Raw genomic sequence first — 58,307 nt, 5'->3', positions numbered from 1 at the left:
CAAAATCTCTCTGGAATTTCTTAAAATGGGCATAACTTTTGCATACGAACTCGGATGAAAAAGTTTTTTATATGAAAAATCATCTACTCGAAAAGTTACATCCGAATTTAACCGGGGGAACCCCGTTAAACATTTTCAAAATCCTCAAAAACCTAACAGAAAAAAAGTTACGGGGCTTTTAAGATCTGGAGAGGCAAAAAAATTCAAAAAATTTCAAATTGTGGTCAAACTATGGTCAAACTAATCATTCTAGAATATTAGTGTTACTAAATAATTATTTCAGTTTTTTGAATTTTGGTCAAATCTGGTCAACCTGTGGTCAAACAGTGGTCAAACAATGGTCAAACTAATTATTCCAGAAATATTAGTGTTAGTAAATAATTATTGTTTTTTAAAACAATAGTTTCAAACTCAAACAGTGAAATGTGTCACTTCATGCTCAAGCTAAATTCCTGAGGGTTAATAGAATTGACATCTTACTATTGTCAGGAAAACAACAAGTGCAGACTTGGAAACGAGGGAGAATAGAACCCGGAAGTTAAGCGTGCTCAGGCTAGAGTAGTGAGAGGATGGGTGACCGTCCGGGAAGTTAGATGATTTGGAATGATGAGGGGTGATTATTAGAGATTAGAGGATAAATTGAGCAGTGATGAGGGGTGGTGATTAGAGATTAGAGGTTAAAATAATTCAGAAATTTGAAAATCAAAAAAAAAATAAAAAAATCGCAAAAAAAAATTCAAAAAAAAAATCATAAAATTTCCTTTAGTCCCGGTTGGTAACACCAACCGGGACTAAAGGTGGAGCTCCAGGCTGCGTCCACGTGGACGGCCTTTAGTCCCGGTTCGTGTAAGAACCGGGACTAAAGCGGGGAGGCATTAGTAACGACCCTTTAGTCCCGGTTCAAAAACCGGGACTAAAGGCCCTTACCAACCGGGACAAAAGCCCCCTTTTCTACTAGTGTATGGATCAGGATGGAAAATAGTATGAAGCCAAACAGTAAATAGTCTTCACACAGTGAAGACAGTCAGATCATGCAAGCAAGAAATGACTTCACGAAGACCAACTGAAAGTAAAGAGAGGTGAGGGACAGAACCAGTTGCTTGGTGAGGACAAGAATTCGGTAGACCGGTTCCAGTTGCTGTGACAACTGTACGTCTGGTTAGGGAGGCTGAGATTTAACTCAAAAGACCGCGTCTTCACCTTATTCCCCTTGGGCTAAGAACACTTAGTCCTCGCCCACCGAACTCAATTTCAAGAAAAAACTCTATCTCGCCTGTGGCCAAAAGTAGTGAAAATGGTATTTAGCTTAGTCAATATACAACACAACTTCTGATTCTTCGCGTTGAAAGGCAAGATTAGGGAGCCAATTGAGTGAACAGACGAAGTAGCTTGCAATCACTCTGGTAAGTCTTCAAGGTAGACTTCCAAACCTTCACAGACTTTGTTCACTGGCAATGCACAATGGCTCTTGGATGCTCAGAACGTGACGCCTAACGGGCTGGAGGGTTCACAGTCCTCAAGTGTAACAAGTCTTCAGATCACGCGGACAGAAAGATTTTAGTGATGCCTAACACTGTTTGGCCTGCGTGTTTTGGGCCTTGTCCTCGCAAGGATCTCTCTCTCAAATGCTTTGGAGGTGGGTTGCTCTCAAACGACAAAAGCCGTGTACTAACTCTGAGCAGCCACCAATTTATGGTGTAGGGGGTGGGCTATTTATAGCCAGGAGGCAACCCGACCTGATTTGTCCGAAATGACCCTGGGTCACTAAGGAACTAACACGTGTCCAACGGTCAGATTTCAAACACACGCGGCAGCTTGACTTGGGCTACAAGTAAAGCCGACTCATCCAGCTCTGGATAAGATTTGCTCTCATTGTCTTCGCTCGAAGACATAGGTTTTGGTTGAGCATCACATCAGTCACTCTGACTTTGTTCACTTGGACCCCACTTAACAGTACGGTGGTTCCTATGACTCAACAAAGAAGAAACTGAAACTACGAAACAACTATGTCTTCGCACTCCATAGTCTTCACGTGAATGTCTTCTCATGTCATAATCTTCACTGTGAATAACTTCACAGACCACTATTGTCTTCAATGTCTTCACACATTTTTAGGGGTCATCTCTGGTAGGTAAACTGAATCAATATGGGACTACTACCTGTGTTATCCTGCAATTCTCACAAACACATTAGTCCCTCAACCAAGTTTGTCATCAATACTCCAAAACCAACTAGGGGTGGCACTAGATGCACTTACAATTCCACATGTACTTTTTCCCCAAGGGGGGGGGAGGGATCATATCTACAACTCCAACAAAGCAAAACTTGACTTCGTTGATTCCCCATGGGATCCTTTGCGGATCTCGCTACTCTTGGTTGGGAAACCCTAGACTGGCTGTTACCTGATAGCTTCCAAGTTGTGTGGTTGTTCCCCGGGCTCATTTGTGATGGTCTGGAGCTCGCGTCAAGAGCTGCCTCTAGTGAGAGGGTGCTTGGACATTCGTTGGCCAAGGCACTCAAAGGCTTACTTGTTTATTTGTCTTGTGTACCTTTGTAGCTTGTTGTAACACATCATATAGGTTGCATCACTTAGTTGCATTGTAGAGAACCTACAATTCCGCACATGCCTCTAAAATCAACTAAAACAAGATTAAAATTGGTAGTCGCCTATTCACCCTTCCACCTCCCCATAGTCGACATACCGCGCATCTTTGATCCTTCAGTAGTCGACTGGAATAATATAGAGGTGATCCATACAATGACTGAAGGAGTTGTTTTCCTCGGGATGGGATGCAACTTGTTTTTAAGAATCAATGCCCTTTATTAAACAGTCAAAAACGTTGGAATACCAACATCGATGGCAGTGAAAGAAACCACAGTCGACTGTCAGTTATGTAATGAAGGGCATATCTAGACATATTTTCGCCTCTGCATTATAGGCTCTATTCTTACGAATAAGAAATTAAGAACTACATAAGCTAACATTCAGCTAAGAAACTTGATTTTGAGAACAAGGTGATCATACCTTCCTATTCCACTTTCCTTTAAGCTTTTGGCATGCACCTTGCAATTTGGGCATGGAATATGTTAAGATCTCTAGCTAAAGCTAAGCCATCACGACAATTGTTGGTGTATTTCAGCGGACCCGGGTTCAGGTCCTCGCGACAGAGGGAAAAACCCTACTCCTGCTCTGATTATATTGATTGGATGTGGTACAATGAGTACAGGGGGTCCTAATGATTGTAGGTATACAAAGAGTAGATTGTGTGCCTATCGACTAGCCCTGCCCGGACTCATAAAGGATACACGGGGCTAGGGTTTACATGAATCATAGACGGTATCTAAAGCAGTGGAGGAGTCCTCCTGGACGCCGACCACCTTGTTTTGTGCTCCAAGTTCCACGGGTTTTCCTTCCAGAGGGCCCACATGCGGGATGATGGCATGGGTGCGCGCCGACCTTGGGGGCCTCGGGCCGGCCTGATGGGGCGGCTTTTGGCGCCATAACACCGTTAACAACCCATTGCCTTCAAGACCTTCGAGTAAGAAACTCCCAGCTAACCCATTGCCGGCGAGCCCAGATAATTTCCTCTGCCCATCCCCCACTATCGCCACAGCCGCAACCGCAACAAATTCACCACTCTTCTTGACATTAGTGTCTACCGTGGGATTGGGATCTAGCATGGCATTAAGTATTGTGCTAACACTGTTACCTTTAAAATAAAGAGGAGGTGTTTAATGCCGGCAAAAAAGACAGAAAAAATGGCTTTCCTCCATTTTTTAGGGTCCAAAGCATCTTTACACAGGTTTGAGGCACCCAGCGGTAATCAGAACCTCCAGTTTCGTTGCTTGAAGCCATTTCACAGCTTGGCTTGGAGAACTACAATTCGAAAAGCAAACCCAAGTTGACCAAAGCCATAAAACCCAAACCCATCCGGACTCTTCGAGAGAGAGAGACGAAAAATAAACGCAAGTATTTCTGAGTCTCCCTCTCCCTCCCTCCCCCGATGCCGCCCATCTCCCTCCTCCCCCTCCTCCTCCTCCTCGCCGGCGCGGCGGCGGCGGCGCCGGCCGATTCCCCGACCCCACCGCCTCCCGCGGCGAAGAACAAGACCATCTACGAGCTCCTCCCGCTCTTCGGCCTCCCCGCGGGCGTCTTCCCGGCCAACGTCACCGCCTTCTCGCTCGCCGGCAACGGCAGCCTCGCCGTGGACCTCGCGGGGCCCTGCTACGTCCACTTCGAGTACCTCACCTACTTCGAGCCGCGCGTCACGGGCGTGCTCCGCTACGGCTCCCTCACCGAGCTGGAGGGCGTGCAGGTCCGCCGCTTCCTCGTCTGGTTCAGCGTCGTCCGCGTCAAGGTCGACCTGCCCCCGCCCCCGCGCTTCGTCTACCTCGACATCGGCTGGATCACCCGCAAGCTCCCCGCCGCCGACTTCCAGTCCGTCCATGCCTGCGAGGCCGGCAAGCGGAGGAGGAGGTGCCGCCTCTCCTCCGCGCTCGCCGCCGCCGCCGCTTGGTTCCAGGTCTGATGGTCTCCGCCCCGCTGCCCTCTTGAGCTGTTTGATGATGAGTTCGACGGATTGCTGATTTTGGTTTACTGGATGGATACTAGCTTAATTGGTAAATTTAGTCACGATTATTACTAGATCATAGATTAAGCTGTCGATTCATCTTAGTAGTACTCTTAGTTTTGTGGGCGACTTGTGATCTTTCTAGAGGCTTACTCCAGTGGTAGTTGGCTTTGACTAGATGTACATTTCTGAGGTACTGCGTATTGCTGAAGGAAAAACAAGCTGATAGTCACCTCCTGTGTTCGAATTTTACATGGAAAACGATAGATGGGACATAATTAATTGCAGATTAGCATGTGTGGTTGCATCCTCATCCTGTGCAAGTTCTCTGGAGTGGTAGTTGGTTCTGAGTAACTGTACATTTCTAGAGGCTTACTCTCGTATGGTAGACTGGTAGTTGGTTCTGAGTAACTGTATATTTCTGGGGTACTGCGTAATGCTGATAGGGGAACAAGCTGACTGATAGCATAATTAATTGCAGATTAGCATGTGTGCTTGCATAAATTGACCTATCAGTTCATCGTAGTACTCGTAATTTTGTGGGCGACTTGTGTTCTTTCTAGAGGCTCACTCCAGTGGTAGTTGGCTTTGACTAACTGTACATTTCTCAGGCACTGTGTATTCCTGTTCGGGAAACAAGCTGATAGTTGCCTCATGTGTTCAAGTTTTACATGGAAAACGAAAGATGGGGCATATTTAATTGCAGACTAGCATGTGAGTTTGCATCCTTTGCAACTTTTCTAGAGTGGTCATAAACTGGATATCCTATATTGAGAGATGTGTTACACTTTTACTTGAAAAGGAAAAAACATACAGTAATACAGAACCAGTAAGCAAGGTTGATTGCTGCTAGAGATGTCAATGAAGTGCAATAAGCAGATTGGCATTCATGTCAGTGTTTGGTTTGGGGCGTTGTGCCATTCTTGAACTGTGTATCCTCAATGGTGTTACTGTTTACTGGTTAATATTACTACTAATAGAGAATTAGCTTTGTACCATCTAAAAGATGTATATAAATTGGGGGGAAAAACAGTCGAATATGAGGATAGCTTGTAGGGCCCAGGGATACATGGCATTGAAATGTTTCCAACTAGACGATCTTTGTGATGGTATTAAGAAATTGCTGCCATATAATAGTAATCATATAGATGATTACTTTGTTCTTTACTTACCCTCTGGCAAAATTAAATTCGGGGTTGGTCAGTGTATGCACTTCTCTTTGCCCAGACATATCATTATCCAAGTGGCGTGAAAATAGCTACACTTCCTGTCACATCATTTCCTGAATTTGACTTGTGTCAGTTGTGTGCACTAATTTTATTTCAAAAATGTTGCACATGGCTTGTAGATAATGCGGTTGGTTGTACTTGTACATCACAGAAGTAATCAGAAATATGTATTTATCATGGCACCAGAGTTTCAATGTTGTAGCTGTCTACTGCATTAACTTCTTGTTTCTAAATATTGGTACGAACCTTGCAGGACTTCTTTGCCCAATTTTAGAGGATGCAGAAGGTCTAATTTTGTGGCAGCATCACACGAGGTAAAATGCAGAATTTTACTCTCTATTTCCGTGCCCTTTAGTACAACAATGTAGATGCTCCAATCATCCCTGTTTATACATTTTGACTTCCGTGGACGTCTTCTGCGAGGCACACGTAGTTTAGGGGGTATGCATGTGGCAATGGATCTATTGCTATGACTGAAGAAACATTTTTAAATTGAGCAAAAAAAATTATTTCAGAGGCATATGTTTTGTTTTTGCTGTTTCAAACTACAGAGAACCTTGCAGATTTGCTGGACTCCGTTTCCTCTTGGAAGTCTCGTCATTATGCATTCTTGATCTGATACCCCTAATATAGAGCCTTGCAAGTTCAGTTTAGGTAGCATGCCTTCTGATACTGTTACCTCAAAATAACAAGCATAAAACTGGCCATTCCCTCTTCTGGACAAATAACGAGTTTGGATATCATCATCCAAAACCTGGTCCAAATGAGTCATAATTTATACAAATCATGTCTTGTTGCTGGTGACAGATTTAGACCTTCACCTAGATGTTAGGCATTGAAAACACGGCAAGTACAGGATAGCGAGCCGATAATAGCCCAAGGTCGTGCCGACAAATTTGGAAAATACCTCTGGAACAAATTAAGAATCTGGCAATGGCCCAGGGGAGCTGTTTGTTGTTGGCTTTTTACACCCTTATGTTAATGCTTTACACTTTCATTACAGTTACATAAGATTTTTTACATTGTTGTTCTTGTTATGTGTACCTTTTAATGATTCAGTTAATTTCTGGCTACTTGGACTAATGCATGCTGCCTGCTGTCTGTAGCTTACAGCCTTCCGCGTCCTAAAGAAATTGAAGCACTACACTCCCATTTGTTGATTGTTACACACATTGTATGTCTCTGCGGGTACTCGACGCTGCTGTCTGAGCTCTACATTTGTTCGAGAGACGCACGATCTTTAAGAAAGATTTGTATTGGTTATTTTAGTTCAAACTGTTGATGCTGTGCTCCACGCTTCAATACAATAGCACTTCTGTAGTGGCATGTATCATCATTTTGTTGGAACTCTAACAAGTCTCCACAGAAGTTTCCTCCTTGCGTGTCAATAGCAGCAACCACTCTGCTGCACAATGAGCGAACCTGTTTGTATAAAATACCAAGTCCTGAGTTTCTCAACAAGTACAAAGTTGAGTCATCTATTTTGGAACGGAGGGAGTACGTGGTATACACATTCAGGCTTTCAGTTTCAGCTCAACCTTTCTGCCATGAACAAGCCATCAGTGATGCTGAATAGCTCAACCCTATTTTTACATTGTCGGATTAGGATAACAAGCATTCTAGTTTTAATAATTAAAGTGATGGGTATTAGATCTCAGGTCACGGAGAACATTACTCCCAGCAGCACTAGCACCGAGATACAAAATGATGCTTCAAGACCTTATTCTCCCCGAGTTGCTCTTCGCAATCTGATAATATTGTCGATAAAGTAACAATGCAAAGAGGAGTACAAAGAGCATTCAACAATTCACGGCGACTCATGTACATTGTAGCCTCCGTTCGGGTTTTGTGGAACTATGTTGAACTGGGCGGGCGATAGTCCCTGAATACAGAGGAAGAGCCACCGGATGCAGCAGGGGAAGGCGACGATGCTACAAAGTTGCTTGCTGGTAATGATGCCGAGGGGTGGTGTCCTTGATGCCCAGTACCTGCAAAGCGAGATGGGCTTGCTGTAGAGAAAGGTGCAGCTGGACTTCTTGGAGTGTTGCCCTGTAAGATAACAAAGTGTTTTAGCTCAAAACGGACAATAGCACACAGTTCAATCGCAGCGATCATTATATTCTACTAGAAACACTTCATTCCACCAAAATGAGAAATACAAAAAGAAAATCCAAAACATGTAACAGCATTCTCAAGCCTGAGAACTTTAAGAAAATCAGGATTTACTACTAAAATGAATTTACTAATGTAGACTCATTTTCGCTAGTACCTTACGTTGATTCATTAGAGCATCCAACAGCAAATTATAATATTTGAGCTCGAAACATGGCCATTGCAAAAACTTACAGGGTTGTGGTTGCGAGAACCAAATGGAGACCTGGCAAAGGAGGCTGTTGAAGGAGAAATACTGTGGACATGATGCAAGGGGCGTCCAGGAGTGCCCTGGTTGGAACCAGCATCTGACTCCCCAGCAAACTCGCTGAAATTGACATCAACGGTCATTCTGGGCACCTGTCTAGGAACACTTCCATCAGCTGTGTTTTCTGGCGGCTGAGGCATGGCAGCACGCAGTGAAGCCTGCATGCTACGTGTTCTGATTTCTTCTTCGGCATTTAAAATCTGTTCAAACAGTCAAAATTAATCTTGCTTAGTACACTGACTAATAGTGATCACCGCAGATAATTGTTCGAGAAAAATAGAGCATGCGGCCACCACTACGTTTGTACTTACTGTGTAACTGTATACATTGCATATGTGGCAACGTGGTTAATATTTTTACAAAATATTTGATGAAGAGACATGTTTGATAAAGAGAGTAACAAGCAGAAAATACTATAACTTACGGAATTTGGAAGTCTGATACAAATTCCACCCGGTTCTTACGTCAGTTAGCATATATAAGCAACTCCAATTACTTTGCATAACTCTTCATGTCCATGGTGACGAACTTTGTACAATTCAAAATTGATGTTGAAGTACTTCATTAGAAACCGGTGCATATTTAAACTATGAATTTATTATTTGTTCAATCAGTTTCACATTCAGATGGGATAGCAAGTTTACAATTTTTTGATTCATATATTTGAAAAAGAAAAACTCATTCGAACCAGCGTATTTCAAGTGGTTACTCGATTAATGATGAAAACAGTCAAATCCACACACGTTATCACCTGAAGTTGTCAACCACCGAATATCACATGGTATTCAAGGTTCAGTTACTTAAGCAGACAGGAACGTAACAGGGGATGAAGAACATAGCAACTTGTTCTGAACCACAAGCGGCAGTCAAAACAATGAGAAAATTATTACCTGCTTCAGCATCTGCACAAGATCATGCTTTTTCTTACTTAAGGTATCCAGCTTGTCAGTCAACTCCCTCTTCCTTTCTTCAACTCCATCAGGTTAACCCACCTAAACAGAAATAGGACTCAGAGGTCTAGATGAAAAAGAGAGCAAGCACATATTTGGTGCTCGCAAGCTTCCAAGCATAGGTAGTTAGCTTGCAAACAAGAACAGTATGTGTGGTGTGGTTAATCAATTCTACTCAGGAATCACAAAGCACTTGGCAAAATCTCCGTGAAAAACTCAGGAATTAAACTGTTGTTCAGCAGCAACCAGTAATATATGGTATTCTCAGGAAAGAGCTGACTGTTGTCCAGTGCAGCTATGAAGCTTAATTGTTGAGTAGGTGTAAAACTCAAAAGCATCATTACTTATTGGCTTATTCCAACCCAGAAACGGAAGAGACAACCTAGGAATCTCATCCTACTTCCAACAATGTGCTAAAATTCTACTCCCTCCGTTCTGATTTACTCGTCGTGGTTTTAGTTCTAAATTTGAACTAAAACCACGACAAGTAAATCGGAACGGAGGGAGTAGATTCTAAGATAGAACCACATAATACCATGACGAGTAGCAATTCCAAAAAATCTACTGTCGGGGCTTCACAAGTAGTCATTGTTAGCAGGATGGCAACTAAAATCCCACATAGATCAACAGGCAGCTATGAGGAGCCATGAGTTTTCACGAGCCTCACCTCCGAGTTGGGGTCGAAGCCTTCGCTTTCGCCTTGACCTTCTTCAGGGTCACCATTGCCGCCGGCATCAGCATCTCCGGCGACCACCTCTCCCGCATCGTCCATTTCCACATCCTCCACCGCCCCCTCCTCCTGCTCCCCCTCTTCTCCCCCCTCGTCTCCTTGCTGCTGCTGCTCGTCTTGCCCCTCGCCCTCCCCCTGTGGCTGCTGCACACCCTGTCCCTCTTCCTCCACCTGATGATGCTGCTGCTGCATCTGCACAGCATGGCCCTCCTCCTCCTGCCGCTCGGCCTGATGCTGCTGCTGCTGCTGACCCCCGTCCACCTCCTGCGCCTCCCCCACGGCCACGGGCCCCGCGGCGCCGTCGCCCGGGCGGGGGTTGGGGGAGTTGGGCCGGGGGGCCCCCGCGAGGCGGGAGACGGCGAGGGACCGGCGGTGGAGGAGGCGGCGGAACTGGGACGCGGAGAGCGTGGGCGGGGGCACCGGCCAGCGGCGCGCGGCGTCGTCCCCGCCCCGGTGGAGGTTGCCGCGGTACATCGATATCGCCACCATCTCTGCCTGGACTGCCCGTGCGGAGTGGTGCGCCGGGTGGGGGCTTCGGGTGCGAGCGCCGGCGGCGGCCCCGGGTTTCGGTAAGCCGCCGTTGGGCCTTCACGGCGGATCTATCTTTCGCGTTCTCCTTGTGGAATTCGTCGCTGGTGCTGACCAAACTCCGGGCCTCCGGATTAGTTGCTGGGCCCTTCGGAGTAGTCAGCTATGAGTTTTTTTTTTCTTTTTGTTTTTTTGGGAGAACAGCTTTGAGTTACTACTTCAGGAGCCTCCCACTTGGGGGTGGGCTGGAAGAGCGTCACTTGGTTTTTAGTTTTTCGCACGCGTCTTTCAGCTTTTTAGATGTTTTGTGATTTTTTTTGCCTAAACCTATTGACGTGTGATTTAGTTTTCAAGATCTCGACGTGAAGAATTCAACAGTGAAAACGATTCAAGATTTAGACAAATGATGATTTAAGAGATAAAACGTTTTGAATAAACGGATAAAAAAAAAGAGAACTCCTGGGTTGCGACAAGTGACGCAGATGCAATGCGCCACTTGTCCTGACATGGGAGGTGGAAATCATCTTTATAAAGAGTTCTTCTTAATTAGTGGTTTCGGCTGATTACTGCTACTTCATACAGTATAATATAATGGGCCGCACGTAGGGTAATTCTTATTCTTTGCTCACCATGTAAAATGGGCCCTGTAATGGGGTTCATCTTTTTTAAGGCTATAAACTCGCTCCACTTTATTGATCACAGAGTTCATACAATACTGGAGGCTGATTGAGCCACATATGTCTACCAATAGTGTTAAGCGAACGTGTGTTTATGTATTCTGTACGTGCCTAGATTTTAGCCTAGCGTTGAGTGTGTCAGTTGAGCCGTGTATATAAACTGTGTAACCCCACATGATCAATACAAGGAAGGTTGCACGCCCTCTCTCTTTCCTTACTCGCTCTGGCTCCAATATGGTATCAGCCTAATCTGAGATCCACCTAATCCACTGCCCCTCTCCCTCCCAAACCGACGCCATGAGCACCTCCTCCTCAGTCTCCTCCACCGGCGGGTCTTCCTCCGACGAGCCATTCGACCTGCCGGTCGCCATCCAAACTCTTCCTACCACCCAGATTCAGTCTCTACGCATCCGTGACCATGTTCTCGTCACTCTTGATTATGAGAAAGAGAACTACGGTCTCTGGCGCCGCCAATTTCTGGCCGCCCTCGCCAAGTTCGGCCTTACGGATCACGTGGACGGCTCGCCGGCGCAGGCTACCTCGGACTGGGTCCTCAATGATTTCGCCGTTCTCTCGTGGTACAACGCCACCGTGACGCCCTCGACATTGGAGATCGTCGAGGAGCGCAAGAACTCGGCCTACTCTCTCTGGCGCTCGCTTCGCTCCCTCTTCCGCAGCAACCGCGACGCCCGCATCACCTATCTCCTTGACGAATTTCACAGCTTCATCCAGGGTGATCTCTCCGTCGTCGACTACACATCCCGGCTCAAGCAGATGGCCGACACCCTTCGGGACCTCGGTCACCGCATCAAGGACCGCGAACTCGTCCACAACGTCCTTCGCGGCCTCGACGAGCGCCTTCAGCACGCCGTCCCCCACATGACCAGGGGTCGACGGCCCACCTTCATCAAGCTCCGCTCCTTCCTTCAGCTGGAGGAGCAGCGCCTTGCCCGGCAGGCGCGCGTCCAGGCCCGCACGGCTCTTCTCGCCCAGTCCAGCGCCTACTACGCGGTGCGCCCTCCGTCGCCTGCACCTGCTCCGACCGCCTTCAACAACGCCCTGCTCGGCCCCAACCTTCACGCCGCCGGCAGCTCGGGCGGCTCTTCCGGGTCTCGCGGCCGCCCCAAGAAGCGCAAGCCCAACCCCTCGTCAGGGTCCGGCGGCTCCTCTTCCGGCGGGGCCAATCCCGCTGGTCTCCCGCAAGGTTCGCGCACCCCCACAACTGTCGCCGGCACCTTCCAAGGAATCCTTGGTGCGCGCCCACCAGCCCCGGCCACGGCCCAAGCGCACCAAGCCACGACCATGGCGACATCCTCGCCGCAGTGGGACCAGGCGGCTCTGATCGCAGCGCTCAACCAGATGGCTCTGCATCCGCCTTCTGCACCGGGCGGCGAGTGGGTTCTCGACAGCGGCGCCTCGTCCCACATGAGCTCCGGTTCTGGTATTTCCTTCTCCCCACCCAACCCCTCATCTCAATCCTCCATCATCGTCGGCAATGGCTCCCTCTTGCCCATTACCGGCGTCGGTTCCACTTCCTTTCCCACCCCCTCTCGACCTCTCTCCCTTCTTGAAATCCTCATCTCTCCCTCTCTTATCAAAAATTTAATTTATGTTCGTGCTTTCACTCGTGACAATTTAGTTTCAATTGAATTTGACCCATATGGTTTTTCTATCAAGGATTTGGCCACCAAGACGGTGCTTCTCCGATGTGACTCCCCCGGCGATCTCTACACCTTCAGTCCGCCTCGTCACTGCCTCACCACCGCCGTCACCGCCGACTTGTGGCACCAGCGTCTCGGCCACCCCGGAGCTGCCGTCCTTGCCAAAGCTTCTAGTTATTTCGATTTTAGCTGCAATAAAACTGCGACGACCCATTGCCATGCTTGTCGTCTCGGCAAACACACTAGACTTCCTTTTAGTTCTTCTTCCTCTCATACATCTTTTCCCTTTGAACTTTGTCATTGTGATTTATGGACAAGTCCACTCTTAAGTGTATCTGGATATCAATATTATTTAGTCATTCTTGATGATTTTACCCATTACGTTTGGACTTTTCCCATACGTCATAAATCCGAAGTTCATGGCCTACTCGTTCGCTTCTACGCGTATGTCAAAACCCAATTCTCTCGCTCTATTCTCGCCCTTCAGACCGACAATGGACGCGAATTCGACAACCTCGCAAATCGATCACTCCTTGCCTTCCACGGCACTCTCTTTCGCCTCACATGTCCTTACACTTCCCAACAAAACGGGAAGGCCGAACGGATCCTCGGCACCCTCAACGACGGCGTTCGCACTCTACTTCTCCACGCCTCCATGCCTCCCCGTTGGTGGGCCGAAGCTCTCAACACGTCTACCTATCTCATTAACCGGCGACCGTGCAAACCGAACCTTCTCACCACTCCGTATGAGCTTCTTTTCGGGGCACCTCCAAATTTCCGTCACCTCCGCGTTTTTGGGTGCCTCTGTTATCCTAACCTACTAGCCACTACACCCAACAAACTCTCCCCACGCTCAGCTGCCTGCGTTTTTCTTGGCTACCCAGACGAGCGAAAAGGATACCGTTGTTATGATCCGATCAGCCGTCGCATCCTATTCTCCAGGCACGTCACGTTCGTAGAGTCCGTTTTTCCCTTCAAGACGTTCTCTCCATCTCCCCCAGATTCGCTCAGGCCACCCAACTCCTCTCCCGTAGATTACGTGGAGTCTGATCCACCTCCCATCGATCACGTAACAACTGCATGGGAACCGCCCCACTCGCCCCCTCCTGGATCGCCACCTGGAACCACCATGCAGCCCAACCAAACACAATTTACTCCCCCTCCCACGTCCCCGCACGGGCCACAAAATTCGCCCACCAGCCCACCTCCTTCTCCTGATCCCATGCCGCCTCCCAATCGCGTTCCACACCCGATGGTCACGCGTGCACGGCACGGGATTTTTCAACCAAACCCCCGATATGCAAACTTAACTGCCACCGTCATCTCTCCGCTCCCTACGTCCGTTCGCGCCGCTCTCAACGATCCAAACTGGCGCTCCGCGATGCAGTCTGAATACGACGCCCTCATGGCCAACTCCACGTGGACTCTCGTCCCACGCCCCCCGCGCACTAATATTGTCTCCGGCAAGTGGGTTTTCAGGCACAAAACAAACGCCGACGGCTCTCTCGCCCGATACAAAGCTCGTTGGGTCGTCCGTGGATTCGCTCAACGCCCGGGCGTCGATTTCGGGGAGACCTTCTCTCCGGTGGTCAAACCGGCGACGATTCGTACCGTGCTCTCCTTGGCATGCTCACGTGGCTGGCCCGTGCACCAGCTCGACGTGAAGAATGCTTTTCTTCACGGCGTCCTTGACGAGCAGGTCTACTGTCATCAACCCGCCGGCTTCGTCGACGACAGTCGCCGTGATCATGTGTGCCGCCTCTCCAAGTCCCTGTACGGCCTCAAGCAGGCCCCGAGGGCTTGGTTTCATCGCTTCGCCACCTTCGCGGCCACCATCGGGTTCACCGCCTCACGCTCGGACGCATCGTTGTTCATCCTCCGACGGGGCGGCGACGCCGCCTATCTTCTATTGTACGTCGACGACATCGTGCTTGCCGCCTCCTCTACGGGCTTGCTTCGCACCATCGTCGATCAGCTCCAGCGCGAGTTCGCCATGACGGACATGGGCGCACTCCACTACTTCCTCGGCATACGCGTGGAGCGTACCTCGCGTGGGTTCTTCCTCAACCAGACCCAGTACGCCGAGGAGCTTCTCCAACGCGCTGGCATGTCCCAGTGCCATCCGGCGTCTACTCCGGTCGACACATCGCCCAAGGTGACCGCCGACGCTGGCCGTCCAGTGGACGATCCCTCGGAGTATCGCAGCCTTGCGGGTGGGTTGCAATATCTCACTATGACACGCCCTGATCTGGCATACGCGGTCCAGCAAGCGTGTTTACACATGCATGATCCCCGGGATAGTCATCTCGCCATCATCAAGCGCATCTTGCGCTATGTTCGCGGCACCTCCACACATGGTCTTCTTCTTCCGGTGTCCAAGTCGGCGGAGATCATCGCCTACTCTGACGCGGACTGGGCCGGTTGCCCGGACACTCGCCGTTCCACCTCTGGGTACTGCGTCTACCTCGGTGACACACTTGTTAGCTGGTCCTCCAAGCGGCAAGCCATCGTCTCTCGGTCCAGCGCGGAAGCCGAGTATCGCGCCGTCGCAAATGCTGTCGCCGACTGTGTCTGGCTCCGGCAACTCCTCGGCGAGCTCGGCTGCTCTCCCCCGAAGGCAACCATCGTTTTCTGTGACAACATATCAGCTGTGTACATGTCCACCAATCCCGTGCATCATCGGAGGACAAAACACATTGAGCTTGACATTCATTTTGTCAGAGAGAAGGTGGCCCTCGGCGATTTTCGCATTGTACATGTTCCTACAGCTCAACAACTAGCAGATATCATGACCAAGGGTTTGCCGACATCCGTCTTCCAGGCTTTCCGGTCCAGTCTTTGTGTCCTGCCAAGCAGCGACGACACGACTGCGGCGGGGTGTTAAGCGAACGTGTGTTTATGTATTCTGTACGTGCCTAGATTTTAGCCTAGCGTTGAGTGTGTCAGTTGAGCCGTGTATATAAACTGTGTAACCCCACATGATCAATACAAGGAAGGTTGCACGCCCTTTCTCTTTCCTTACTCGCTCTGGCTCCAATAAATAGTATGGTCTAGAGTGAATTAAGCGAGGCTATGTGCCTTGATATTAGACTCTCGTCCTTTGAAGATGAAGGAACATGACTGTAACTCCCTTTGCAGTGATGATGATTTCTCTCGTTATGCTTGCATGTTTCCCCTCGGATCCAGATTATATCTTGAATCTCTTATTTGCGGTCCGATGCAATCATAATATAACTCATAGATAAGTCTTTGGCCAAAGCCGGAGCTTATTGATACGTCTCGAACGTATGTATTTTTTATTGTTTTATGATATTGCAATACCATTTTTGAATTTTTTTTATATCAGTTATTATTATTTTGGACTACGCTGATAATTCAGTGCCCATAGGCAGTTGATGTTTTCTGCATGTTTTTTACTCTTCAGAAAATCAATATCTATGAAGCTCAAAGTAACTTGGGGATTTACGACATTTTATCGGTAGATGAAGGTTTCAGAAAGAGTCGGGAGGGGCCATGGGGCCACCTCAGGGCCCCACGCGGCCAGGGGCACCCATGCAGGGAGGCCGCGTGGGGCCCCTGGCCATTGCCTTACGCTCATTCTTTCACCTAAAAGTCCTGAAACCCTTTGTACTATTTTTCACGATTTTTTTTCCGCCGCCGCAAGGTCCTGTTCCGGGGAGATCCAATCTGTGAGGCCTGTTCCGGCACCCTGCCGTAGGCTGAACCATCATCGGAGCCATCTTCATCGACTTTGCTGCGACATGACCATGTGTGAATAGTTTCCTTCGGACGTTAGAGTCCATGATACTAGCTAGATGGCATCCTCTCTCCCTTGTGATTCAATACAAAGTTCCCGTAAGTTGCCTCACATGATCGGGATCCATATAATGTAATCAGTGGTTGTGTTTGTTGGGATATTGATGAATTGTCACTTCATAATTAGACTGTTCATTGGATTCTACTAAATCTTTTGAAGTTTGTTTGCTGCATAATTAAGTAGTCACTTGTTTTTGCGGGGAGACATTAAGGAAACTCGACAGCAACCAAAGCGCAAAACATGATAACACCACCAAGATCATCTTCGTTACAAGCCAACCCGGAACCCAACAACAACGAAGGAACACGTTGGCCAGGCTAGAACAGGAGCCTTCCAATGCCGCCACAAATGGCCACGCCTCCACATGAGGCACTGATCGGATGCAAGTATAGTGATTTTAGAATGTCGGTTCTCCACAGGATCTAGAACTTCGAAGCACGCGTTCAAAACATATATATGGTTTTAATTGAGCTAGTTACTCCAAATACTCGCAGATTCAATAGATCAGAGGAAACAAACCGTGGGTGATCTCAGCGAAACACTAGAGCGCAACAATAGAATAACTAGCAGTACGGGTAAAGTACTGCGTAATCAAACAGACAAATAATCACCGGCATAAGGACGATGGTTCAGCCATCACACACGCCTCATGCATCCAATTAAAGTGGCAGTACCCCACATGAATTGATGAATATAACTACCAACTCAATATCCAGCAAAGGTTCACAGCAATTCAGCAAGGATTCATGGGAATTCAGCAAAGGTGCACAGGAGACGGTGTAAGTTTCAGACCCAGCAGTACGTATATTCAGCGAACAGAAACAAGAGAAGAGAGAGGTTCAGAGCCTATGGGTCCTGACGATCTTCAGTTGGAGACGATCTGCAGACGTAGACGGACTCGGAGAAGATCTTCGTGTTGGCTGGTGAAGATCAGGCCCGGACGGGGAAGAGCAGTGGTGACCTTCGAGCAGATGAGCCGCCATGGTCTCCTGCACGGGTGGAGCGCGCCACCTCTCTCTCCCCTTGTGTCTCTCTCCTCCCGCTCTGGTTCTCCTCCAGGCTCCCTTCGATCCCCTCTGTTTCGTCCTCTCCAGCGAGGAGCCAAAGAGAAAATCGCCTCCCTCTCCTTCCTTCGATCTTCTCCTCCACCCACTCCCCCCGATCCGGTCCTCCTGCTGTGCTATCAGGCACAACTTGCACAACGACAACATGGACTCTGACATGACACAGGGGCACGACTACTGGCACTCTCATCAGGCAACATTATAGAAAACAGTACATGGCTCCACTATGGAAAACAAACCAAAATGTACATCAAAGTTCTGTTATGTTATTTATCTTCAAGACCGCAATCATGGGAAATTGCCGCGGTCGCAAGGGGAAGGCACCCGGCAGTGCCTGAGGGCTAAGGGCGGCACTTAACTCTACAAATCAAGATTCAGTACTAACATAAACTTGCAAATCAGAATCCAGTAATTAATCTTTTTGACAAATAATAAGTCTGCAACTCCATGGCCCCATTGCAAAGTCAGTGTACATCAGGTTCCCGGATACAACAACAGTTACCTACTCGTACGAATGAAAGAGCAACATTACAATGACTACCCTGATGACCCAAACAGAGCAAAACAGAGTCCATGTTCATATCTAGCTTCACTAGCTAATCCATGTAGAGGCCATTGTAATTAGGAGTGGTTCGTCGTCATTTTCGTGCAGTCGGCGAGCCACTGACAGCTCTCTTCCATGTAGCAGCCATTTGCAAGGGATATGTAGCACCATTGAATTGCTCACAAAATAGACGGGGAGACATGTCCATCACCTAGCTGCGAAGAATGATATAACGATCCGTAAACCATATCGCAGACAATTAATACCATGGCTGACTAAAATATCAACAAGCTTCAGTAAAAGCCTTTGAATTAAAAAGAGCAAATACATTTTGCATAAGAATAAGGGAACAAAGAAGAGATGATTTTAAGATCACAAAACTGTTATAACTCTGATAAGACACCATTTGAATAATATGGTGATGTGCCTACTTCTTGAAGAGAACATAAAAAAGGTTTTGCTATCATTTGGTGGAACAACCAAGCTGTACATTTACACATACCAGACTTGAGAACAATATTTTTCTTTGTTCTTGATTATGCAACAAAACTGATAAGCTCTTTCATTCACCAGAAACTAAACTCACATCTCAATGCAATTGCATGGACAGGATAAGGTGTACCTACATGAGGGCTCAGCCACATCTTTCTCCTCCATGAATGATTGCTGATTTAATTTTGAGATGGGAAATTGCAGTTCTTGTAGCACTCCCAAACAGACTCCAGCCTGCAGATCAAATAATACTTGGCAGTTAATATAACTAAACAGAAAAGACAAATAAAATGCAGTTGTGGGCAGTACAAAGACATACATATCTTTCATCGCTGATTCCTCTAACAAAGCTGTCAAAACCTCCACCACAACTCCCTCAAGGTAGTAAGCACCGCCAACCTCAAGTTCATCAAGAGTTTGCACCATTTGTTTGCGGGAGCCATCATACTGATATTCGAAGGACTTCTCAGTACCATGCACTGCAAGATGCCTGAACAATTCAATCATGAAATGCAGTTTTTCTTCATAATAGCTAAGATTCTTGTCTTTGTAACAGAAGACATCAAGGATGATCTGATTCTTAACCTTCCTCATCTCATCTAACCATAACGATGCATGTGGTGCCCTCTCCAAGATTTTCTTAAGCAAGGTACTCATATCTTTTCCATCGAACGATCTCCATGCATCAAAGATGCCTACCAGCAAGTTCATCCTAGCCCTTAAAGGCTTGTAAAAAGGAAAGTGCAGTATTAGTTCCCGCAGATCCTTAGTCATCACTCGGTCTGACCACCATTTAGCATATCGTTCCATTCCACTCAAGAATCGATGAAAAGGTAATAGGTAAGGCACGTAAATGTCAGAATGCGTAAATTTTTTCTTCAGCACTTTTATTGCAATGCTATCAAAATCTTTCTCCATCGCCGTGACCATCTCAGGCGATATTTGAGGTAGTATCTCAAATAACTTGGGACTCTTTGTGATGACTACCTTGCCATCATAGACATCCACATCTTCTATGCCGAAATCACCTTCCCATGAATACCCATCTCTGTGCTTGCTAATCACATGTTCAGTAAGTCCCTGGATCACGGCGCATTTGTCAGGTAAAGGTATCATAATTTGGTCCCCAACATGACCATACACATCCATTTCTCTAAGCAAAGCAGCACCAAGAGACTCCGTCAACTCCTCATGCCTGAAAACATATATGCAACAGTTTCCAATTAAATACTAGGATAAAAAAATTTGATTTGTATAAATAAATAATAAAACAAAAGGGATTAAGACCATTACTTTGTGGGCATTTCAAGAAATCTTAGCTCGAGTTGCTGCATTAAATTCCTTGTGGAGTCTGTCACCACCATGCTCAAACTCGTTACAAGTTCCAGCATATACTTCCTAGCAATTTCTGTTAACTTCACCCTCAGCCTGTTTTACAATGTTTAGTACTACGATATTAAAAATCAAGGAATCATAAGGAAAATACAACGGCTAATAATTTGAAGGGAAAACAGTGGCTAGTAATTTAAAGGGAAAATTCGGCACACTATGAGGCTAGCCACTGATGCTGAGCTTTTTGGTTTGATGTGGGCTTCGAGAGAGCTGAAACTTATCAGGACCAAGAACAGATGTGAGAGTGGAAGACACTACAGCACGGAATTGATTGGGCCAAGAACCCCCAATACGGTGACACTTTTGATCAGCTACACAAAGCAGGTACAAACATTATATGGTTCCAGGTGTAGATGAGCTAACTGGGAGAACTGGAGGTGCTTCAAGAAGGTCGGAAAGGACAAAGAAAAGTATCTCATGGTGATGCGGCAAGGTCCAGAAGAAAGGGTACAGCAAGAGCCAAAAGAAGTCGAGAAGGCCAAAGGAAATCATGGGCCAAAAGAAGTTGAGAAGGACAAAGAAAAGCAACAAGAGCTTGATAAAAACCAAGCACCAGATGATCAATCTCATATTCTGGACGCTGCTATTGTTCGCCTCACATCATATGGTTTGTAATTTTCTTGCACATTTTTAGGCATATGGTATGGTATTTTCTTGCACATTTCAGGCAAATTTTCAGCACATGTCAGCACACAATCTTATAGCTTGGTTTTCATGCAGATTTGTGATTTGTCCCCTTTTGGAAAAAGGTTATTGTGATTTCAGAATTGGAACATACTTGTGCTAGTACTCATAAAGTAACAGGAAAGGAAGCTTTGAAGGGGGGGGGGAGGATATCTTCAGGAAAGATCCAACTGTTGGTGCAAAAAAACTACAGGATAGCATATACCTTTCGCCGCCATTGCAGACTCCCATTGCAAGGTCCTTTGACCGACTCAAGAGATGTGAGTAGAGGATGGGAAGTTCCCTTGATCCAGAACCTCTCACAAGCATGCCCCACAATTGAAAACGGTAATATGGCATCGTTTCTCCGGATAGAGTAAACCTATCAAAACGAAGCTGCCTGGATTAGAACCCGTTGAGCAGAACAACAACAACAACAACAACAAAGCCTTTAGTCCCAAACAAGTTGGGGTAGGCTAGAGGTGAAACCCATTGAGCAGCATGAGACAAAAAAACATAGAAAAGCGAGATAAACATACTCATCAAGAAACTCCCAAAACATAGGTAGCAATGTGGCATTTTTCTTGTCCGCAACCTGTTCTCTCCTTTTATCCCGACTGGGGTTCCTCTGCTCAGCCCATGGGACCAAGTCATCCATGGGTGGACGAATCGAATCACCGTCAAGATTGGGCAACGTTGGCAGAAGGTTGGCAAGTCTAGATTCCTCACACGTGACATTGGCAGAAGATTGGGCATCATGATTTGAACACTGCAAACAGAACATTGACATTTAAATAAACATGCCAACAAACACAGAATAACTTATAAAGTCTTAGTTCCCCACCCTTTCATAAAAAAGAATGTAGGCCTCGCACTCAAGAACTTCCTGCAAGCTGGCTTCTCTGATAATCTCATCGCTTGCATAAAACCATGACTTGTCATTGGTTTGATGTTCCTGATCATTCATCTTGCTAGCTCTTACATACACAATATAATGACCTGCTTCCCGAACTCCAATGTGTTGAGCAACACCAACTAGACGGTAGGTGTTATTGTCATTCTCGTCAAACCTGAAAATTACAGGAAATAGTGATGACCAGAGCAGTCGTAGAGCTGTACAGTATTGTCGCTCGCTCATAAATCACAAATACTGAGATGCCAAATTCAAAAATATTCAGACCCAGTTCAGTCTGAATAATTGTCTGAAACTACATAAGGATGATTAATAGCTAGGTAGTGGTTGGAGATCTTCTTTGGTTAGGAAGGGAGCTGAGAGTGTATAGAGTTAGTTAATAAAAGGTTCATTTTCAAAGCTAGGAAGAGTAAGTATGCATGCCTTTGTTTGTCACTAACGAGGGACAAAAGAATACTAAGTCAGCAATTATAGTTCATTTTCATGTCATGGGTCCTAGCTAATCTAGCTGCTCCAGCTTTTTCATTCATGGACCTAATTAAGCTGAGCTAACTTCAGTTATACTAGTTTCTGTTTTGTTTAATTTGGACGGACAGTTGGTTTTTTTATTGATCAATTATTTCTAAATTTGAGTTGTATTTATTAATTAGTTACTGCTTCATGCTTGAAGATAGCTGGAGTAGTTACTAACACTGTGCTACTACTCTGGTTGATGCATGGATCTATATTCAGTCAGTCAAGGAAATGTTTTTTCCTACAATAGTCGGTCAAACAAGTTTTCAGATTCAGGTAAAATGATTTCTTATCCATTCGAGCAAGACTATTAAAAATGATTTCATATTCAGTCAGTCAAAGAAACAATACCTACCTTTTGTCTATGTATGGCTGCATATTAAGAGTCTCCTTGAAAGACACATGTCCTTCCAATTTATCATATCCAGCAGGATTAGGAACCTTTTTTTGCCTCATCAAACTAATCACCATCACATTTGGAGCTCTGGTTATAATCATTCTTTTCCTTGCAGCTCTGAAAACTTTTGTTTTTCCCTGTTTCTGGTTATTTTGGTTATCGTCACCACCTAACTCCACAACACGTTCTGTGTTAGCTGCATCAGTGCAAGAGTCACAGACCCAATCAGACACCAACTCTTCCTCGGTGTATAAGGAGAAGCAATCCTCAACTGATACAGGTTTATCGCCATCATGTGCCTCAGCATCAGCTTTATTGCTCCTCGAAGCTACAGCAGGGAGCTTCCTATCTGGAATTGGCAGACAGAATATACGGGTCTCTTGACGTTGCCCCTTGGAACTGTGTACACATTCGGTGCTGGTTAGAGCACTACACTCCTCGCCTACAAAGATGGAATTGATAATTGCGACCTTCTTTGAAGCACCCATTGAAGGTTGACGTGCTTCATCTTCCTCTTCATCCAAACCATCAAGAAAACATTGGATGAGTTCTACGGCATCCTCCATTCCGCCGGTACTGAATTGGGGCCATTTTGAGCAGACAGATGCAAACAGTTTTCTTTGATCAAGGTAGCCTTTTGCATTGCTTGAAGGACTTGTGTCGACAAAGAGCTCTTTGAAAAGCGCAGCAATTGGCCCTTTGCAAACGTTTTGTCCCATCATTATGCTGCGCAGTGGGTCAAGGGCCAATAAGCACTGCAACATGGCATTGAAAAAACAGGTGTTGCCGGGATTCGGCAGCCCCCTGATGACATTATATTTGGCAACGTCCTCCTTGGTTATGTCCTCCGAGTGAGTTGATGATGGACTGCTGGATCCCTTGCCCTCCGCCTCTACCGGTTTCATCTGCTGTGTCACCACATCCTTCTTATCCAAGCCATCATCATCCTTCAGATCAAATGTGTTGGCAACGTCCTCCTTGGTTATGTCCTCCGAGTGAGTTGATGATGGACTGCTGGATCCCTTGCCCTCCACCTCTACCGGTTTCATCTGCTGTGTCACCACATCCTTCTTATCCAAGCCATCATCATCCTTCAGATCAAATGTGTTGGCAACGTCCTCCTTGGTTATGTCCTCCGAGTGAGTTGATGATGGACTGCTGGATCCCTTGCCCTCCACCTCTACCGGTTTCATCTGCTGTGTCACCACATCCTTCTTATCCAAGCCATCATCATCCTTCAGATCAAATGTGTTGGCAACGTCCTCCTTGGTTATGTCCTCCGAGTGAGTTGATGATGGACTGCTGGATCCCTTGCCCTCCACCTCTACCGGTTTCATCTGCTGTGTCACCACATCCTTCTTATCCAAGCCATCATCATCCTTCAGATCAAATGTGTTGGTGTTTGGCCCTAAGCCACCATCATCATCATCCTTCAGATTAAGTTGGTCGGTGATTGGCTCTAACTCAGTTGAAGCTTCTGCTGATTTCGCTGGACGATACTTAAAAACCTTGAGTGGAACCTCCTGATTACACTCACGACAGTACAGTTCATCTGGATTCTTGTAGTTTGCGAACCACCGATGCTCAGGCTCCTCCTTGTGATGTGCTCTAACATGGCCCTCTGGACTGAATCCTCCGCCACCACAAAGCATGAGAAGGCACTCCAAGCAAACCCAGGAATCGCCGTAGTCATATCGTCTTGCTAACGTGATCTTCAGCTCTAGTACGCACGGCATACAAGTGATAGATTTAGAATACCACCTGATCTGTAGCCGCTTTTGGTTCAACTCGAGCATTTTGGCATGACTGTAGTGCTGACTGCACTTAAGCTTCTGCAAAGGGTCACTGGGAAGAAGAAGAGGAAGAAGAAGAAGAAGAAGAATACGGTGAGCTTGGCCTGGGTCAATCGGTCATTAATGGCGCCGCATCGCATCCGAAAAAGGAAAGTTAGGGTTTAGGTTACCTCGGTCTGGCCTGACTGCCGCGCTGAGCCGGCCGGGCCTTGGGCTTGGACTTGGAATTTCGCCCCATGGCGCCGCCGAAGCCGGACGAGTTGGTTCGGCGACGCCGGAGGGGGCGGGTACGGCCGGCGGCACGCGGACGCAGCTTCCTGTGAATGCGAAACGAAGGGGAGGGAGGGAGGGAGAGAGGGAGACGCTGGAAACTTCACATGCGCCGTGCACGGCCCGCTGAGGCACGCGAACTAGTCGTGCCCTGCCGGGCCGGCACGCGTGCTGGCCTTCGAGGCCCAAGCACGGCCCCCTGGCTAAACGTGCTGGCCCGTAGGCACGTGTGGCCCGAGGTGGCCCGCCAGCACGAGGTGGCCCGATTTTTTCAAAAAAAAGCACGTCTGGCTGTTTCGCTGTTTTTTTTTTAGTACATGCACGTCACGTACTCATGTTTCGCTGTTTTTTTTAGTACATGTTTCGCTGTCCCGGAGTTAGGCACGTTTGGCACAAATAACTCCAAAAAATATAGAAAAAAATAAAATGAGGCAAAGTGTCATCATATGGGATAAATCTTGAGCTTTATTAGTGACTGCCTCATTAAAACCTTCCATCCCTGGAAAGTAAAAGAGTACAAAGTCACGCTCTAGATTACATAAGAAAAAGAAAATTACAAAAGCATAAGAAAAATACAAAAGCATAAGAAAATTACAAAAGAAAATAGAAAGACTACAACTACTCTTCGTCTTCATCATCTTCGAGTGCAAGATTTTCGAACGTGGCCATCAGTTCTCTGTTTTCAGCGGTGTGTTGGGCTCTCCTTTTGGCTAGTTCTCCGTCTTTCACGGCCATGAGTGTTCTCACCATATCCGGGGTCAAACTCGTTCTTCTTTCCTCAAGTATTCTTCCAGTTAGGCTAAAAGCAGACTCCGATGATGTCGATGAGACGGGTACTGATAATACATCCCGTGCTAATATGGAAAGCACCGGATATGTAAGCTTGTGTTCATGCCACCACTGAATTATGTCGAAGTCTTCCTCTTCCTCTTCATTGAAGTTGACTTTATCGCTGTTGAGGTACTTCGCTAACTCCCCACCACCCAAAAGCACAGGCGATGAGCCTGATGTGGAAGAGCTCGTTGCAGAGGTGGTAGAACCAAACAACTTGCTCCATGCTCCTTTCTTTTTCCCTGTGGTTGGTGCAGGTGGAGGTCGTTGCATGCGAACTCCGGCATACTTTTGATCATACTTAGCATAAACTTCAGAAAGCTTATCATGAACCTCAGTGGAATAAGCAATATAATCTATCCCTAGGGCCCCAGTTAGTACAACAAGTGCACTAGCAAACAGTTCAAGTTTAAACCTAGGATCCAAGATAAATGCAAATGAATACAAAATAGGAATTTTCGCCCAATATTTGCAATATTTAAGTTTCATGCGAGAAACCATAGGCATTAATAAATTAGTATGTTCGTATGCTTTCAAGTGAGATGCAATGTCTACAAGAGTGTGCATCATTAAAGGAGATGTGGGATAATAAACCCCAGACAAAGAAACTGTTGCCTCATAAAATATTTCTAAAAACTTGACCAAACCTTTAGCAATTTCCCAAGTATCATTAGTGATATATTCTCTCCCCATATTTGCATTAATCCATCCCGAGAATTGAACTTCGTCTCGGATGACTGCCTTAAGCATCATATATGTAGAGTTCCATCTAACAGGCATGTCTAGATTATACTTATGAGGAGTTTTTTCTATTGCTATGCAATATCTCTGGTAACTACTAATTCGCTGATTAGAGTTACCAAGAAAAGAAATTGCATTGCGTAAAATCTCAATGGCTCCCTCACATCTCTTCATAGCACATTTAGCAATAAGATTAATTATATGGCAAGCACAACGTTGATGCAATAAAAATGATGCAGCATATACAGAAAACAGAGGACTGAGGCTCTCCATTGCAGTTGTATTTGATGAAGCATTATCCAAAGTTACTGCAAATATCTTGTCGGTCAGACCAAATTCTGACACAACATTAAGTACAGCTTGAGCTATGTTTTCACCAGTATGTGCTTCGTCAATTAATTCGAATCCTATAATTCTTTTCTGTAGTTCCCATTTTTTGTTAACATAATGAGCGACCACACTAATGTAGTCTTGCTTTGCCCGACCATTCCAGATATCAGATGTTAAAGAGACTGAAAAAGTGCATGTAGTAAAATCATCTTTTATTGTCTGAAGACTAGTTTTGCATAATTTTTTCATATCCCTAGATGTAGTTTGTCTAGAAACTGATTTGAAACTAGGAGTATGCACAGTTTGAATGTATTCGACAAAACCTTCAGACTCACCGAAACCTAATGGTAAATCATTAGAAGCAATTAAACGACAAATTCCTTCTCTATGAAGAGCAGGATCATAGGTGAAATTGCGTACCGTACCGTCGGGGTTGAACTTGAGCATGGCCTGTGTCCCCGCAGACCGCTTGTCCGCGTTCTGATGCATGAGGTTGTGCCTGAGGAGGTGGCCAGTTCCTCCTTTCCCCCCCGAGGAAAGCAAGTGGCCGCACCTCTGGCATCGAGCTTTCAGCACGTTGACACCGTCCTCCACGACTATTTCTTCAACGAAATACTCTCAGCACGATGAGGTTTTGTGTCGAACCCTCTTTGTGCCGATGGAGGTGGAGGTACTGGACTGGGAAGTGGAATGGCTGCCGGTATACTCATCGGAAGAAGGATATGTGTGGGTTGTGGCTGTGGGATCGATCCACTCGGGGATGTCAACATCTAAGTCACTAGTATTGAAGTTGAACCGGTTGGGATCACTACCCATGGGATCATCCATGTGTTGAGTGTGAGAAATAAGAGGAAGAGGAGGTTTGAGTGTGCGGAATGAGAGGGGTGGGCAGCCCTTTTTATAGCAAAAAGCTGACATTTTTTAGACCAAATTTGCCCTCCAATGTTCAAATATTCAAATTTGCAACAAAATATACCTAAACAGCCCCAAATATGGCCAAACCCCACCCAACCCCCCCCCCTAAATCCCACTAAACCTCCTAAACCCCCGCTGCCCCGCTCCCCCCAGCCCCCCGCTCCCTCGATCGAAGCGTCCAACGGATCCCTCCCTCGCTCACGTACTCCCGTGCCATGCCATGTGCATCGTGCTCCCGTGCCGTGCCGGGCTGGGTCGTGCCCGTGCCGGCCTGTTACTGGGCGTGCCGTGCCGGGCTGGCACGCGTGCCAGGCATAGCAGCCCAGGCACGGCCCAAGCAGGGCCGCGTGCCAGGCACGGCCCACATAGCCTCGTGCCGTGCCGGCCCGTGACGGGCCAGGCACACGGGCTATCGTGCCGGCCCGCCAGAACCGGCCCGTTTGGCCAGGTATGGGGGGGGCGGCCGCCCCGGGCCCCAAGGTCCGGGGGCCCCCAAGGTCGCACATTGCCTATGGGCTTGGGAAGCAGGGACGCTAGACACTCAGGTATTAGGCCCGATTGATAAGTACGCAGAATCAAGGCTGAAGGGCCTAGCAGCCACGTAGGGACACACGCGCTGAGATGCAGCGAGTCCGCGATGATAGCGAGAAGTTTGCTGTAAATTGTCAGGTTCCTTAGATGAGCCGTAATGATCCCTAGCCCGCCAGTGTACTTGTACCGAGAGATCTTCCGTTCGGCGCCTCCTTGCGACTTAAGTGGGCTATGGAAGGCTAGAATCCCATCAAAAATTAAAAAAAAACTTTCTTTAGCAAGTGGCGTGGAATAGGATCTCAAGTGGGGATCAAGTGAGAAAACGCAACGTGCCGGGTGATGGCAAGTGCGTATGGTGTGGCGAGGATGAGACATGCGATCATATCATTTTGCGATGCGTCGCCGCTAGATTCGCGTGGAGTGTGCTTCGGGCGACTACGGGTTGTACGTGGAATCCGGGATCTTTATTGGATGAGTTCCGTTTGATCAAAGCCTCGAGTGGCCAAGATCGTAAGCTTGCTTGGGTGGGGTTTGCGGCCCTTGCGTGGTCTCTTTGGAGAACCCGTAACAAAGCACTTATCGAGGGTATACTTTTTCCCGACATCCGGCTAATGTGATGTACAAATTGGTGATCCTTTTGCAGCTATGAAAGCTTCTGGCGAGCAAGGGTGGAGCAACTCGCAGGCAGCCTTCGCACAAGGTGCTATGAGCTACGGCACGCGGGAAGGAGGGACACCACCGGTTGTGGAACCACCCGCCTTGCCGCCCACATCTAGGAGGATAGCTTTGCACACTGTGTCATGTCAACTGGTCCTGATGGACCTTGCATCGCTCTTTGTTTCGTTATGTTCTGATTTCGTTTATCTTTAGTACTTGATGGACTTGTCGAGCTTCAGTTTAAGTCCGGGCATCTACCTCCGCTCTAAAAAACTCATATATGTAGTTCCATATAGTAGTATGATTTTTTTTTCCTTTTTAGTGGAAGCAGTATGTAAGTTGTTAGTAGTAGTATTATTTGATTTATTTATTTTGCTAATCAAGTAGTAGTAATAATAGATTGAAACAGTGCAGGGGGGCGCATTTCTTTTGTACCACACCGAGAGGGTGGTCTTTTTTTTTCCTAGGATAAGATGGAGAGGTGGTCTTTGGTTGCAGGCCTGAAGCGATCGAAAATCTTTTGCTTCCTGCTAGCACTCGATTGATAGTACTATCCACAGAGATAGCGTGACAGCTGCAAGTTCCCTCCGAACTCGTCGAGAACGTACACAGGACTAGGCGTTGGGTTGCCTTACAGGCTACTCGCCGAGAATACAGGACTAGCCTCGGGTAGGGCTAGCTAGGCTGGGTCATAGCACCATCACCACCAACGTGACAGGGTCCATGTAAATGCGTTCCGTAGCATACGACGCACCGTGCATGTACCGACTCCCAACAAAACTGCATTGGATTTCAACTGCTATAAAGCCAACTCCAGCGCGCGACCCCATCCCGTCCGACCTCGTCGCAAAATAGACAGACCCCATGGTCCAGCACGCGACGGTCTGAACCCATCTGGTCCGCTTTGTGTCCGAGCCGACCCATTTCGAGCGCAAACATGCGCCGGGTTTGGGTCGCAGCAGACATCAAACAGACGCGTCGCTCGTCCGTTTTGGGGCCGCGTGGCAAACGGCCACCTACCTCCCACCGTCCGACATTAATGTGCACGCACGGTCGGCCCCACCTGTCATTCGCCTAGGCAAACTATCGTCGTCCTTCTTAAATGGGGAAGCCGTGGATTGGTCGTCGTTCACACTCCCCACTCCAGCCCGTGCTGCCTCCTCGAAACCTGACACGCCCCAAACCCTAGCTTATCCTATCCCCGTCCTCGATCTCGCCGGCCGGCCGCCTCGCCGCCATGGGGTTCTGGAACACCGGCCGCAAGGGGAAGCACGACCGAGAGGCTGGCTCGTCCTCGGGCCGCCGCCGCGGCTCCGTGAAGGAGGAGCCCGCATCACCACCGCGTCGGCCCCCCGCGCCTGGCCCATTCACCATCAGCCCTACGGCCGGCGGCGAGCGCGACCGGCAGTACATCCACGTGGATGTATGCCGGAGTTATTGAGAGACGAGGACGCCGCTCCCGTGGAGCGGCGTGCACCTCCCCAATAACCGGCATCTCTCCGCCGACTAGATGCCGATCCCGCCGGTCCCGACGAGCAGCCGTGCGCGCTGCGAGGAGATCCAGCGTCGCCGCCGCCTCCTGCCGGACGACCTGTACTACGACCCCAGGTACGCCCCCGACTCCGACCTGTGGGACACGTGGTTCCGGGACGAGCACGACACGCAGCGCGCCTATTTCTTCGTCGGGGCTGCGGCGGCCACGTCAAAAGCCGCAGCGCCTGCTCCCCAGGTGCGCGGGTGTACGCGGGTGCGCGGCCTCTGTAGGAGATATGCCCTAGAGTCAGTAATAACAGTTATTTTGTATCTCCAAGTTTGTAATGAATGTTTATGATCCGTGCTATAACTGCAATGATTCTCGAGTCTACAATATCCACGAGGCTCGGAGGGAACTCATATGCACGTGTGGTATAATAAACGGTAAAATATATTCCTAGTCTTGCCTCTAAGACTAGCTCAAGTATTGCATGATGATCCTGTTTTCCTGATCATGGGCATGACTATGCCGGCAATTTTGAGGGCACAATGTTGGTAGAACGCTTGTGTTGAATCAACCCGGATTGATGTTATGCTATGAGATACCTTCGTCACAAGTTTATGGTTAATATCATTGAGATAGTTAATGTTTGCATAATTCCTTAGACCATGAGAGTATCAAGTTCCTTCGTGCTTGCTTCGTGAACTTTGGGGTTTGTTAAACGTCATCCGTAACTGGGTGGCTATTACGGCAGCTTTCGGGTTCACGGAAAAGTATAGGAAGTAACAAGATAGCTCAAGATTGGGATTTGCTCCTCCGACGATGGAGAGATATACTCGGGCCCTCTCGGTGTAACGGTATCCATCATCGTCTGGCCAGACACATTGTGATTTGATCACTGGGATGCCGGAACACGGAAACGAGAAAAGAGAACAAAACCGGTAACGAGGTAACTTGCATGCTGGACAAATTGTTGATCCACAGGAATGCAATAAATCTCACCTCGGGTGTTTGTGACATATCGCGAAGCAAAAGGAATAGCTCACTGCAACTGGAGGTTCACTCGAATATTTATTCGTGTGGGTATAGGGGTCAATATGGGTGTCCACGGCTCCGATGTTGATCATTGATCGGAAGGGGTTCCGGGTCATGTCTATACTTCACCGAACCTATAGGGTCACACGCTTAAGGGTCATCTATCTGCTGAATACTAGACAGGGAGTATGAGAGAAAATCACCGAAAAAGTTTCGGACACCGGAAAGGTTTCGGACAGCGGAATCGTACCGCAGAGAGAGGTCATCGGATAAGTTTCGATGGTACCGAAAAGTTGTTTCGGGATATACCATTAAGTCAGATTGGTTTCGGCAAATGCTGATATTCTTGGAGGGTGACAGAATCATTCTGGAAGTTTTTTGGAATTTTCTGAGATAAAAACCGGAAATGTTCCGGAGCTGCCGGAGCCACTTCAGATGCGTTTCGCAGATGAAAATCACTAAAACCGGAATTGTTCGGAACGCGTTGAAAATTATTTTAGTGGGTACTGGAAATGTTCTAAGCCCACATAAATATTTTCAGTTCGAACGGACGCTGAAAAATGTCGTCGTGAATAGTGAAAGTGCTTTTTGGCATAATTTTGGAGAGCCACCATTTTTGACTTGGTCAAAGTTCTAGAAGGAAGTGGCTTACAAGGGAAGGAACCCCATTTGGGGGGGGCCCTAGGGGTGGCCGGCCATGGGTGGTGGAGCTCCTTGGACTCCACATGGCATCCCATTTTGTCCTTAACACCCTCATGTGTGACCTAATGCATGGGGGTTTTTGGTAATTTGTGGAGCCACACTACCCCTTGGTTTTCCTATAAATAGAGGAGGTGAGGGCTGCCATCTCTTCATCCCTTGCTCTCATACACATGCCATGCATTATCTGGCTTCTTCTCTCCCTCCCACGAAAAGAGTTTCGTAGAGCCGTAAGGCTGTCTGGGTTCCGGCAGGAACTAGTTCTGGACGGCGAAGCCCTGCCGGATAGCTGACACCGTATGTGTGCAACCCCGTAGAGAGATTGTAGTTTCGATCTTTTGCCCGAGGGGCTGTTCGAGTGTCCTCCCGAAGGGCTGTCCGAGTATCCGTCCGAGTTTCGAGGGTCCTCCCGAAGGGCTGTCCGCGACATTGTCCGGGGGACTGTCCGACCGCCTCCCGAAGGGCTGTCCGGAGAGGGAGTACATCCTCGCGGTTGGGAGGTTGTAAATCCTAGCTGCGGGGATCTGCACCGACGATCTACACCGACTCTTCTTCCGCTGCGCTTCGAGTCGGTACGGATCAGATCAAACCTTGTATGCAGTCTCCATAGTGGTCCTAGGCGTGCTCGCTATATCGAAAATTTTCGTTTTCTGTCGCGTTCCCCTACAGTGGCATCAAGAGTCGTGCTATGCGTAGATGCAGGTTACGATCTAGAATACATGGAGATGTATGGGTATTGCATAATATAATTTTGGAGTAGATGAGATCTATTGCTGAAAATTATCTATGCGGGTGACAGATGAAATCTGTTACCCGACGTTCTTGTTGCTTCCCTAGAATTTGCGTTTGCTCAATCTCGAGACAGCATGGTGGAATTTGACAAAGTTCTGGCAATCCGTGATCCTGATTGATCATGGAAGTGCTATCAGTTCTTTGGGTTCTGCCATAGTCAAAAGAAAGATGAAATTCGCAGATGAAAGGGCATTGCAGATATGATGTGCACGGGGGTCATGCGTATGACGAAGTTTAGTATGGGGCTCGAGATTTAATTATCTCGTGTTTCATACACCCCGAGATGTTAATCTAGCAACTTGAATAATCATACTTGATGATAAAACGTTGGTAGCTGCGGTTTAAGTCAAAACCTTAGAAGCCACGTAAAATAAAATTTTGCATAAACCGATTAGAGGCGTCTAACTTGGTTTTGCAGGATGTGCATGTGATGTGGTATAGCAATGCTCATATTCAATTTGATTATGTATGAGTTGACTATATGATGTAACTAACATGACCTGCGTGTCATGATTCTGCATGATGGCTGGAGCCATATGATTGCACTTTAATGACCTGCGTGTCAACCTTAAGTAATGCACTTATTTTATTAGCTATAGAGATAGCAATATTATCTGGTGCATCGACAAGGTGGTGGCAATCTTCGCGAAGGTGAACACCGACGCAAATGCCGAAGACGAAGAATTGAAAGACTTCTCCGTCAGAAAGGGCTATACCATATCATGCTAATTATGAATTGCCTGAGATGTTTATCCCCTATGATGCACCCTTCTTGATTGCGCGGTAGTCGCTTTTATTAGGGTGATATCTCACTTAAAGATATCAAGTAGATAGTGTTCTCCCAAGTGTAGCACCGTCACGGCACCTATCTTTTCGGGGTGCACCGTGTCACACGGGTACGAACGATTAGAGAAGTGTGAGGCGGGTGAGTTGAGACCTCGCAGCGAGATCACTTGGTTGTCTTGACGTTCAGGCATGACCGTCATGAGCTCGGAACACACGCATCGAAAGATGAACAAGAGTCACATAGTGATGTGATTGGCAAGTTGGCCTACCGGTTAAGATTTTCGTCATCAGTGGTTTTACACCAATGGCGAACAATCAAGACACGGATCTTGAATCACTCATAATCAATTTTGAGAGATATTGATTTGAGTGGGAGTGCATTTTAGAATAAAAGGTTTTATTCACTAGTGCAAATTTAATTATAAACAAAGTCTAAGTGAAACTTGTGTTTTCGTTGTAGATCAAATGGCTCGCAACACCGCGTTCAACTTAGGCCCGATGTTAGAGAAAGAGAAGTTAGCTACGACTGGAAACAACTATGCGGACTGGGTCCGTAACCTGAGGATTGTCCTCAGGAGCGCTAAGAAATTGTACGTGCTTGAAACTGCTCTTCCAGCTAAACCGGCGGCAGATGCACCGGAAGATGAACAAAATGTCTGGACCACTAAGGATGATGATCACAACTTAGTGCAGTGCCTCATGCTAGCTTGCATGAGTCCAGGGCTTCAAAAACGTTTTGAATTCCATAAAGCCCGTGATATGATCCGGGAATTGGATGCTCTGTACAAGGAAACCGCAAAGTCTGAACGATATGATATCATGAAGGCTTTGATGGATTGCAAGATGGCTGAGGGTAGTTCAGTTGGCGAACACGTGGTCAAAATGATTGGCTATTCTAAAAGGCTTAAAGCCCTAGAATTTCCACTTCCACCTGGCCATATGATGGACATGTTGCTTTCTTCACTCCCCCCGTCTTACGACGGTTTTGTCATGAACTACAACATGACAGGGATGGAGAAGACACCGGAAGAGGTGCTCGCCATGCTGAAAACTACAGAAGGAGGACTGCGGAAAAATCGCAAGCAAGTGTTGCTTGTGAATAAAACCGCCAGTTTCAAAAAGAAGAAAGGCAAGCCAAAGAAGGGCAAGGGCACCGGTAAGACCGGCTCCAAAAGCAACTCTAAGGGCGGAGCCAAGAATGAAACTGAGTGCTTCTACTGCAAGGGCACAGGACACTGGAAGAGAAACTGCAAGAAGTATCTGGAAGATAAGAAGACCGGGAAAACCGGAAAAGGTATAATTGTTATACAAGTTAATGTCATTGACGTTTTGCTTGCTAGCGAAAACTCTAAGTCATGGGTATTTGATATCGGATCGGTTGCTCACATTTGCAACTCGATACAGGGACTTCAGAAGGTGCGCAAGCTAGCAAAGAATGAAGTCGTGATGCGCGTCGGGAACGGCGCTGGGATCGCCGCTCAAGCCGTCGGCATTATGCCTCTACGTCTCCCTTCAGGTTTTATCTTAGAACTAAGTAACTGTTATTTTGTTCCACTGTTGTGTAGAAACATTATCTTCGGATCATGTTTGGTACACGATGGGTATTCGTACAAGTCTGAGAACAATGGTTGTTCACTTTATTGTAAGGATATGTTTTATGGATTTGCACCCATTGTTGGGGGCCTTTTCATACTAAATCTTGAATGTGGAAATGATGTCTTTAACGTGAATGCTAAACGCCTTAAGAAGGCTGATACCACCACCACTTTCATGTGGCACTGTCGCCTTGGCCACATCGGTAAGAAACGCATGCAAAGACTCCATAAAGATGGAGTTTTACCGTCCCTTGATTTTGAATCATTTGACACATGTGAAGCTTGCCTGATGGGGAAAATGACCAAGACGCCGTTCACGGGTCATCCTGAACGGGCGGGTGAATTATTGGAAATAATACATAGTGATGTATGTGGTCCAATGAACACAGGCGCACGGGGTGGATATTTTTACTTCGTGACTTTTACTGATGATTTGAGTAGGTATGGCTATATCTACTTAATGAAGCATAAATCGGAAACCTTTGAAAAGTTCAAAGAATTTCAGAATGAGGTAGAAAATCATCGTAACAAAAAGATTAAGTTTTTGCGGTCTGATCGCGGAGGCGAATATCTTAGTCATGAGTTTGGCCAACATCTGAGTGATCGTGGAATCGTTTCACAGCTTACGCCTCCCGGAACTCCACAGAGAAATGGAGTATCGGAACGACGTAACCGAACCTTGTTGGACATGGTAAGGTCAATGATGTCTCTTACAAATCTTCCAATATCTTTTTGGGGTCACACACTACTTACTGCTGCTCACACACTAAACAAAGCACCGTCTAAATCTGTTGAGATGACGCCACATGAGATGTGGCACGGGAAGAAACCCGACCTGTCGTTTTTCAAAATTTGGGGTTGTGAAGCTTATGTAAAGCGTTTACAGCCAAGCAAACTTGATCCCAGATCAGACAAATGTTACTTTGTAGGTTATCCCAAGGAGACAGTTGGGTATTCTTTCTACCACGCCTCCGAGAACAAAGTGTTTGTTGCAAAACATGGAGTCTTTCTTGAGAAAGAGTTTCTCACTAAAGAAGTGAGTGGGAGGACAGTACAACTTAATGAGATTAGTGAATCTTCGGCAACCGTTGATATGGCTAAGGAACCAGAAGAAATTCCGCTAATTATCCCTACAACCGAGCCAGAAGTTGTCGCATGTGATGCGGAGACTTCAGACAATGTTGTAACTGAACCGCGCAGATCACGTAGGGCTATCCAGCCACCTGAGTGGTTTCATAACGAAATCTTCATTCTTGAAGACGATGAACCTGCGCACTACAAGGAAGCGATGGCGGGGCCCAGCTCAAAAGAATGGCACAAAGCCATGAGATCCGAAATGGAATCCATGTACGAAAACCAAGTTTGGAACTTGGAAGAACTTCCAGAAGGCGTAAAGCCCATTGGTTGTAAATGGATTTTCAAAAGAAAGACGGACGCGGATGGTAACATTACTATCCACAAAGCTAGACTTTTCGCGAAAGGGTTCACACAAGTTCCAGGAGTGGACTACGACGAGACTTTCTCGCCAGTAGCTATGCTTAGGTCTGTTCGGATATTGCTAGCAATTGCTGCTTATTTCGACTATGAAATATGGCAGATGGATGTCAAAACGGCTTTCCTAAATGGAAACCTCAAAGAGGATGTATACATGATACAGCCAGAAGGTTTTTTCATTCACGAGGATGCTGGAAAGGTATGCAAACTTCAGAAAGCCATTTATGGTCTGAAGCAAGCATCAAGGAGCTGGAACATTCGTTTTGATGCAGTGGTCAAAGATTTTGGCTTCATCAGAAATGACGAAGAATCTTGTGTTTACAAGAAGTTTAGTGGGAGCGCAAAAGCATTTCTAATCTTGTATGTGGATGACATATTGTTGATTGGAAATGACGTGAATTTTCTTAGCGAAATAAAACTCATTGAAGAAAAGTTTTTCAATGAAAGACTTAGGCGAAGCGGCATATGTATTAGGCATCAGAATCTATAGAGATAGATCAAAACGCCTGATAGCGCTTAGCCAAAGCACGTACATTGACAAGGTGTTGAAAAGGTTCAACATGGAGAACTCCAAGAAAGGCCTACTCCCCATGTCACCTGGCATAGTGCTTTGCAAGAATCAGAGTCCTCGGACTCTGGATGAGCGAGTACAAATGAATGATGTTCCATATGCCTCGGCAGTTGGTTCTATTATGTATGCCATGCTATGTACAAGACCATATGTTTCCTATGCGCTAAGTGTTAGCAGCCGGTACCAAAGTGATCCAGGGTTGGAACACTGGGCCGCAGTCAAGGGTATTCTTAAGTACCTCAGAAGGACCAAGGATTTACTCCTTGTGTACGGAGGTGATGAAGAGCTCATTGTAAGTGGTTACACTGATGCAGGCTTCATGACTGACCCAGATGACTTCAAATCTCAATCAGGCTACGTTTTCATATTGAACGGCGGCGCAGTTGATTGGAAAAGTTCCAAACAAAAGACTGTGGCGGATTCTACGACGGAGGCGGAATATGTTGCTGCTTCAGAAGCCTCCAAGGAGGCGGTATGGATCAAGCAATTTCTTGAAGACCTTGGTGTGGTTCCTAGTGCCCAGGACTCGGTGGAGATCTATTGTGATAATAGTGGCGCCGTGGCTCAGGCAAGGGAGCCAAGTTCGCACCATAAGACAAGATATATTCAACGCAAATATAAACTCATTCGACATCATGTCGAAGAGGGTTTAGTGAAAGTACGCAAAGTTCACACGGATCTGAACGTGTCAGACCCGATGACAAAGCCTCTACCACAAGCAAAACATGAGCAGCACCGGATAGCCATTGGTGTTAGGGAAGCCATGTAACTGGATTATGACTCTAGTGCAAGTGGGAGTCTGTAGGAGATATGCCCTAGAGGCAGTAATAATGGTTATTTTGTATCTCCAAGTTTGTAATGAATGTTTATGATCCATGCTATAACTGCAATGATTCTCGAGTCTACAATATCCACGAGGCTCGGAGGGAACTCATATGCACGTGTGGTATAATAAACGGTAAAATATATTCCTAGTCTTGCCTCTAAGACTAGCTCAAGTATTGCATGATGATCCTGTTTTCCTGATCATGGGCATGACTATGCCGGCAATTTTGAGGGCACAATGTTGGTAGAACGCTTGTGTTGAATCAACCCGGATTGATGTTATGCTATGAGATACCTTCGTCACAAGTTTATGGTTAATATCATTGAGATAGTTAATGTTTGCATAATTCCTTAGACCATGAGAGTATCAAGTTCCTTCGTGCTTGCTTCGTGAACTTTGGGGTTTGTTAAACGTCATCCGTAACTGGGTGGCTATTACGGCAGCTTTCGGGTTCACGGAAAAGTATAGGAAGTAACAAGATAGCTCAAGATTGGGATTTGCTCCTCCGACGATGGAGAGATATACTCGGGCCCTCTCGGTGTAACGGTATCCATCATCGTCTGGCCAGACACATTGTGATTTGATCACTGGGATGCCGGAACACGGAAACGAGAAAAGAGAACAAAACCGGTAACGAGGTAACTTGCATGCTGGACAAATTGTTGATCCACAGGAATGCAATAAATCTCACCTCGGGTGTTTGTGACATATCGCGAAGCAAAAGGAATAGCTCACTGCAACTGGAGGTTCACTCGAATATTTATTCGTGTGGGTATAGGGGTCAATATGGGTGTCCACGGCTCCGATGTTGATCATTGATCGGAAGGGGTTCCGGGTCATGTCTATACTTCACCGAACCTATAGGGTCACACGCTTAAGGGTCATCTATCTGCTGAATACTAGACAGGGAGTATGAGAGAAAATCACCGAAAAAGTTTCGGACACCGGAAAGGTTTCGGACAGCGGAATCGTACCGCAGAGAGAGGTCATCGGATAAGTTTCGATGGTACCGAAAAGTTGTTTCGGGATATACCATTAAGTCAGATTGGTTTCGGCAAATGCTTCTTGGAGGGTGACAGAATCATTCTGGAAGTTTTTTGGAATTTTCTGAGATAAAAACCGGAAATGTTCCGGAGCTGCCGGAGCCACTTCAGATGCGTTTCGCAGATGAAAATCACTAAAACCGGAATTGCGGAACGCGTTGAAAATTGTTTTAGTGGGTACTGGAAATGTTCTAAGCCCACATAAATATTTTCAGTTCGAACGGACGCTGAAAAATGTCGTCGTGAATAGTGAAAGTGCTTTTTGGGATAATTTTGGAGAGTCACCTTTTTGACTTGGTCAAAGTTCTAGAAGGAAGTGGCTTACAAGGGAAGGAACCCCATTTGGGGGGGGCCCTAGGGGTGGCCGGCCATGGGTGGTGGAGCTCCTTGGAGCTCCACATGGCATCCCATTTTGTCCTTAACACCTCATGTGTGACCTAATGCATGGGGTTTTTTGGTAATTTGTGGAGGCACACTACCCCTTGGTTTTCCTATAAATAGAGGAGGTGAGGGCTGCCATCTCTTCATCCCTTGCTCTCATACACATGCCATGCATTATCTGGCTTCTTCTCTCCCTCCCACGAAAAGAGTTTCATAGAGCCGTAAGGCTGTCTGGGTTCCGGCAGGAACTAGTTCTGGACGGCGAAGCCCTGCCGGATAGCTGACACCGTATGTGTGCAACCCCATAGAGAGATTGTAGTTTCGATCTTTTGCCCGAGGGGTTGTTCGAGTGTCCTCCCGAAGGGCTGTCTGAGCCTCCGTCCGAGTTTCGAGGGTCCTCCCGAAGGGCTGTCCGCGACATTGTCCGGGGGACTGTCCGACCGCCTCCCGAAGGGCTGTCCGGAGAGGGAGAACATCCTCGCGGTTGGGAGGTTGTAAATCCTAGCTGCGGGGATCTGCACCGACGATCTACACCGACTCTTCTTCCGCTGCGCTTCGAGTCGGTACGGATCAGATCAAACTTTGTATGCAGTCTCCATAGTGGTCCTAGGCGTGCTCGCTATACCGAAAATTTTCGTTTTCTGTCGCTTTCCCCTACAGCCTCACGCCCATGTCGTCGCCTTCATCATCTCTGTCGCCACCACCACCTCGTTGCATGATGGCGGGGGAGGAGGCCCGGCTCATGGAACGTGTCATGGAGGACTCCACGAAGACGCATGATGAGCGCCAATGGGAGGGCCTCGAGGAGATGATGGCCCTCTCTGCGACCGGCGACGTCGCCATCCCCGAGTTGCAGATGGTGAGGGTGGAGGAGGTGATGGAGGAGGAGCCCGTGGCCGCGTTCCACCCGGGCCTGGTGGGCCAGCAGTGGAGCTGGTCGTGCATTGCTCCGGAGATGGCCGACGCCGTGGGGGGCATGAACCGGTGCCCCACGCCGCCGCGGTCACCGGAGCGAGAGGCGTTGCCATGGGAGGAGGTGGTGCAGGCACCTCCCGCCTTTCAGCCCTTCCCCGTGTACCACGCACCGCCCTTCCACCTCTGAACGCCGGCGGACTACGTCGACCTCGTCAGCGACGACGACGACAATGGCGGCCACTGAGAAGACGGCCACGGCCACGATATCGACGGGAGCACGCGCTTAATGTTAATTATGTCTATGTGAACCATGGAACTAAGCCGTTTTGTGGCCGTGATGGTTAATTTATGTTTTATGTTTTTATGTTTGCGTTTATTTAATTTTTTCGGCATTTCATTTTAGTTTTGTGTTTTATTTAATCACGTCCACCCCGAACATGATTTGGGATGCGGCCGCGCGTTGGGCGCATCGGCAACCCAACAACACCAAGCGAACATGGGCGAACCCATTGCCGCCCCAAACGGTCCGGCCAAACGGGACGTCCGTTTGGAGTCGTGCGGTGGAGTTGGTCTAAGGCGCAGAGTGTACTCTACTAGTACGTGTGTAATATTGCATTGCATGCACGAAAATAAAGAGCGCGTACCCTCGGTTTGGCAAAAGACTACACTCATTGACTCACGAAACAGTTTGAATTCAATTCGCCAAGTTGAATTTCGTCTGGTCTCCCTTGTACCAATACGTGCATGCAGTGATCGATTCAAATTTCATGCATCAGTGCGCCTGGAACTGGTCGGGGCCGTAAACCGTTGGGGTCGAGCCGAGCCGAGCCGAGGCCCCGGCCGGCGGGTCGAACAAACAAAGCTGGAACCTGCAAGCACCCATCTCCTTTCGCACAGCCGGATTAGAGAGGGCGTGCTCGCCTGCCAAGCCACCGGCTACCTCTCGACAAGACTCCCTAGACGGGCACAGGCTTTTGCCATCTGCAACGGCCAAGCCAACGGGCTTCTCACCTCTGGCTCCTCTTGACATGACCAGACGCCCCACTTGCAGCTTGCTTGCATACCCCGTCAGCCGTACCTCAACGGAGAGAGAGAGAGACCGCATATTCTTTCACAGAGAGAGCTACTGACGATGCCTCAGTGGTGGTGGTTGGAAGAGAGAGAGAGCGAGCGCGCGAGCGCGCAGCGTAGTAGTATAACAACAATGACCAAGCTTTGTTTGGAAACTGGAAACAATAATCAAAATGACCGCCAGAATCTTTTGCACCAAGGACCCCGGACAAACCAATCAAGCTAAGGGCATCTTCAACATGCGCGCGAGATATGACGCGCGGGGAAAAAGCGGATTTTAGCACGTGCGGGCCGGTTTGGCTCGCTTCAGCAGGCGCAGGAAAATACGGCGCGGGAGAAAGAACTGTGCGCGCGAAAAAGCGGCACTCGCAATAAAAACCCGCGCGCGCGAGCCCACCAACCGCCACTCCATCGCCTCCTTCTTTCCCGCCGCGCCCTTCTTCCTCGCCTCCAGCGCCCCGTCGCCGCCACCACGCCCTTCTCCCCACGTGGCCGCGCCTTCTCCTCCGCCACAGACATGCCACTGCACGCCCGGAGCAGCTCTAGCTATCGCGGCGTCCGCGCCCGCCCCTCCGGCATGTATTATGCGGAGATCCACTCCTGTGATACGCGTCTCAGTCTTGGGACGTTCGAGACCGCCAATAAGGCCGGCCGCGCATACGGCACGGCGGCGTGGCGCCTCTCGAGGCCACGTTCACGGATGAACTTCTCGGATGCGCGGACGTTCCAGCATGCGCATGACCTCGCGCCTCCGCCGCAGCTGATCACCGACGAGGACCGCCGCATCCAGCGTAGGTGGGAGCGCCGACTCCTCCTCGCCGAGGCGGACGAGCACGCCATGGCAGAGTGGCGCCGGCGCTTCCGGGAGGATGTCACCGCCGAAAATGACTTCTGGGCGCAGAAGAGGTGTCGACCTTTGACGACAATGATCCTTGATGGAATGACGCGTTCCTGTCGTCGGACTACACCACCGAGGAGGACGACGACAACGAGGAGTAAATTCTAGTCTATTTGCATCGTACTATCGTTTTTATCTATTTTATTTGTATCGTATTAACTAGTTTGTGGTATTCGGCTTGAACTATGCTATTTGAATTTTCTCTATATGTTGTTTTATCGTTCGTATGTGTTTCATCATAGCATCGGTTACTCGCACGCGCGGGATTTTTACGGTGCCTGCTGACCATATTTTATAGCGGCCGCTGGAGTCAGCGTCCTGCTGCGCATAAAAAAGTCTATTTCAACGCTATAAAAATTATTTAGCGCGCCGCGTGTTGCGCGCCTGTTGAAGATGCTCTAACCCAGGAGGCAACGCGGGATAACCCAGCAGGCCAGCACCGGGACCATGCAGCAGTGAGCTAGTCGGACACAACGGCGACTTCAATTCATAGCACAAAGTGGCTGGCAATGGAGGCAAAAAACACAAAACTAAACTTTAATGACAAGTTTAGCATGAAATGATCCAAGTTGGAAACTCTTTTCACGGTCTAACTCTTTTTGCTACCACCACCCACCACCCACCAAGACGTGTACAAGGCCTACCACAAGAGATATTGGCGTTATCCCCTAGTCCATGCTCGGTCAGTCGCTGTGCGCTGACCAGGCCCCGGTGACGACGTGACGTTGCCAAAGGCTACTGTCACAGGCTAGGGTGTTTGCCCACTAGCCCATCGGCGGAGTAGAATGTAGAGCAGCGCCATACCTTTGTTTTTTCAGGAACACAATGATAACAAAAATCACTCAGGTGGCTCATTACAATCAGCATGAAGGATCTTCTGTTCAAGTGTAGCCGAGCAAAGCACGTATAGGAAGCACTGGGCATTCATGAATTAATTGAGAGATCTTGTCTTGTTCATCGTCCAGGACAGTCTATTTTAGAGGAATTGTTGTACTCGTGCCCTCATCAGTCACTGGTTTTGGGACAGGCCCCATTGCCAGAGCTTGTTGCGGTGGCCCGTTGGTATCTATGGTGGGAGAGGAGACAAATTAGCTGTGATATTCAGGTGCAGTCCCCAGAAAGATCTGCGATGGCAATCAAAGTGTTATCCTCAAATTTCAGGTCTGCTGAAGTCTCTCATGCAAGGTTGAGAAAGGATAGAAGGGCTCCACCGACAGGTGATTGTGTTAAGATAAACGTTGATGCTTCTTTCGATCCAGATATGTTAAGGGGAACTATAGGTGCAGTCATTCGTGATAAAAAAGGGAAGTTCATAGCCCCGTGTAATGCACGTTTGGTTATGGTTCAAGATGTTCATTCGGCCGAGGCTCTCGCTCTCAAGCATGGTTTGTTCTTTAGCTGAATCCATGGGTTGTAATAGAGTTGTTATGAGTTCTGATAATAGTGAATTAATAGAAATTATGATGAATGAGAGGCCTCTTACAGGTATTGCTGCAGCGATTCTTCATGATTGTTTTTCTATGGAGCCAGAATTTGTTAGGGTCAAGTATGAGCATGCGAATAGGGAAACGAATTCTGTAGCTCAGGAACTAGCCCAGTTAGCTAAGTTCCAGACCAGTAGGATCTGGTTGGATGATCCTCCCCCCTCTATTGTACCTCTCATGGTGAACAATGTAACATTATTATCTATTAAATAAAGAGGTCTTTTTTTGAGGTAAAAAAACAATCAGCATGAAGGATTCCACGCAGGTCATCAGGAACATTCGCCACCAGGTCTTGATCTCCTTTTTCCCTTGAAATAAAGGTAATAGAGCATTTTCTACCTCATATAACAAGCTAGAAAAGCCTGGATGACCAAAGGTCAATTACATGGATGGTTGTGTGAGCGCTGCACCACACAACATATGCAGTAGGCCATAGCCAAACCTTACAAGAAAAAACTGAACATCAAGGTGTGCGGATGCCGCCAGTCAATGACATCAAGGTGGTTCACATCCAGAAGCTGGCTACGCTCTTTGACGACACGCGACCGAAATCACTATTTTGACCCTTTTGGCTAAGTTCATGTCGATCTGGTCCTGTTTTGTAAATTTTTTGAGATTTGACCCTTTTCCCTACCGCCACGGTCCTTGGCGGTAGAGTAACACAGCCTATCACCATGGTCTTCGATGGTAGAGATCTGCTCAATGTAGACGGCGCCGTCTGGCCTGCTGACGTGGATAAGTACCTACCGTAGTGGCCTCAGCGATAGGATTTTAGCCCAAACCCTTTTGTTGCCTTGTGCACTTTTTCTGGGCGGTAGGGCGTGTAACCCTACTGTCGGTGTCAAAACCGACAGACCTCGGAGTTGGGGGTCCTGAGCTGTGGATCTCGGATCGAGGGTAACAGGAACGAAGGGGACGATAATTACCCAGGTTCAAGCCCTCTTGATGGAGGTAAAACCCTATGTCCTACTCTTGTTTATATTGATGGAGATGTAACAAGTACAGAGTTGATTTACCTCGAGATCGTAATGTGTAGTCTAACTCTAGGGCTAGGTGAATGATTTTGCGTTGATATTCCCTCTACGGGCTAAACCCTCTGGCTTATATACACGCCAGGGGGTATCTAGGGTTACAAGGTTGGTATCTAGGAGCGAGGCAGCAGGAGAGATATTGGAGTACATGTCAAGCCTTCGGTGGAGGTAGTCCCGATTACGCCTCGAGCGTACAGCTCCCGGAGTCCATCTTGATTATGAATGAGGGCCCGCCAGCCCAAACCGAGGACCGTGGGCCGACCAGGTTAGCACCCCCCAATCCAGGACACCGCCAGTAGCCTCTGAACAGGTCTTCGACGTCGAAGACATCTTCGTGGGACTTCGGATCCGGAGTCTTCGGACTTCGGATCCGGAGTCTTCGGCTCGACAGGCGAGTTCCCCTCTATGGAGTCTTTAAATACCAACGGTCCTGCCAGGTGGACCCGGACTTACCGCACGTGGCTCTAGTCCATGACCTTGGTAACCGTGCCTTTACAGGGAAGCGAGTCGCTTTATGGAGCGACGATTTACCGCACCAATCCAACTCTTCCTTTCCAAACCAATCGCGCCAGGGTTTCCTCCTCTCGAGTCCATCCTCTAGAGTTCCTATGGCGAGCGATGCAGGATCCTCCAGGCGCCTGCACGACCCTGTTAGAGGCGATCGGGGCAGTTGCGCAGTCTCACGCCTTCGTCTGGAGCATTTAGCCAAGCAAGGTTATCTGCCAGATTCAGATCTGACTGCGACCCGCGCAAGATTGACATCCATGAGCGGTCAAGTATATGCAGAGAATCACCCGTCCCCTCAAGAGGGTGAGAGGGTATGTTTTGTCTCCTTTTTGCTACGGGGACTAGGGTTTCCTATTCACCCCTTCCTCCGGGGTCTGCTGGAGTTTTATGGGTTGCAGCTTCATCACCTCATCCCCAATGCTATTCTACATATCGCGGGGTACGTCGCCCTCTATGAGATGCACCTCGGATGCGAGGCACACTTTGAGTTGTGGCGGAGGTACTTCTGCATAATGCCTTATTCCCCAACCGAGAAGTTATATGAGTTCGGGGCACTCGAAGTCTTCCGAATCGAGGGGACAGAATACCTGCCCGGCTCACCTAGGGAGGATACCGACGTCTAGCCGACCGAATGGTTTTATATAGACGACGTCCCCTTCATGGAGCCAGTTCGGCCAGGACTTCCATTATTCTCTATGGAACCCCTGAAGAGGCGATACAGCTCGAGGCCAAAAAACACTACAAGAAACATGTCAACTTGTGACCTTCTGTCAGTGACCCTGGAAGAATTGGTAATAAATCTACGACCATTTGATACCAATTGGTCAAAAGCTGTTCGGGGGGCTCCAAACCCTAAACTATATCGACCATTTTGGTCAAAAGGTTGTAATTTCCTTACACGAAATGGTCATAAAGCAGACATCATTGGTCTGCTGCCTTATTTCTAGCTTATCACGACCAATATAGATGGTCATAACCTTGTAAATTGTGGTGGATTGCTATGACTAGGCGCCACATCATCAGTTTTGCCTATGTGTCATGTCCATGTGTCAATTTTTGCCCTAGGTTGTGAAGCAACCTATATTTCTGTCATTCCCAAAAACCCAAAAAAATTGGGCATTCTTTACTTCCAAATCATTGCCTCATGACAGTAACTCCATTTGCCTGGTAAATCTTCCTCGGCAAATTTCCAAAGTTTTTGTTCAGCTCAAACTGTTGTGAAGGAAGTACTAGCTAGGCATATCCTAACGAGCTGAATTTTTGCCACATCTTGTATATTCCCAAATCATAGCTCTCCACAAAATTTGAGCCCCATCTAACAATACATGTGAGGTCAGCATCCAATCTTTGTTTCTAGTGATATTTTCAGTTTGTGAAGCAACTATATTTTATGTTAATTTATAATTGCTGCAAATTTACCACGACATGACCCTGCCCATAGAACTTCCATCCACCAATTTTTGCTCATTTATTCTAGCCAATTTCCCTCAGCATTTTTCCTAATTTTCTGTTCAATGGAGAGCACTGTGAAGGAAGTACCATTTTTATGTATCCAAATGGTATGAAGTTTTTAAAGTGGCTTCACATGCCCAAATTATCCTCCTCCTCCAAATTTCAGATCAATCCATTCATTCATTTGAATCTAGCTTCAACATTCATATTTTTGTCCAGTGTGGTACGTTGCAAAGAAAATGCCACCTAGGCTCCTCCATTTGAGCTGAAAATTTGTGAAGACAGTCTTCTTAGTAGATGATCATCCTCAGCCAAAACTCACGCCCATTGGTTCCTAATCAAACACTTGGCTGCTAATTCATGTTTGAGCATAGTTCGGTCTCCTCATTAGATTCTTCTGTTGTCATTTTCTTCCTAGCACCTACCCGGGGAGTTCCCAACCCACTAGACATGCCTATGCCGTCCAGAACGCAGGGCAATGCCACGGTCACGCGATGACCACGCGGCGGTCATGGGAGTTTACGCGCTCTGGAGTTGGGGCCCTCGGCCACCATCCAAAACTCGACGTATTGCCACAAAACCATGTATTTCTGATTAAATATATACTTATGTATCTAGAAATGATTTTGGAAAAAATAAAGAGCAAACTATAAGGCAGCTGCAGTTCAAATTTGACCCACTTCCTGCTGAATCGGCGGAAATTTGTTTTGCTCACCAGAGGTGGATCAAAACTTTTGACACCCAACCATTTTGTCAATTGTGCATTAAATATGGCCTAGTATTTTAGAAAATTGATTTGGTCCAATTTTGCAACAAATATATGGTAGGTCCTTCACAGAAAAAACTCATGCTGGGCACTTAGAAAATGAAAAATTGGTTTTTCGTCCAAAGAAAATGAAAACTCCCTTAGGCAACATTGTTTACCATTCCAAGATGCACCCTTGTGAACAATATGAGATCATTCGAACAAATTATGCCATTAATGTGGCCATAAGATCGATTATTTGGCTTGAAAGCCATGAATCTTCACACATGATAGCTCATTTCTGAGAACACTTTTTCAAAAGAATTGACGTGTTACAAGTTTATTATTTTTCCTCGTAACTTGGTCACATGTAATGACATAATGCAAAGGTTTTCCATTTTTTTGATTTTTTTGAATTTTTTGCCTGTGGTCAAAACGGCGGGCATGACCGTTCCTAGCTAGTCGTTGAATATTGAAAAACTTTTTGTTTTTCTTTGATTAAATAGATACTTATGTACCTATAAATGATTTTTGGAAAAATAAAGAGCAAACCATGAGGTAGCTGCAGTTCAAATTTGACCCGCTTCCCGCTGAATCGGCAGAAATTTGTCTTTTTCACCAGAGGTGGATCAAAGCTTTTGACACCCAACCATTTGGTCAATTGTGCATTATATATGGCCTAGTATTTTATAAAAATGATTTGGTCCAATATTGCAACAAATATATGGTAGGTCCTTCACAAAAAACTCATTTTGGGCACTCAAAAAATAGAAAATGAATTTTTCGTCCAAAGAAAATGAAAAATTCCTTCGGCAACATTGTTTGCCATCCCAAGATGCACCCTTACGCACAATATGAGATCATTTGAACAAACTATGACATGAATGTTGCCATAAGATTGATCATTTGGCTTGAAAGCCATGCATCTTCACGCATGATAGTTCGTTTCTGAGAACACTTTTTAAAAATAATTACCGTATTACAAGTTTATTATTTTTCTTGGCAAATTGGTCACATATAATGACACAATGCGAAGGTTTTCCAATTTTTTGATTTTTTTTAATTTTTTATGCCCGTTTCAAAATGCGATCTGATACGTCTCCAATGTATCTATAATTTTTTATTGTTCTATGCTATTATATTATTTGTTTTGGATGTTTAATGGGATTTATTATGCACTTTTATATTATTTTTGGGACTAACCTACAAACCGGAGGCCCAGTGCAAATTGCTGTATTTTTGCCTATTTCAGTGTTTCGCAGAAAAGGAATATGAAACGTAGTCCAAACGGAATGAAACCTTCGCGAGGATCATTTTTGGAACAAACGCAATCCAGGAGACTTGGAGTGGATGTCAAGGAAGCAACGAGGTGGCCACGAGGTAGGAGGGCGCACCCAGGGGGTAGGCGCGCCCCCACCCTCGTGGGCCCCTCGTGGCTCCACCGACCTACTTCCTTCGCCTATATATACTCTTATACCCTGAAAACATCTAGGAGCACCACAAAACACTTTTTCCACCGCCGCAACCTTCTGTACCCGTGAGATCCCATCTTGGGGCCTTTTCCGGTGCTCCGCCAGAGGGGGAATCACGGAGGGCTTCTACATCAACACCATAGCCTCTCCGATGATGTGTGAGTAGTTTACCACAGACCTTCAGGTCCATAGTTATTAGCTAGATGGCTTCTTCTCTCTCTTTGGATCTCAATACAAAGTTCTCCTCAATTCTCTTGGAGATCTATTCGATGTAATACTTTTTGTGGTGTGTTTGTCGAGATCCGATGAATTGTGGGTTTATGATCAAGATTATCTATGAACAATATTTGATTCTTCTCTGAATTATTTTATGTATGATTTGATATCTTTGCAAGTCCCTTCGAATTATCAGTTTGGTTTGGCCTACTAGATTGATCTTTCTTGCAATGGGAGAAGTGCTTAGCTTTGGGTTCAATCTTGCGGTGTCCTTTCCCAGTGACAGCAGGGGCAGCAAGGCACGTATTGTATTGTTGCCATCGAGGATAAAAAGATGGGGTTTATATCATATTGCTTGAGTTTATCCCTCTACATCATGTCATCTTGCTTAATGCGTTACTCTGTTCTTATGAACTTAATACTCTAGATGCATGCTGGATAGCGGTCGATGTGTGGAGTAATAGTAGTAGATGCAGAATCGTTTCGGTCTACTTGTCGCGGAAGTGATGCCTATATACATGATCATGCCTAGATATTCTCATAACTATGCACTTTTCTGTCAATTGCTCGACACTAATTCGTTCACCCACTGTAGAATATGCTATCTTGAGAGAAGCCACTAGTGAAACCTATGGCCCCCGGGTCTATCTTCCATCATATAAATCTCCTGGCAACGTGCTATTTCTGTCGCCGTTTATTTTGCAATCTTTACTTTGCAATCTATACCATAAAATACCAAAAATACTTATCTTATTATTTCTATCAGATCTCACTTTTGCAGGTGGCCGTGAAGGGATTGACAACCCCTTTATCGCGTTGGTTGCAAGGTTCTTATTTATTTGTGCAGGTACGAGGGATTTGCGTGTAGTCTCCTACTGGATTGATACCTTGGTTCTCAAAACTGAGGGAAATACTTACACTACTTTGCTGCATCACCCTTTCCTTTTCAAGGGAAAACCAACGCATGCTCAAGAGGTAGCACGGTCAAAACGGCGGGCATGACCGTTCCTTGCTAGTGATTGAATCTTGGAAAACTTTTTGTGTTTCTCTGATTAAATAGATACTTATGTACCTAAAAATGATTTTAGGAAAAATAAATAGCAAACTATGAGGCAGCTGCAGTTCAAATTTTACCCGCTTCCCACTAAATCGGCGAAAATTTGTCTTTTTCACGAGAAGTGGATCGAAACTTTTGACACCCAACCATTTGGTCAATTGTGAATCACATATGGCCTAGTATTTTATGAAAATGATTTGGTCCAATATTGCAACAAATATATGGTAGGTCCTTCACAAGAAACTCATTTTGGGCACTCGAAAAATAGAAAATGAATTTTTCGTCCAAAGAAAATGAAAACTTCCTTATGCAACATTGTTTTCCATCCCAAGATGCATCCTTGTGGACAATATGAGATCATTTGAACAAACTATGCCATGAATGTGGTCATAAGATTGATCATTTGGCTTGAAAGCCATGCATCTTCATGTATGATAACTCGTTTCTGAGAACAGTTTTTAAAAATAATTACTGTATTACAAGTTTATTATTTTTCCTGGTAAATTGGTCACATATAATGACACAATGAGAAGGTTTTCCGATTTTTTGATTTTTTTTTGAATTTTTATGCCCGTTTCAAAATGTGATCAAAACGGGGGGCATGACCGTTCCTAGCTAGTGGTTGAATCTTGGAAAACTTTTTGTGTTTCTCTGATTAAATAGATTCTTATGTACCTAAAAATGATTTTCGGAAAAAATAAAGAGCAAACTATGAGGCAACTGCAGTTCAAATTTGACCGCCTGTGAAGGAAATTTATCTTTTTCATCAAAGGTGGATCGAATCTTTTGACACCCAACCATTTGGTCAATTGTGCATTAAATATGTCCTAATATTTTAGAAAATTATTTTGGTCCAAATTTATAACAAATATATCGTAGGTCCTTCACAAAAGAACTCATTTTGGACACTCGAAAAATGAAAATAAAAGAACTCATTTCTCATAACTCTTTAAAAAATATTTATCTTATTTCAATTTGTGATTATTCCTGAAAACTATAGTCAAATTTGCTGACACAATGAGAAGTTTTTTTTTCAATTTTTTAGGTCATAATAAAATAGCTAACATGATTTAGCACCTTACTTTTAGTCGATTACGACCAATTTAAATGGTCAAAATATCATACCTATATACTGCGTTCCGATTGGTCCAGGGGCCTCTCACGCGGATCGTGGATAAATCACCGTTGGATGCTCCTGGATCCAACGGCCCGCACCTCACCCTCTCACCCACCCACCGCGAGATACCTCTCGCTCCCCGCGCAGTGAACCCTAGCGCTCTCACCCACTCAGCCCCGCACTTCCTCCTTCTGGATCTTGATGCGCCGCCGCCCCCAACCCCACTCCCTCTATCTGGATCTCGACGCGCCGTCGCCCCCACCCCACTCCCTCCCATGTTGTCCACCGGCATTCCCCTCACACTCTCACCGCTCGCCCTCTCATCCGCCTCCCGTCCCCTCGGCGGCGGCGCCCTCCCCATTGCTATCCCCCAACCCCGGCAGCAACCTCGTTTCCCTCAACAGCCAGATCCCGCTCACGCTCCTCATCGTCCTCCTCGACCTGCTCCTCCCGCCGGCGCTCCTCTCCAACTTCCTCTGCGTCGGTGTCTGATAACCCACAAGTATAGGGGATTGCAACAGTTTTCGAGGGTAGAGTATTCAACCCAAATTTATTGATTCGACACAAGGGGAGCCAAAGAATACTCTCAAGTATTAGCAGCTTAGTTGTCAATTCAACCACACCTGGATAACTTAATATCTGCAGCAAAGTATTTAGTAGCGAAGTAGTATGGAAGTAACGGTAATGGTGGCAATGGTAACAGTAGCAGTTTTGTAGTAATTGTAACAGTGGCAACGGTAAAGTAACTAAGCAAAGATCAATATGTGAAAAGCTCGTAGGCAATGGATCAGTGATGAATAATTATGTCGGATGCGATTACTCATGCAACAGTTATAACATAGGGTGACACAGAACTAGCTCCAGTTCATCAATGTAATGTAGGCATGTATTCCGAATATAGTCATACGTGCTTATGGAAAAGAACTTGCATGACATCTTTTGTCCTACCCTCCCGTGGCAGCGGGGTCCTATTGGAAACTAAGGGATATTAAGGCCTCCTTTTAATAGAGTACCGGACCAAAGCATTAACACTTAGTGAATACATGAACTCCCCAAACTACGGTCATCACCGGTAAGTATCCCGATTATTGTCACTTCGGGGTTAATGGATCATAACACATAATAGGTGACTATAGACTTGCAAGATAGGATCAAGAACTCACATATATTCATGAAAACATAATAGGTTCAGATTTGAATTCATGGCACTCGGGCCCTAGTGACAAGCATTAAGCATAGCAAAGTCATAGCAACATCAATCTCAGAACATAGTGGATACTAGGGATCAAACCCTAACAAAACTAACTCGATTACATGATAAATCTCATCCAACCCATCACCGTCCAGCAAGCCAACGATGGAATTACTCACGCACGGCGGTGAGCATCATGAAATTGGTGATGGAGGATGGTTGATGATGACGACGGCGACGGATTCCCCTCTCCGGATCCCCGAACGGACTCCAGATCAGCCCTCCCGAGAGAGTTTAGGGCTTGGCGGCGGCTCCGTATCGTAAAACGCGATGAATCCTTGTCTCTGATTTTTTTCTCCCCGAACGTGAATATATGGAGTTGGAGTTGAGGTCGGTGGAGCACCAGGGGGCCCACGAGGCAGGGAGGCGCACCTAGGGGGGTAGGGAGCGCCCCCACCCTCGTGGATAGGGTGTGGGCCCCCTGGCCTTGATTCTTTCGCCAGTATTTTTTATATATTCCAGAAAAAATCTCCGTGAAGTTTTAGGTCATTCCGAGAACTTTTATTTCTGCACAAAAATAACACCATGGCAATTCTGCTGAAAACAGCGTTAGTCCGGGTTAGTTCCATTCAAATCATGCAAATTAGAATCCAAAACAAGGGCAAAAGTGTTTGGAAAAGTAGATACGATGGAGACGTATCAACTCCCCCAAGCTTAAACCTTTGCTTGTCCTCAAGCAATTCAGTTGACAAACTGAAAGTGATAAAGAAAAACTTTGACAAACTCTGTTTGCTCTTGTTGTTGCAAATATGTAAAGCCAGCATTCAAGTTTTCAGCAAAGATTATGAACTAACCATATTCACAATAACTTTTAGGTCTCATGTTTACTCATATCAATGGCATAATCAACTAGCGAGCAATAATAATAAATCTTGAATGACAACACTTTCTCAAAACAATCATAACATGATATAACAAGATGGTATCTTGCTAGCCCTTTCTGAGACCGCAAAACATAAATGCAGAGCACCTTTAAAGATCAAGGACTGACTAGACATTGTAATTCATGGTAAAAGAAATCCAGTCACAGTCATACCCAATATAAACTAATAGTAATACATGCAAATGACAACGGTGCTCTTCAACTGGTGCTTTTTAATAAGAGGGTGATGACTCAACATAAAAGTAAATAGATAGGCCCTTCGTAAGGGAAGCAGGGATTTGTAGAGGTGCCAGAGCTCGATTTTAAAATAGAGATAAATAATATTTTGAGCGGCATACTTTCATTGTCAACATAACAACCAAGAGATCTCGATATCTTCCATGCTACACACATTATAGGCGTTTCCCAAGCAGAATGGTAAAGTTTATACTCCCCCACCACCAACAAGCATCAATCCATGGCTTGCTCGAAACAACGAGTGCCTCCAACTAGCAACAGCCCTGGGGGAGTTTTGTTTGCAATTATTTCGATTTGGTTTGCGTAAAGCATGGGACTGGGCATCCCGGTGACCAGCCATTTTCTCGTGAGTGAGGAGCGGAGTCCACTCCTCTTGAGAATAACCCGCCTAACATGGAAGATACAGACAACCCTAGTTGATACATGAGCTATTCGAGTATACAAAACAAAATTTCGTTTGAAGGTTTAGAGTTTGGCACATACAAATTTACTTGGAACGGCAGGTAGATACCGCATATAGGAAGGTATGGTGGACTCATATGGAATAATTTTGGGGTTTATGGAATTGGATGCACAAGTAGTATTCCCGCTTAGTACAAGTGAAGGCTAGAAAAAGGCTGGGAAGCGACCAACCAGAGAGGGACAACAGTCATGAACATGCATTAAAATTAATTTACACTGAGTGCAAGCATGAGTAGGATATAATCCACCATGAACATAAATATCGTGGAGGCTATGTTGATTTTGTTTCAACTACATGCGTGAACATGTGCCAAGTCCAGCCACTTAAATCGTTCAAAGGAGGATACCACCCCACTATACCACATCACAACCATCTTAATAGCATGTTGGCATGCAAGGTAAACCATTATAAACTCATAGCTAATCAAGCATGGCATAAGCAACTATAATCTCTAATTGTCATTGCAAACATGTTTATTCATAATAGGCTGAATCAGGAACGATGAACTAATCATATTTACAAAAACAAGAGAGGTCGAGTTCATACCAGCTTCTCTCATCTCAATCAGTCCATCATATATCGTCATGATTGCCTTTCACTCGCACGACCGAACGGTGTGTATAATAATAAGAGTGCATGTGCATTGGACTAAGCTGGAATCTCCAGGCATTTAATTCAAGGGAGAAGACAAGGTAATATGGGCTCATGGTTAAATCAACAATAATGCATATGAGAGCCACTTCAATATTTTCATCATGGTCTTCTCCTCTAGACCCCTAAAGGAAAGAAAGGAAATAAAACTATTTACACGGGAAAGCTCCCAACAAGCAAAAGAAGAACGAGCAATCTTTTTGGGTTTTCTTTTAATTACTACTACTACAAGCATGGGAAGTAAACTAGCTAAAAGCTACAACTAATTTTTTTTGGGTTTTCCTAAGGTTTTTCAAACACACAAGAAGAAAACAAGAAAAAGAAAATAAACTAGCATGGATAGTACAATGAAAAAGTATGAGAACCGACAACTGGAATGAGTGTGTGAACATGAATGTAATGTCGGTGAGAAATACGTACTCCCCCAAGCTTAGACTTTTGGCCTAAGTTGGTTTATGCCCAAGGATCAAAGTTGTAGCTGGGGTCGTACTGAGAGGCAGCGGCTATTGCATCGTGAGCTGTAGCTTGGAGGCGAGCTGCTTTCGCCCTCCTCTCGTACTTGGTTGCCTCCTACCTGGTTATGACGTATCTCCCCTTTGCCTGAAAGTCAAAGAAAGCAGGAGCAGGGAGAGCAACATGGACAGTGCGATGCCTGTCAAAGATTAGTCGGTACTGGAGAGGATATTCATTCCTCTCAATAAACTGATGGCGAACCATAGCATTAAAATCTAGATAAGCAGGAGGCAACTCCATATCATCTTCACGAATGGGTACCTCAAGAAAATTAGCTAAACGGGTTGCATAAATTCCCCCAAACAAATCTCCGCTTATACTGTTATTATGCAACCTACGTGCAACAATAGCTCCCAAGTTATATTGTTTATCTCCTAATACAGCACTCTTGAGAACACTAAGATCGGGAACGCACATATGACATGCTTCGTCTTTACCATTAATACATCTACCTATAAAGAGAGCAAAATAATGTATAGCAAGAAAGTGAATGCTCCCTATGGTAGCTTGCGTAATTTCCCTAGACTCCCCCACGGTTATACTAGCAAGAAAGTCTTTATATTCAGATTTGCGAGGTTCACTAGTACTACCCCACTGAGGGAGTTTGCAAGCAGTATTAAAATCCTCTATATCCATAGTATAAGATTTATCATAAAGATCAAACAGGACCATGTGAGAATTGCGTGCGGATGTAAATCTAAACCTTCTCACAAAGGAATCAGTAAGGTGATAGTATTGAGAGCACTTATCTGACTCGAAGCTCTCCAAATCAGCGTTACGTACATATGTGTAAAATTCCTCCTTGATACCTGCCCGGATCATAAAGTCTTCTGACGGCCATTGACAAGGCCGCACTTGAGCTTCTCTTGGTAGTTCATGGTCCGGCTCGCGTATCGCGGGCCTGGGTCCTTGCTTCTTTGATGAATCACCTTGGTATAATTTCCTAAACATATTTCTTCCTCTGAAAAATTTCTGAAATTTTTAGCAACTTCAAATAGAAGTGAACCAAACTCAACAAGATTGATAGCAACTACTCCCACAAGTGCCTAGAGACTATATCATGCATTAAAACTACTTGGGACCATATAAATTTGACATGCAAGCTCAAGAACAGGGTCACCTAAGCAGCAAAAATTTGCAATAAATAAAGCACTAGAACAAAAACTAATTGGACCATTGGAGGAGTCACATACCGAAGAACAATCCCCCAAAGCAGTTTTGTGAGTGGAGCTTTGAGCAAGGAGATAAAAAATGGCAGCAAGATGAGCTAGAACTCGTGCTTGAGCTGGCTGGTGATTTTTTTGGGAGGAAGAAGGAGTGTGTGGGTGCAGGAATAAGTGGAGAGGAGCCACGTGGGGCCCACGAGGCAGGGGGCGCGCCCAGGGGGTGTGGGCGCGCCCTGGACCCTCGTGGCCAGGTGCTGGCTCCCCCTGATGTGTTCTCAGTGCCAAATATTCTTAAATATTCTAGAAAAAAATCATATTTCAATTTCAGGGCATTTGGAGAACTTTTATTTTTGGGGTATTTTTTATTGCAAGGATAATTCAGAAGACAGACAGAAAATACTATTATTGGTTTATTTATTCTAAATAACAGAAAGTAAAAAGAGGGTACAGAGAGTTGTGCTTTCTAACTTCATCCATCTCATGTTCATCAAAAAGAATCCACTAACAAGGTTGATCAAGTCTTGTTAACAAACTCATTCTGAATTGCATGAAACCGGAGAATTTTTGAATAGCACTAAGTTGCCTCAACGGGGATATGCACGTCCCCAATAATAAGAATATCATATTTCTTTTTGACAGTAGGAAGAGGAAATTCAAAACCTCCAATAATAATAGATGGTATTTTTCCAATAGAATTGATATTGTGGACTTGAGGTTGTTTCCTCGGAAAGTGTACCGTATGCTCATTATCATTAAGATGAAAAGTGACATTGCCTTTGTTGCAATCAATAACAGCCCCTGCAGTATTCAAAAAGGGTCTACCAAGAATAATAGACATACTATCGTCCTCGGGAATATCAAGAATAACAAAGTCTGTTAAAATAGTAACGTTTGCAACCACAACAGGCACATCCTCACAAATACGGACAGGTATAGCAGTTGATTTACCGGCCATTTGCAAAGATATTTCAGTAGGTGTCAACTTATTCAAATCAAGTCTACGATATAAAGAGAGAGGCATAACACTAACACCGGCTCCAAGATCACATAAAGCAGTTTTAACATAGTTTCTTTTAATGGAGCATGGTATAGTTGGTACTCCTGGATCTCCTAGTTTCTTAGGTATTCCACCTTTAAAAGTATAATTAGCAAGCATGGTGGAAATTTCAGCTTCCGGTATCTTTCTTTTATTAGTAATAATATCTTTCATGTACTTAGCATAAGGATTTATTTTAAGCATATCAGTCAAGCGCATACGCAAAAACATAGGTCTAATCATTTCAGCAAAGCGCTCAAAATCCTCATCATCCTTTTTCTTGGATGGTTTAGGAGTAAAAGGCATGGGTTTCTGAACCCATGGTTCTCTTTCTTTACCGTGCTTCCTAGCAACAAAGTCTCTTATCATAACGTTGATTCTTTGATTGTGGGTTATCAAGATCAACAACAGGTTCAATTTCTACATCATTATCATTGCTAGGTTGAGCATCAGTATAAACATCATTATAAACATTATCACTAGGTTCATGTTCATCACGAGATTGTGTTTCAGTATCAGAGATAGAAATATCATTGGGATTCTCAGGTGTGTCAACAACAGGTTCACTAGAAGCATGCAAAGTCCTATCTTTTTTCTTTTCCTTCTTCTTAGAAGGACTAGGTGCATCTACATTAGTTCTCTGAGAATCTTGCTCAATTCTCTTAGGGTGACCCTCAGGATATAAAGGTTCCTGAGTCATTTTACCCCCTCTAGTCATAACTCTAACAGCATTATCATTTTTCTTATTATTTAATTCATTGAGCAAATCATTTTGAGCTTTAAGCACTTGTTCTACTTGAGTGGTAACCATAGAAGC

At 46.2% G+C, this 58,307-nt stretch overlaps 2 protein-coding genes and 1 pseudogene across 2 annotated transcripts; 1 reads left to right on the top strand and 2 right to left on the bottom strand.

The window, feature by feature from the left end:
* The first annotated feature begins 3,953 nt into the window (after positions 1 to 3,953).
* LOC123095764 (uncharacterized) lies at positions 3,954 to 7,176 on the top strand. Its single transcript, XM_044517328.1, has 3 exons — positions 3,954 to 4,523; positions 6,054 to 6,114; positions 6,907 to 7,176. The coding sequence occupies exons 1-2, from the start codon at positions 4,005 to 4,007 to the stop codon at positions 6,072 to 6,074; spliced, it is 540 nt and encodes a 179-aa protein (XP_044373263.1). The 5' UTR covers positions 3,954 to 4,004; the 3' UTR covers positions 6,075 to 6,114; positions 6,907 to 7,176.
* Positions 7,177 to 7,508: 332 nt separating this feature from the next.
* On the bottom strand, positions 7,509 to 10,557 carry LOC123095763 (probable serine/threonine-protein kinase fhkB; annotated as a pseudogene).
* A 7,339-nt stretch (positions 10,558 to 17,896) lies between these two features.
* On the bottom strand, positions 17,897 to 24,591 carry LOC123099415 (uncharacterized). Its single transcript, XM_044521576.1, has 10 exons — positions 24,524 to 24,591; positions 22,519 to 24,405; positions 21,720 to 21,807; positions 21,277 to 21,506; positions 20,964 to 21,137; positions 19,976 to 20,110; positions 19,002 to 19,877; positions 18,813 to 18,950; positions 18,457 to 18,494; positions 17,897 to 18,006 (listed from the first exon to the last, which is right to left on the bottom strand). The coding sequence occupies exons 1-10, from the start codon at positions 24,589 to 24,591 to the stop codon at positions 17,897 to 17,899; spliced, it is 3,744 nt and encodes a 1,247-aa protein (XP_044377511.1).
* Between the last annotated feature and the right edge of the window lie 33,716 nt (positions 24,592 to 58,307).

The sequence above is a fragment of the Triticum aestivum genome, chromosome 4D (genome assembly GCF_018294505.1).
Source record: "Triticum aestivum cultivar Chinese Spring chromosome 4D, IWGSC CS RefSeq v2.1, whole genome shotgun sequence".
NCBI classification, from domain to species: domain Eukaryota; kingdom Viridiplantae; phylum Streptophyta; class Magnoliopsida; order Poales; family Poaceae; genus Triticum; species Triticum aestivum.
The sequence above is the reverse complement of the archived record's forward strand: the minus strand, read 5'-3'. Positions and strand labels throughout refer to the sequence as shown.

Bases quoted from the DNA above. Each gene is read 5' to 3' on its own strand.
- LOC123095764 (XM_044517328.1), top strand. From the start codon at position 4,005: ATGCCGCCCATCTCCCTCCTCCCCCTCCTCCTCCTCCTCGCCGGCGCG. The intron at 4,524-6,053 runs GTCTGATGGTCT...CGAACCTTGCAG, and splicing joins CCGCCGCCGCTTGGTTCCAG to GACTTCTTTGCCCAATTTTA.
- LOC123099415 (XM_044521576.1), bottom strand. From the start codon at position 24,591: ATGGGGCGAAATTCCAAGTCCAAGCCCAAGGCCCGGCCGGCTCAGCGC. The intron at 18,951-19,001 runs GTATGTCTTTGT...TTTTCTGTTTAG, and splicing joins GAATCAGCGATGAAAGATAT to TTATATTAACTGCCAAGTAT. The intron at 18,007-18,456 runs GTATTAATTGTC...CTTGATTTGTAG, and splicing joins TGATATTTTAGTCAGCCATG to AGTTAAGTGCCGCCCTTAGC.